General features: G+C 40.3%; 2 protein-coding genes across 4 annotated transcripts in view; one reads left to right on the top strand and one right to left on the bottom strand.

The window, feature by feature from the left end:
• Positions 1-2501, bottom strand: part of LOC120534381 (zinc finger C3H1 domain-containing protein-like) — a 99540-nt gene extending 97039 nt beyond the window's left edge. The window contains exon 1 of the mRNA XM_039761930.1: positions 1849-2501. Coding sequence (XP_039617864.1) covers positions 1849-2359 — 511 coding nt within the window. The 5' untranslated portion in view covers positions 2360-2501. The remainder of the gene's footprint in view (positions 1-1848) is intronic.
• A 30157-nt stretch (positions 2502-32658) lies between these two features.
• On the top strand, positions 32659-71810 carry LOC120534380 (THAP domain-containing protein 2-like). Of its 3 annotated transcripts, none has more exons than XM_039761927.1 (4): positions 32659-32747; positions 35948-36143; positions 49021-49716; positions 70142-71810. In XM_039761927.1, the coding sequence occupies exons 1-3, from the start codon at positions 32674-32676 to the stop codon at positions 49408-49410; spliced, it is 660 nt and encodes a 219-aa protein (XP_039617861.1). In that variant the 5' UTR covers positions 32659-32673; the 3' UTR covers positions 49411-49716; positions 70142-71810. The 3 variants fall into 3 exon arrangements, with proteins under 3 accessions (XP_039617861.1, XP_039617862.1, XP_039617863.1); XM_039761928.1 differs by lacking the exon at positions 32659-32747 and adding an exon at positions 32979-33289; XM_039761929.1 differs by lacking the exon at positions 32659-32747 and adding an exon at positions 33324-33472.
• The last annotated feature ends 279 nt before the right edge of the window (positions 71811-72089 follow it).

The following is a 72089-nucleotide window of genomic DNA, read 5'->3' as shown; positions in this document are numbered from 1 at the left end:
GGTCAATTTGTATGGCTCTGGTAGTGCTCTTCCTTTTCCTCCTTCGCCAAAGGAGCAGATACTGGTCCTGCTGTTGCTAGGTTGATGCCCTTCTATGGCCAACTCCAGCTCTCTTTGTGTTAACAGGCTGTTTCCTGTTAAACTCTCCTCCATGGTCTTGAGACTGTGCTGGAAAACAAAGCAAACCTTCTTTCGTTGGCATGTATGTATGTGCCATCCTGGAGGAGCTGGACTACCTTACCTGTGCAACCTGAATCAACTGCAGGTACTGCCTCATGCTACAAGCACTGACAAGGATACTACCATATTAGATCTACTTAACCATAGCAACGTAGAAGATCAAGACAAAGTACACCTTTGCATAACTTTTTTTTTTTTTAATTTACACAGACCAAATTCAAGTTAGGGGACTTGCTCAAGTCACATGGCGAGGCAGAGGGTGGAATAAACCACTTATTTTGAGGTTTATAGTCCCATTCCTTAGCAACTACTGTACCCCACATTCTCAATGAGTACTGACAATACTACTACCAAAGAACGTAAAAATACAAATGAAGTGACCACAAAAAGTTCTGCTTTACTAAATGAAGTCTTTGTGTGTTGAACGGTTAATGTTCTACTATTTAGAATACAACAGCCCTGTACTAATTTAATTATTAGTTGTCATTTACTATACCTTTGTCAGTTGACCAGAAATGTAAAATGATCTTTTTTCTGAACAGATTATTAAATATAAGCAATGTAAAATGTTACTTAAAGAGAGTCTTGATGTTCATAATTATGTCATTCTTGCAACTAGGGGCCTAAATTTGAACATGAACCATTGGATTCCTTATGACATTGCACCTTCAGATCAAATTATTAGGAAAACAAAAAAGCAAAACACATATATATATAAAAAAGATGAGGTTAATTGAGAAATTATACTTTTTTGAGAGCAGAATGACTACATTCCGGAGGCATGCATGTCAGGTTAATTAAACCGAGTAATTTATTGTGGGTGCGAACACACATGGCTTAGTTAATTAAGATTAATAAGCTGGTATTTTGTCCAGGTTTGGATCCTAACTTAAAAGACTCCACTCCTAAATAATCCTTTCCTAAATTAAGCAGAATTGAGAATGTTTTTCTTACAGCTGAATAGTATGCGTGCTGCACGTACATGTTTAACATAAACCTGAAACAGTTATTAACTTCTTGAGATGCAATAAAACATTAACACTTACATTTGGTATATTAATCCCTCTAACATTTATAACTATGATCAGCACATGATAGCTGCGATCAGATCAGCACACTAGGGATTTCCCAATAAAATGCCTATTCAAGTTATATAGTGCAACCCTCCTTCACGAAATCCAGCATAGTGCTCACTATGAAATGCACTATATAAAATCAAGAACAGTGATGTATGGTTATTGGGAAACATCAGGTCTAGAGTTAAATGGGGCACTATCATAAAGTAACTGCAGCCATTATACTACACACATACAGTATATACAACAAACATGGGGCACAACTAATGTATCAAAATATAGCAGAACAAAGATATTTTTAAAATACCCCACCTCGAAAGATACTTCATTTTTTTGTTTTTGGCAGATCTTTGATAATACGCCTTAAGAATAGGGAAAGCGCTATACAAATAAAATGTATTATTATTTCCTGTATTATTTGACTAGGTACTGAAACATTAAAAAGGACTCACTCTTAAATTCCATTAATAAAACAATGGAGCTAGCAGCAGGGTGCGTTCGCTCACCTGGACGTCGTGTAAGAATATACTGAATCAAAACAAAAACTCCCCAAAAGAAAATGACATATATATAGCTAGTCTTAAAAGGATACGTTTTCTGGAAGGAGATTCCTTTTTGCTGCCACCTCCCTGGAAAGGAGGTCGTCCCAGGGGAGGCTTCCCTAATCCTCGATCTCCCCAGTCATCCCGGCCTCTAATGAAGCGTCCTCGGAAGGGCCTGCCTCGGTGATTGAAACGGCCCAATGCGCTGTGGCTCCTCTCCCAAAAGCTCGAGCGGGGACTGGGCTCGCATGGCGGGCCCGAACTGTGCCTTTCCGGTCCAACAGGCCCACAGTCCGGCCTGTAGCCCCCCTGGGGGTGTGGGAGAGGGAGTAGCGGCTGCCCTCTATTGAAGGGCATTTTCATGCGGTATTCGTGAGGGGGCCAGGATGAAGGTTTAAAGGCCTGGCCGGGGCGACCAGAGCCACTGCCGCTCCGGGCGCCACGGTTAGGCCTCTGGTCCAAAAAAATAGGCGGCTTGTCATCGTTCTCATCATCACTTATCTCGCCGTCTTCCAGCTCTCCCTCTTCCCTCGGCGACCGCCCGCTCGTCTTCGGCTCCATCGCGTTGTTTCAATCTATCTCTCCCACAGGCGAGTGACTCTTACGGCTCAAACAACAAGGGAATTGGGTGTGAAGTCATCTGAATGCGAAACGTAACGCTCTTCCAACTCAGAGCTGAACGCAACCTCAGAGGATCACCCAACTCTCGCTCCTCAACTATCGCGAGAGAGCACCGTCCGGTGACGTGTGTTGCTGGCTGTCATTGGCTTTGTGCACGTATCTTGGAGCGCTTAGGTTAACAAGGTCCGTTTACGCGAACGTAGAAAGGAGACACTGGCGATGTGGTCCTAAGACAATAATGAGAAAAATTTTCAATAGATACATTTAATGTGTTTTATAAAGACACCTCTTAAACTACTGTTATGTGGTAGTGTTCATTATGAAAGACACTATAAAATACAGACTGATAACTCCGCAGTCATCTTACCAGCAAGCTGTGTTCAACTTGAGCTAAACAGAAACATTATTTAATTCCTTTTCATCCTTTAATGACTGCTAAAATCCTGTGTCACATCATTAATACATACTGTTAATTACATAACATTAAACTCAAATGTTTATTTCATCTACAAGCTGTGTTCACCCTTATTGTACTATATTTGATGCACATGATTCGCCTACTTCTGTGAGTTTCTAAATGGCTTCTAAAGTACCCTAAATCACAGTATGTTCTCCATAGAGAAGTAACTGACTGTATATAAAATAAAGTTTGATTCGCTTACAAAATACACTGTCCATCAACTGACATGAACTGGAATGAAAACTTGGCTACGGAGCTTTGTCCAGATTGGCCCACCACAACCAGCCAGATACACCATTCATCCTGGTGTCTGCTCTACTTGTCATTAATTGTCAGTATCATCTATATGTAAAATGCTACTGTCTGTCATGCAAATACTCGTGAAGTAACAGGGCTAGAGCTTTGATCTTGCTCTTAATCGAAAGCTTATGACCTGTGTAAGAGATGGCCGGCAGCTCAACCCAGCCAGGATGCCCCTGAGATGGAAGGATGGGGGAAGGCAGCTTTTCAAGGGCACTGCCTCCCTCAAAACGCTAGATGGCAGCTGCCCTGAACTGCAGCGGTGCCCCAGATTCCCTCAGGGCACTATAGGACATGAAGTTTGACAGCACAGCCCTGCTTGGTACCATGGGTGCTGCCAGGGGATGCTATCGGAAGATGGTGGGAGAATAAATTCTCACCTAGCCCGGATGTACTAATGGATTACGACAACGGAAGCCCAGAAGCCGGAAGTGCTGGCAAATTACGTGGGAGAAAGAACAGAAGCACTTCTGGGTCAAGAACTATATAAAGGACTGCTGAAGACCCAGCAAAGGAGCCAGAGTTGGGTGGAGGTGGACAAAGCTTGGTGGGAGGTGTGGAGGAGAGAATTGTAATTATTATCGAGGATTGTGCTAAATTTTTTGCTTGTGTATTGTGGCTGTAGTGCTTGAAGGGCATTGTTAATGAAGAAAATAATTAAAATATCTGTTTGGTGCTTTAACCTGGCATCCTGTGTGTCTTTCTGTTGGGTTTAAGGGGCAACAGTGACCCCTAACATTCACACCTGATATGTTCTGAAAATGCAAAAAACAATTTAGATAGTCTGGTCTTCTCAAGCCCATCTATAGATAATCCTCCAGAACACAATCCATGTTCAGAATTCATAAACAAGTGTAAGTTAATATGTTTGCAAACAACTGACGGAGAGTTTGCTGTTGTTTAAATATGGCCTTATATAATGGGATTGACCAGGCATAATCGGATATCTACGTGTTTTGCTAGTTTAGATATCAGAATTAAGAGAACAAACCCCACAGAATGTAAATCACACTACTGCATTTTTCTGAATACAAAATAAAAGAAGTATTAAAGGTCAGTTAATTAAATGGAAAGAGAGTGGGTTATTGGTATTATCCCATTATTTCCAATGACCATTCCATCCCTGTCCATCAGTTATATAATTATTAACTACAGAACATAAAAATTGATTCTTGTTTCAGTTTCTTCCATTTGTTAAAAAGTGTAATGCTGTTTGGATAGACTTTGTTTACAATGGAAATCAGCTATGTAAAATAAAGATTTTTGTTTTTCCCAGATTTACTCTGTACTAGGCTTTACAACAAAAAGCACCATCTACCTAGTTTTTTTAACACGCTTAAACACACTGGGTACATTTTGGGGTTTGGGGGAGTGACAAGAAATATAAACACAGTCCCCTCCATTACTATTGGAACGTCAAGTTCAATTCATTTGTTTTTGCTATACACTGAAGATATTTGGATTTGAAATCAAAAGATGAATATGAGATGAGTATTCCAAATTTCAAGTTTTCTTATTTATGTGTTAAACAATCTAGAAGATGGCACCGTTTGTAGCACACCACCCAATCTTTAAGGCAAGCCAAAGTATAGGGACATGTGACCGACAGGTGGGTTTTGTTCCCCAGGTGTGTCCTGTTAGATTGATTGTATTAAACAGTAGATTGCTCAGAATGGGAACTCTTGGTTTTAGCCTTGAGTTTCAACTGTTAAGTCTGCATTAGTTGGTAGCAAGAAAAAGCCAACATGAAGACTAGAGAGCTGTCTGTGGCAGAGAAGCAAACCATTTGGAAGCTGAGAAAAGAGCCTAACTTCTCTAGTAATTCAATAGGCCAAAATAATATTTAGAAATATCTTAAAGTGCATTTTTAGATATCTCAAAATCCATTTTAAGCTGTTAAAATCCATCCATCCATTATCCACTCTTGCTATATCCTAACTATAGGGTCACGGGGGTCGGCTGGAGTCAATCCCAGCCAACACAGGACGCAAGGCAGGAAACAAACCCTGGGTAGGGCACCAGCCCACCGAAGGGCACGCACACACACACACACACAAACACACACACGCACACCAAGCACACACAAGGGACAATTTAGAAACGTAACCTGCATGTCTTTGGACTGTGGGAGGAAACTGGAGCATCCCCACGCAGACACGAGGAGAACATGCAAACTCTATGCAGGGAGGACCCGGAAATCAAACCCAGGTCTCCTAACTGCGAGGCAGCAGCGCTACCCACTGCGCCATCGTGCCGCCCACAGCTGTTAAAATACATTTTAAATAACAATAAATATTTTTTTAGATGTCTCAAACTGACTTCCTGATATTTTAAAATTGGCTTCTGCTCAGTTTCATATGTCTATTTTAAGAATCTGACTTTAATTTCAAGGTATCTTAAATACATTATAAGATACAGTATCTTTAAAACTACAGTAAGTTTTTTAACGATGTTTGAATATCATTTTAAGAAGTATAGTTAAAGATACAGTACTTCCAATGAATTTCCAGATAACTCAAAAGAGCAACTGTTTTGAGACAGCTGAAATGCATTTCATGAAATCTGAAAATAACTTTTTAGGCTGTTTGAGGTATCTAAAATGAATTTTCAATACCTTCAAGTGCATGCAGTCAATCTAAGCTATCTTGAAATGTAGAGGGAGTTACTTTAACATATCTGAAAATATCCTGAAGCAAACTTTTGCTATCTGAAAAGATGAACTGAATTTTAATGCACTTTGAAATATCTTTAAATGTTAATTTGGCTTCCCAACACTAAACATGGTCAGCATCTCCTGAGACGTTTACTATGAATGCTTACTTGTGTTTCAAAAAACAAAATGGATTTTTACAAGAACAAGAAAATATGAACACATAATTCCAGTTCTTAAATCTTTATTCTGGCTCCTAGTTAAGTTTTGGGCAGATTTCAAAAATCCTCCTTTTAACATATAAATCCTTAAATGGCCATGGTCTGGCTTACTTGTCTGAACTTATCATGACTTACAAACCAGAGCGTACATTAAGATCTCAAGATGGCAGTCTGCTTATGACTCCAAGGATTAATAAAATAACAGTGGGAGGTTGAGCTTTTAGTTACAGGGCTTCTAAACTGTGGAATGGTAAGGAAAAGTAATCTCTGATGAAGGATTGGAGGAATCATTGGGTAGAGTGGTCTTTTCATCGGATTGGCTGGCCCAGAGCTAACTCATCTGTGGAATGGCCAATAAGGGGAGGCGGCTTGATGGCCAAGGTCTCCAGGACTCTGAACAAATCCAAATCATATAATGTGATATCATCTACTGTTGAATTCTGCTCTGTACTTGTAATATTTATATTTCACTATTATACTGCATTAGCAAAATACCCGCGCTTCGCAGAGGAGAAGTAGTGTGTTAAAGAAGTAATGACAAAGAAAAGAAAACATTTTGAAAATAACGTAACATGATTGTCAATGTAATTGTTTTGTCACTGTTGTGACTGATGAGTTTTGCTGTCATATATATATATATATACAGTATATACATATATACACACACACATATAAACATATATATATACTGTACATATCCATACATATATACATATACACATATATATATACACACACACACATATATACATACATATATATATATATATATACATATATACACATACATCCACATACATATACACACACACATACACGCATACACACACATATATACACACAAATACATACATATATATATATACAGTGGTGTGAAAAACTATTTGCCCCCTTCCTGATTTCTTATTCTTTTGCATGTTTGTCACACAAAATGTTTCTGATCATCAAACACATTTAACCATTAGTCAAATATAACACCAGTAAACACAAAATGCAGTTTTAAATGATGGTTTTTATTATTTAGGGAGAAAAAATCCAAACCTACATGGCCCTGTGTGAAAAAGTATTTGCCCCCTTGTTAAAAAATTACCTAACTGTGGTTTATCACACCTGAGTTCAATTTCTGTAGCCACCCCCAGGCCTGATTACTGCCACACCTGTTTCAATCAAGAAATCACTTAAAAAGGAGCTTCCTGACACAGAGAAGTAGACCAAAAGCACCTCAAAAGCGAGACATCATGCCAAGATCCAAAGAAATTCAGGAACAAATGAGAACAGAAGTAATTGAGATCTATCAGTTTGGTAAAGGTTATAAAGCCATTTCTAAAGCTTTGGGACTCCAGCAAACCACAGTGAGAGCCATTATCCACAAATGGCAAAAACATGGAACAGTGGTGAACCTTCCCAGGAGTGGCCGGCCGACCAAAATTACCCCAAGAGCGCAGAGACGACTCATCTGAGAGGTCACAAAAGACCCCAGGACAATGTCTAAAGAACTGCAGGCCTCACTTGCCTCAATTAAGGTCAGTGTTCATGACTCCACCATAAGAAAGAGACTGGGCAAAAACGGCCTGCATGGCAGATTTCCAAGACGCAAACCACTGTTAAGCAAAAAGAACATTAGGGCTCGTCTCAATTTTGCTAAGAAACATCTCAATGATTGCCAAGACTTTTGGTAAAATACCTTGTGGACTGATGAGACAAAAGTTGAACTTTTTGGAAGGCAAATGTCCTGTTACATCTGGCGTAAAAGGAACACAGCATTTCAGAAAAAGAACATCATACCAACAGTAAAATATGGTGGTGGTAGTGTGATGGTCTGGGGTTGTTTTGCTGCTTCAGGACCTGGAAGGCTTGCTGTGATAGATGGAACCATGAATTCTACTGTCTACCAAAAATCCTGAAGGAGAATGTCCGCCATCTGTTCGTCAACTCAAGCTGAAGCGATCTTGGGTGCTGCAACAGGACAATGACCCAAAACACACCAGCAAATCCACCTCTGAATGGCTGAAGAAAAACAAAATGAAGACTTTGGAGTGGCCTAGTCAAAGTCCTGACCTGAATCCAATTGAGATGCTATGGCATGACCTTAAAAAGGCGGTTCATGCTAGAAAACCCTCAAATAAAGCTGAATTACAACAATTCTGCAAAGATGAGTGGGCCAAAATTCCTCCAGAGCGCTGTAAAAGACTCATTGCAAGTTATCGCAAATGCTTGATTGCAGTTATTGCTGCTAAGGATGGCCCAACCAGTTATTAGGTTCAGGGGGCAATTACTTTTTCACACAGGGCCATGTAGGTTTGGATTTTTTTTTCTCCCTAAATAATTAAAACCATCATTTAAAAACTGCATTTTGTGTTTACTTGTGTTATATTTGACTAATGGTTAAATGTGTTTGATGATCAGAAACATTTTGTGTGACAAACATGCAAAAGAATAAGAAATCAGGAAGGGGGCAAATAGTTTTTCACACCACTGTATATATATATACATATACACACACACACATATATAAACATATATATACATTGTCAGGGATGCCAGGGGCAACGACCCGGCCGGGACGCCGTGAGGGACCGGAAGAGGGTCAAAGCCCACCCTGGATCACGTGGGGGCCGCCTTCCTGGTTGCTTTGGGGGCCACGCGTACAGGGCATGGAAGCTCCACCCTGTAGGGGCCTGTGGTCACCGCCAGGAGGCGCCCCAATGCCTTGGGGATTTAGGACGGCACCCGGAGAGCTGCCGGGAGGACAGCCGGCACTTCCGCCATGCTGGGGGGTGGCCAAGGGAGGAATTCCGGGAACACCTGGGATTTGTGGCCAGGACTGTGTTTGGGGTGTTTTGTGCACTAGTGAATTGGGTCTGAGTGACGATACTTGTAAATAGTTTTGTAAATAAATGTGTGGTGGTTTGATGAACAACATGTCCGCCTGTCTGTGTCCGGGTTGGCTCCACATCTGGCGTAGTCGGCAGGATGCTCCGCCTGTTACAAGGCGGGGACCTGTAAGTAACAAAATTGTTGTGGACGGCCCGGCGCAGCAGGGGACCCCACCCACGTACAGGGTAAAGGAACCCCACGGACCACCAGGGGTCTGCAGGAAGGCCATATTCCCCTGACGCGGGCGGGCGGCGTGCCTACCAGGAGTGCAGCGGGCTCCGAGGACCGCGCCGTTGCTGGAGGCGCCCGGGACGGCATGGCGTCGAGAAAGGCCACGCCGAGGAGGTGTCCTCGGTTTGACGAGTCCGGGGAGGTGAGTTCCCTGCCTAGTGGCAGCCGGCCCGTGGGGGCCGGGCGTGTTTTCTTTTTTACAGGCAGGGACCTCCCGGATCCACATCAGTGTCGGGTGCATGCCGGTCTGCGGGGCTTCGACAGCACGGCAGCAGCCGCGAGGGCTGCGGAGGAGGAGACGTTGCAGCTCAAGAGGCGCTGGCAACAACACGGCTGCCGGCAAGCACGTCGCCGCCGCAGAAGGGGAGCAAGATGGCTGCGGACCAGAAGTCCCTCCCCCTGATAGGCACGCGATTGAACGGTGTGTCTTGCGTGCCCGCCAATGACCGTAGAGAGGCGGGCCCAAGGAATGTCCATCACGGGCAGGGGGGAGTCCCGATTAGGCCAGAGAAGGAGTCCCACAGGTAGTTGTCGGCGTCGGAGACTGACGAACAGGTAGGCTCCGCGCTGGCTGAATGCCTGTCTTTGCCGGCTGCTCTAACAGAGCTGGAGGCATGCCTTCGGCCCGCAGAGCAGTCTTTATTGCAGATGCTACGTGCCATCCGGGCTGAAGTGCTGGTACTGGAGAGGAAGGCGCTCGCAGCACTAAAAGCGTTTCGATCGACTACGGGACAGCGCAACGCTGGAATCTCCAGCCGGAGGGGTACTGCGGAGACGGTGAGTACAGCCGACTCTGTACAGCATGCAGAAGGGTCTGCTGAACATGACTGTGATGCCAAGGATCAATTTCGAGTAAGCAACCCTCCGACAGGAGGTGCGGCACAACAGGCTGCGCGTGCGGCGTGGGGGGAGTCCATGCTGAGTGCCCTGGGTCTAGCGCCCTCCGCCCCGAGTCGGCTGCGGTCTCGCGCCGCACTGTAGGGACGCAGACGGGAAAGAGGCGCTTTCTTTTTCATAAGGAGTCTCAAACCGTTAGGGCGTCCCAGAGTGAAAGGAGGAATAAGAGGCTGGGTGCCGATTCCTCCGATATGTTGGGACGCGGTGCTGGGTGCACGCATCCGGGTGCTGGCCACCCTCTGCGGGGGCAGAGGGAATCCCTGAGGCTGGCGGAGAGAGCGCAGCTGGTGCCGGCGGTTCCACCATCAAGAGGGACACGGAAGCCGCGGAGAGGTGCCGAACAGGCAAGTGCCGGGGTGCTGAATGGAGGGGGGAACCCTGCCAGTGCGTGGCACAGGAAGGGTGCCTTGGCAGCGGTTCTGCCCCTGTGTTCTTCTCGATTGCAGGGACGCACCCCAGGCGAGCAGTAGGACCTCGTTGGGGACCTGCCCTCAGACGCCGGACCGTCTGCTGAAAGATCTCTCTGCTGGTGTGCGGGTGCCACTACGGCTGGAGGAGGCTGCAAGGGAGCGAGTGACTCCGACCAAAGGGGCGCGGAGGCCTCGGAGGGGGTGCCGAACAAGGGGGCCCCGGGGTGCCAGTAAGAGGGGGGAGCGCAACCTGTGTGAGGTGGTGGTGGTGCTCAGGCCGCGTCTCTGGCCCTATCCCTGCTTGGAGAGCAGGACCGGACCCCGCCTGTCCTGGAGTAGGACCAGCTTCGTGGCTGTGCTGCCCTCGCGGGACGGGTCGCTCTTTCCCCCGAGTGGTCTTCGCTGGCTGTGGGGCACTGTCAGGGATGCCAGGGGCAACGACCCAGCCGGGACGCTGTGAGGGACCGGAAGAGGGTCAAAGCCCACCCTGGATCACGTGGGAGCCGCCTTCCTGGTTGCTTTGGGGGCCACGCGTACAGGGCATGGAAGCTCCACCCTGTAGGGGCCTGTGGTCACCGCCAGGAGGCGCCCCAATGCCTTGGGGATCTGTTACCCCAGCACTTCCGCCACACCAGGAAGTGCTGGGGGGAAGATTTAGGACGGCACCCAGAGAGCTGCCGGGAGGACAGCCGGCACTTCTGCCACACTGGGTCGTGGCCAAGGGAGGAATGACGGGAACACCTAGGGCTCATCCGGGGACTGCATAAAAGGGGCCGTCTCCATTCATTCAGCGCTGGAGTCGGGAGGAGGCAGGACGAAGCACAGAGGAGGTGTGGAGGCGGCCCGAAGAGAGGCATTTGTGGCCAGGACTGTGTTTGGGGTGTTTTGTGCACTAGTGAATTGGGTCTGAGTGACCATACTTGTAAATAGTTTTGTAAATAAACGTGTGGTGGTTTGATGAACAACATGTCCACCTGTCTGTGTCCGGGTTGGCTCCACAACATATACATACATATCTACATACTGTATATACATACACACATATATATATATATATATACTGTATATATATATACTGTATATATATATATATACATACACACACACTCTTTGGGGTGGCAGAATCCATCAAGGAAGAAAAATGAAAAACATTATTTGTACAAAATCTTAATTTATCCATTCCTAAATAATTAAATGGGCAGGCTATTTCGTATCAGTGCAATACGCTGTTTGTTAAAACGGATGACTCCCGCTCTTATGTGCAAGTCTGCATGGATATTATGAACTATCATATCTGTTCAAGTTCTATTTAAATTTTAAATAGAAGGAATTTTTATTTAGTCGACAGAAATATCTTTGGTAGGAATGGAAGTTAAATGTAGGCATCATTGCATAAATTTTTCTTCACCATACAAATGTAAAGAGTAAATTCGCCTTACATTCCAACCAAAGATATTTGTGTCGACTAAATCAGGGTGTCAAACTCAATTGCACAGGGGGCCAAAATCCAAAACACACTTTAGGTCGCAGGCTGAACAGTATAAACATTTATTGAACACACTAAAACTAAACTTTTAAAACTTTAAAACTTTTAAAATTTAACTTTTTTGAACATAAATATGAATAAAAACAGAAAGGAATATTATTCTGGAATAAATCAACTAAAAACCTTAAATAACTTATATTTTGCTCTCCATAAAAATATATCCTGTCAAAATTATACAAATTCAAATATGAACATGGTGCATAACAAAACCTGGAAATATAAATAAAATTAGTTCTTTTCAGCAATAACAAATCAAATCATTCAGTTGTCTTTGCTCATATGTCATTTTATCAGAGCTGGACGCCTGGCATCTTTTTTTGGCCACAGGTTCGTTTCTGTTTGGTGTGAGGTTCTGTGTTGTGGAGATTCTCAGGATGGACTGCAGGTGCTCATCAGTGAGGCGACTCCTGTGTGCTGTTTTGTTAGTCTTCATCACTGAGAAGAGCTTCTCACACAGATATGTGCTACCAAACATGCACAAGGTTCAAGCCGCATGTAGATGGAGCTGGAGCATTTCTGCAAGAATAGAGTGAATAAACTGTGCGGGCCCTGCAGTATCGTACTTTGCCTTCAGTGTGCCATTACACTGCAGCTCAATCACCTCCATGTGAATCTGCACAGGTGCAGTTTCCACATCGACGGCAAATGGGTTGCGAAACAACTCAAAATTCTTTTTTTGTTCTTCAAAGTCACCAAAGCGCCGTGCGAACTAAGTGCGCAGTGCGCTCAGTTTATCAGCAAAGTGTGTATTTGGGAACACCGTAGTGACGACTTGGTTCAACATTACTTGGCAACAGGGAAAGTGGGGTAAGTTACACTGGTGCATTTGTGTCTCCCATAAAAGCAGCTTCACGTCAAAACACCTTGATCATGCAGCTCTTCAGAAATTCTCCCTCAGTAAATGGCCTGGCTGATTTGGCAATCTCCTCTGCCACGATAAAACTTGCTTTCACAGCAGCTTCACTTTGTGATTTTGCACGGGTAAAAACGTCTGCTGAAGTGTCAGATTCTTCTTTAACTCTTCTGCTTTCTGTATCTTGTGCATTGCATTCAGGTCTTTCAGGTTATCTTCATGTTTTGTCTCATAGTGCCGTCTTAGATTAAATTCTGTAATTACAGCCACATTAGCTCCACAAATGAGACACACAGGTTTACCGGCAATGTCAGTAAACATATACTCAGCCTCCCATCGGTTTTTAAAGGCTCTATTTTCAGAATCACCTTTTCTCTTTGGCATCGTGTGGGCTAGCTTCGCAGTAACTTGCAGCATCATAAGCTAGACTTGATTAACGCGGTAAGTGTTCGGCAAGGCAGCTGAAGCGCTGCATTATGGGATCTGTAGTTTATTGTGTTACCAGCGCTTCATATCCCCGGGCCATTAATAACAATAATATATAAAATGATCTCGCAGGCCGGATATAATTACACGCCGGGCCGGATGTGTAATTGAGTTTGACACATATGGACTAAATAGAACTTGAAAAGATATATTTTTTCGAATGTGATCGCGCAATTCAGATCGAGTTGATGCGCACTACATCGAGCCCGCGTGCTATTGTGGTTTTGCCTGCGTGCCTCAATAAGTCACCCTCCCCTCGCTCTTACTTTTTTACCGTTCATCTAATGAATACACTGAGTATGGCTTTACCAAAACAATTACTGATGGCGAATCGATTATTCATAAAGCTTCAATTGGTGATCTGTTTTTCTGTGTTAACCTCATATTTTTTTATACTTCTTCTCAAACCAAGGGGGTGCGAGGGTAAAATGAATCGGGAAGTGCTGATCAATGTAAATGGTGTACCATGAAATCATGCATTGACAGAAGTTCCCCTTTGCTTGTATTGCAAAGTGTGATTAAATGCGTGATGTTTTAACACGTTATGGAGCATATGCATCGAAGCTCCTGAGCTGTGCTTGTGCTAAGAAAAGGAAAGATTTTAAAAATAACGTAACACAATTGTCAATGTAACCTTTTGTAAGTAGTGCCTGGAGGATTCAGTGTGGAGAAACTCTATAGAGACAGCGTGTGTATTAACTTGTGGATTTTTCTGTGAGTATTTGGTGGCTGCGTCACAAAGTCGCTTCTGTAACACTGCGTGAGTTAGCTGCGAAGCTCAGCTCAGAGCGAAATGAGGTTAATGGGGGGGATGATGACGTGACTCCCCACCCGCCTTAACTGTCAATCCCCCACAAACACAGTCTCTCGGAATTTGCATAAGCACAACCCTTCACGTGCAATTTTAACTTAGTTACAAAGTGATCAAAACTCTCGTTTATATCCTGCGTCCTCTCATTAAACTTGTATCCCGCATCACCTGTGGGCATGACAAACGTAGGCGGCAGCCTGTCTATGAACTTAATTTAAACTTTAGGTTTACACCGTGCTTTGTTTCTGAAGTAGCAGCACTCATGAATATGGTTGTATATGTCACTCGCTCGCTTTTTATTGTTTTGCTGCCTTCGCGATTATATAATGCATGTTTTCTTCAGCGGTTTTTGGAGGTCTTCCTGGTTTTCTATGTACTGCGTTGACAGTCAGTTCACGTGATTACGTGGGAGGCGTGATGATGTCACACGAAACTCCGCCCCCACTGCTTTCGAGCTCAACTCCATTACAATAAATGGAGAAAAATAGCTTCCAGTTATGACCATTATGCATAGAATTTCAAAATGAAACCTGCCCAACTTTTGTAAGGAAGCTGTAAGGAATGAGTCTGCCAAATTTCAGCCTTCTTCCTACACGGGAACTTGGAGAATTAGAGATGAGTCAGTCAGTCAGTGAGTCAGTCAGTCAGTCAGTGAGGGCTTTGCCTTTTATTAGTATAGATTGAGGATTACTTGTGTTCTGTTCTGTGTATTTTATTGTATTTACTCCCTTTTTTGATACCCACTGCACACCCAACCAACCTGGAAAGGGGTCTCTCTTTGAACTGCCATTCCCAAGGTTTCTTCCATTTTTTCCCTACAAGGGTCTTTTTGGGAGTTTTAACTTGTCTTCTTAGAGAGTCAAGGCTGTGGGGCTGTCAAAAGGCAGGACCTGTTAAAGCCCATTGCGGCACTTCTTGTGTGATTTTGGCATATACAAAAATAAATTATATTGTATTGTATAAGATTACATTTTTTATAAATGAAATGTCATAAATGTTTTGTAAAATTTTGCTTAAAATATTTTATAAATATATGTTGCATTAACACCCTTATACAATCACTCAAACTTTGGCATTCTAAACATCAGTTCTAATAATGCATCCAATCTGATGGTCAATTTATTTCTAATAAAGAAGCACGGCCTCAGTCTATTAGTTTGATGACAATTCTGCATGTTATCTGTCACACTTATTAAATTATGTACAGTAAGGAGGCTTGCTGTTTTACATTTACAGCGGCAAATATTATTGATGTTTAGCTGAGTATCCTTACCCATGATGATTTAAGGTAGTGATCTCCAGCTCCAGTCCTGGAGGGCCTTAGTAGCTGCAGGTTTTCATTCTAACCCTTTTCTTTATCGGTGACCAATTTTTGCTGCTAATTAACTCCTTTACCTTTCATTTTAATTGACCTGTTTTATTAAGATTTGTTCAACTGAATTTCTTCATCGTTCAGCTAAATTGCTTCATTTCTTTCCTTAAATGGCACCCAAACTGAAATGAAATGTGAAGTGAGCGAGCCAACAGAAGACCAACTAAGTCAGGGCCTCAAACTCCAACCAATTTCACTCCAACCAGTTGCTTAATCAAGTTCTGATTCTTGTCATTAATTAAACCCGTTCTTTAATTCCATGGCTACTTTCATTTTGCAGTAGCATACATTTTTGAAATTGCTAATTTCCTCTTTTCTAAGAACACTGTTAAAATGTTTTGAGGATCTGAGCAGATCAACATTCCTGAGACCTTCACCTTTCTTTAATTTCAGATATTGCATTATGGACACAGTTTGCTGGTCAAGTTTTGGCTTATTTTGTAACTCATTATTGTTTGGCTGCTAATTAAGGAAAAAGAACAAATATGTCAATTAAAATTAATTCAAAAGGAGTTAATTAGTAGCAAAGCAGGTCACTGATTAAGAAAAGGGTTAGAATGAAATCCTGCAGCAACTGCATCCTCCCATGTCTGGAGTTGTCCACCGCTGATTTAAGGGATCTTTTTCATTGTACAGATAACTTTGTTAGGAGAGAAACTGTCTGGCAAGCAATACATCCTGAAATTAGTTATCATTAGTAGGCATAGTTATAGAACCATAGTGTGTGGATTTATACTTGAATGTTTTTCATGCCATGTATAGGTTACTGCATAGTGTATAAAGTTGGTACATTAAATTAAACTGAACAAATGTGTGGTGGTATTTTTCTACCTTCTATAATCATACAGCATGATCAGCATCCTGAGGATGACTAAAGATAAAGAACCTGAGATATACTCATCAAAAACTAAGAAAATTGTAGGTTGTCATTAACTGAAGAAAAGAAAAATGTAAAATATTTGCAAGAATATAAGCTTTAATCATTACATTTAATTGCTTGCTATATATTTGAATATTAGGTATTCTTTAGATTTTCAATAAACTTGATCACATGTCAGACAAGGATAATAAGCAGCATATTGAAGAAATATAGAAAATATGGGTGAAGTTTTATCAAAAGGTTCAGTTTTATGCGGTGTGGAAGAAACTGCTGAAATCACTCACTGGCAATAAATAAAGGTAAGCTATGGCCTTTTGTTGCTTATATTTTAATTATTTTGTCTTCAACATTTACACAGGCTATTGCATTATTGAAGGTGCTGCCATTGCTGTTTCTTTCCTCAGCTACCCCTCCAAAGAAACTTGAACAGGGGAGTGAGGCTTTGACTCGTGTTCTTGAGGTGAGATATGTTAAGAAGTTTATCCTCTTGAAAAAAGGCTGGAAACTAAAACGTCAGCTGTTGTCTGTTGTTGTTCATTTGTTATTGATTATTTTTCTTTTGTGCAACAGAAGATCCTAACATCTACCTTCAGAAATTTCTTCTTTCCAACCAAGTGTTGCTTTCAAGTTATTTAAACTACCCACTGCCTATTTGGGATACACCAGTAATAATGTTCTCAAATTGGCTCCTTATACCTGGTGGCATATTATTATGCAATCCTTGTCACATACCCAAATCGTGTGGCTACACTACTGTCAGTGATTCAAGCAGAAGTATTCCTCAATGTTATTTATTACCCTTTAAAATTCCTAAAAAAATCCATCCATCCATCCATTTTCCAACCCGCTGAATCCGAACACAGGGTCACGGGGGTCTGCTGGAGCCAATCCCAGCCAACACAAGGCACAAGGCAGGAACCAATCCCAGGCAGGGTGCCAACCCACCGCAGGACCCTAAAAAAATCATTCTCTGGAAATTGTTTATTGGACACTAACCTCAATGGGCAAGATTTTTGACGGATGTGTCCTTAATAATAATACAGTAATTCTTTACTTTTATATAGCACTTTACTCACTATTTAAAGTGTTCTTGGCAAATGGCTATTGGTTAACCTAAAAAAGTGCTGGTGTACAGAAAGTTTTAATTGGCGAGAATGCCATTTATTCTGTTTTCTGTTGTTTTGTTTATTATTATTTTAATTTTTTAAATTGTTTTTGGTGTGAAATAATTTTGGTTTTTGATCATCAAAATGCTAGAATTAAAGTCCAAGTTCAAGAGGCAAATTATGTACAAAATTCTTTTCCTCAAGAGCAAAAATGGAATGGAACATTCCACATGTTTTAATTATGGCTTTCAACTGAAACAATACAGTAAAATAGTACACTGCTTATTGACCAAAGAGCCTCTGTGTCCAGTCATGTTCAGGGAGTAAACATAAAGGTGGTCCACTCCTACAGGTACTTGGGGGTCCACATTACTGACAGGTCGGACTGGTTTCACAACACAGAGGAACTATTTGAGAATGAGCAGAGCAGGCACTTTTTTCTTAGGAGACTGCGTTCTTTTAATATAAGTAGTGATACCATTCACATCTTCTCCAGCTTTGTGTAATTTTGTATGATGTGCTGTGCTGGGCTGGTAACATCACTTCAAGAGAGGCCCACCGAGTCAAAATGCTAATAAAAGGACAGAATCAGTTATAGGACACACTGTGGACACTCTGGAGGACGTAACAAAACTGAGTGCAAATATGAACAATGCTGCACATTCTCTCTCTGACACACTCATACTGAGGACTTTCAGAAAACACATGATTCAGCAGTGTGCCAAGAAACACTATGGGGGCTCCTTTATATCAACAGAAGTACACCTGCATAATGATCACCTCACTGGGATTTTTCCTTCTTTTTAATTTTCTTGCTTTATAGTCATTCTTATTCTTCTTTTATTTTTTCTCCAGCCATCTGGAGTTTTTTTTTTTCTGTCCCCCCTGGCCATTGAACCTTACTCTTATTCGATTTTAATTAATGTTGATTTATTTTGTTTTCTTATTGTGTCTTTTATTTTTCTATTCTTTATTATGTAAAGCACTTTGAGCTACTGTTTGTATGAAAATGTGCTATATAAATAAATGTTGTTGTTGTTGTTATTCTGGTATCTGTTCAGACCAAAATGTGTGTCTTTCTTTCTTTCTTTCTTTCTTTCTTTCTTTCTTTCTTTCTTTCTTTCCCTAATTATTTATTGAGCTTCTTTATTATATAGTGCATGTCTCATCTATCTATCTATCTATCTATCTATCTATCTATCTATCTATCTATCTATCTATCTATCTGAAATGAATTTACCATTTGTCTTATCTTTGTACCAACAATGGATTTTTAATTAAAAAAAAAGTTTTATTGAGATGTGTGACTTGTGTTTTTCTCTTTTAGCCTTATTTCAAGCAAACTTTGCTAATTTTAATTTCCATTGGCCATGTCTTCTGAATAAAAAATATTTTTTTTACACTGCAAAAATGCTTTAAGCAAAACAAAAATCTGTAAATGGGGTAAGCAAAATTTACTTGACACGATTAGTAAGCTAAAAAGCCCACATTGCACATTTTTTGATGAGTCAATAATTTTTACAATAAGGAAAATAAGATTTAATGTCATGATAAAAATACTTTTCACTTGCTTAGATTTCATTTTTTGCAGTGTAAATAAGCCTTGTGTATCATTCAAAAAGCATACAATTGAACTTAAGTTTGTGTCACTGAATCTTGAAACAAGTTTTTGTTTAGTGAAAGAGAATGGTACAGATTGGTGCCATGTCTAAAGTAAGTTGTTTTACCAGTAAATTACTCAGTTTTAAACTTTCTTGAATAAATAAGGCATAAAAGACATATTCATGATCTATTTAAGAATATGCCATGAATTCAAAGATAGAAACTAGTAAATACTTTTTAAAATAAGATCATTGATCTCATATTTCTAGATTTAAGATTTTAAATCTCTGCAAGCACAGAACAATTTTCATTGTTATCAGAGCTTTCTTATTTCTAGACTAAATCAACTTAATTTATGATTTATTTTCATGTAAAATTATCTTGCAGCAAAGACAGATTTCACTAGTATTAAGTAATTGTCTCCTCAAATCCCAGGTCTATTTCTTATATTTTAGCTGTACTTTTTTGCAGTGTATTTTATGGTGGTCCCAGAGGGCAGACAACAGAAAATAAGTGCTGCACACAAAATAATATGGGACGTGCACAGTCACAAATGGTACCTTATAGTGAAGCAATAATATCATGAACTATATGTACAGTTAGTGTAGGCATTAGCATTTTTGGTACCCTAGGCAAAGGTGCAAATGGGAGTTTTGATAGTGAAGTTCCATGCATGCAAGACCTGGGGTGCGGTGGGGGTCCACATGCGCAGTTTAGAGTATAGTAAGACAAAGGGGTGGAACTGAGTCTCCCTTGGTGTTACATGCACGTATAGGACTCACCTATGTTGCCTGATGGTTTGACCAGCACTATGTGCAGTGTCCATCTTCTCTCTCTTCTGAGCTGCACTTGCACCATTGGTTGCAGCTTATTGTCTTGGGAGTGAGGAATCCAACTCCTCCTTTATTTCTCTCTTTCTCCTTCCCTGGCAGGCGGATTCAAGGTGTGTAGCACATCTCAAGTGTGTAACCATATCTTACTTCAGCTTAGGTGAACCTTCCTTCTTCCACTTCAGAGCTCACGTCACATTTCTGTCTGTCTCTTTTCTCTTATCACAACACCTCCGCTTATTCACTCATCCATTCGTTTTATTTTTGTGGTTGTGGAAGCCATACTTGTCTGCATCGAGCAGAAAAAAGACAGGGTGCCCTGAAACAGCCCACTACCTACAGTATTATTATTGACACATACTTATGAATAAAAAAACACGGGTCTGCTAATGTTCATTTTTATATAACATAACTAAATTTCAGTCAAATAGGTTAAAGTGTTTTTGAGATTTTGGGATACTTAGTTCTCTGTTGTAGGCTTTTTTCCCCTAAATATTTATTATATATATATATATATTTTAATTTGTCATTCCTTAGTAGATACCTACTGCTCTAGATGTACCATCCTGCCAAATTTCAGCTATTTAACTAAACAGGAAATAGTGTTTTTGTAAATGAATGAGAGACTGAATGAGTCAATCAACTTTGCATTATTTACTCCAGTCGGCCACAACATTAAAACTACTGATAGGTGAAGTGACTAACACTGATTACCTCATTTTAATGGCACCTGCCAAGGTGTGGAATATATTAGGTAGCAAGTGAACAGTTAATTCTTGAAGGTGATATGTTGGAAGGTGATATGTTGGAAAATGGCCAAGCTTAAGCATCTAATCAACTTTGACATGAGTCAAATTGTGCTGGCTAGACAACTAGGACAGAGCATCTCCAACAAAGCAAGTCTTATGTGGTGTTTCTGGTTTGCAATGGTTAGTACTTACGAAAAGTGTTCCAAGGAAGGACAACCAGTGAACCAGCAGCAGGGTCATCAGCACCCAGGGCTCACTGATGCATATGGGGAATGAAGGCTAGCCCGTCTGGTCCAATCCCATAGAAAAGCTACTGCAGCACAAATTGCTGAAACCCTGGCCAATAGATCAAAAGTGATCCCTATCCACCATCCAAAGCACCAACAATGGAGAAATCAGCCTGGTCTGATGAACCATCTTTTATGGATGTGTGTGAATCATTTACCTGGAGAAGAGATGGCAGTAGAATGCATAATAGGAAACAGGCATACCAGTGGAGGCAGTGCGATGCTCTGGGCACTGTTCTGCTGGGAAACCTTGGGTCCTGATATTAATGTGGATGACACGTACCACCTACCTTAAGATTGTTGCAGACTATGTACACCCCTTTCAGGCAATGGTATTCCCTGATAGAAGAGGTCTTTTTCAGCAGATAATACACCCTGCCAACTGCAAAAAATTGTTCAGGAATGGATTTAGGAGCATGACAAAGAGCTCAAGGTGTTGACTTGACTTCCGAATTACCCAGATCTCAGTCTAATCAAGTATCTGTGGGATGTACTAGAAAAATAAGACAAATTAATGGAGGCCCCAATTCGCAATTTAAAGGACTTAAAGGACCTGCTGCTAACATCTTGGTGCAAGATACCACAGAACACCTTCAGAGGCCTTATGGAGTCCATGCCTTGACAGGTTAGAGGTGCTTTGGTGGCATGAGGGGGTCCTACACAAGGTGGTTTTAATGTTGGGGTTGATTGGTGTTTGTTCTCACACACATGCACATGGAAAGCAGCTAAAGGGCTCAAAAGAAGGTACTTCCATTTCAGACTAGGGGTGGCAAAGTGCACTGATCCTTTTGTCTTTTGATCCTACAAACCAACCATGGGAAATTCCGCCTGGGCTTGATGATGCTACTTCTGGTTCCTGCCTAGATAATTTAGTTTCTCCTGTCTGGCTTTAAAAATGCCATATTCCTTCTGTTACCTCAGTTCTGTTTTGTAATCTTATATGTAAAGACTGATTGCTCACTTTTTACCTTTAAATATTTGGGATGGCTGCCCCAAACCTTTTTGTGGTATCAAGGCATTTTATTCAATTTTTTTTTTTAATTCAATGAGATTCTCACTTGCACAAATGCTAATCAACATGCAACACATCACCACTCTCCAGCACCATGATTAGCGATTGTAACAACTTTACCTCGAAACTTCGGTCTGGTAATAAAATTGAATACAATGCAAAATTTTCAAATCCAGATCATCTAACTGAGGATTATGTGTTGCTGGAGTCTATCAGGCAGCATCAGGTACAGGGAGGTCCTGCACAGTACACCAGTGGGTTTCAGAGACATTCACAAATGCACCCACTCAGAGCCTGCTTAAAATCATCAATTAGCCTAACACAAAGTTCCTTCAGATATAGGAGGAAAACCCATTCAGATGAGGGGAAGATGTGTATGGCTGTGTTTAATCTTCAGTTTAATAATGAAAGTCACTATACTGAATACTGATTGGTGCTCTGCTGACTTCCTATAGTGAGTGTACTAAAAGTGTATGAGTCATTTCAAATTGCAGCATCCTAAAATGGATACTAAAGCCCTGTGAACTTTTTGCTATAAAAACCTCTATGTAAAATAAGTATTTATTGATTGATTATCACCAAGGGCAAGATGTTGTATTATACGTTCACTTTAATATATTTGCTTTTGTCTAGTTTGGAGTATTTGTTGTATATGATGTTATCATCCCATTATATAAAAAGGGTGACAGGGCAGATCCAAGCAACTATTGGCCAGTAAGCTTAACAAGCATCACAGGAAAATTAATGGAAGGAATTATTAAGGATAAGATTGAGCAACACATGACAAGGACAGGAGTTATTCTGAACAGTCAGCATGGGTTCAGAAGGGGGAGGTCGTGTTTTACTAACATGTTGGAATTCTATGAGGAGGCAACAAAAGGATACGATCAAAGTGGAGCTTATGATATTATTTATCTGGACTTTCAGAAAGCATTTGATAAGGTGCCACATGAGAGGTTGGGCATCAAGTTAAAAGAAGTGGGAATTCAGGGTGATGTTTTTAGATGGGTGCAGAATTGGCTCAGACACAGGAAGCAGAGGGTGATGGTGCGAGGAACCTCATCAGAACTGGCTGATGTTAAGAGTGGTGTTCCACAGGGGTCAGTGCTAGGGCCGCTGCTATTTTTAATATATATAAATGATTTAGATAGGAATATAAGTAACAAGCTGGTTAAGTTTGCAGATGATACCAAGATAGGTGGATTAGCAGATAATTTGGAATCCGTTATATCATTACAGAAGGACTTGGATAGCATACAGGCTTGGGCAGATTTGTGGCAGATGAAATTTAATGTCAGTAAATGTAAAGTATTACACATAGGAAGTAAAAATATTAGGTTTGAATACACAATGGGCGGTCGAAAAATCGAGAGTACACCTTATGAGAAGGATTTAGGAGTCATAGTGGACTCCAAGCTATCAACTTCCAAACAGTGTTCAGAAGCCATTAAGAAGGCTAACAGAATGTTAGGTTATATAGCACGATCTGTGGAGTACAAGTCCAAGGAGGTTATGCTCAACCTTTATAATGCACTGGTGAGGCCTCATCTTGAGTACTGTGTGCAGTTTTGGTCTCCAGGCTACAAAAAGGACATAGCAGCACTAGAAAGGTCCAGAGAAGAGCGACTAGGCTGATTCCAGGTCTACAGGGGTTGAATTATGAGGAAAGATTAAAAGAGCTGGGCCTTTACAGTTTAAGCAAAAGAAGATTAAGAGGTGACATGATTGAAGTGTTTAAAATTATGAAGGGAATTAGTCCAGTGGATCGAGACTTGTATTTTAAAATGAGCTCATCAAGAACACGGGGACACAGTTGGAAACTTGTTAAGGGTAAATTTCGCACAAACATTAGGAAGTTTTTCTTTACACAAAGAACGATAGACACTTGGAATAAGTTACCAAGTAGTGTGGTAGACAGTAAGATGTTAGGGACTTTCAAACTCGACTTGATGTGGGATATTCATTTCTGATCATGATTTTTTTTTTTTACTTTTTGTTTTTTTTCTTGAGTTTTGTTTTTCTTTATCACTGTCATTTTTTTAAATCACCTTGATGCAATGTTGTTCATTCTTCCCCATTCATGATATCAGAAAAATTAGTTTTTCCAGCATAAATACGGTAGCGGACAGCAGCTTCAGTGTCCATTAGTAGTTATTGATGACCACAAAATTATTACAGTTAATTACCTTATTTTCTAAGTAGGCTCCACCATTCTATGACTTCAGACTTTGGTTCTGTTTCTTGATTCTGGCCTTGTCCTTGCTCTATGGCTTTGTTTGTTTTGACTTTTTGTGCTCCTGGTTTTGACCTCTGGCCTTTCTCGGACTTAATATTTTGTCTTATAGATCGTCTCCTGGTTAAATCTTTCTTTGTAATAATATTTAGTGTAATGGGAGACAAAAATGTAAGTTTTTTTTAAAATGAGTGAATAAGCTATGTGACTAAGACCGTTACTAGGCTATAAATCTTATAAAGGAATAACTGCAATTGCTTCTGACTGTGTGTATTTAAACAGGAGTATAGCAATAGGACCTGTCAGGCAGGCAATAACATCATGGTGGCAGCATGGGCCCTCACCCCCAGGCCGCCAGGATGAGCTCTCCCGACAACAGGATCGTGCCCCAAGTTCCAGTAGGGCCTTATTGACTATGTAGTGTTTATACACAGCCCTGCTGGATACCTTGGGGGCCACCGGGAGTCGCTGTAGGGGGGCTTGTGGGCTCTTATGTGCCCTATAACCAGGGATTACGTCACGGTCACGTGACAGGAAGCAACGATGTGCTCCCGGGTTGAAGAAAAGGACTGTTTACCCTGACCCGGAAGGAATAAGGAACTGTGTACTGATTGGGCAAGAACACCTCTGGATCAGGGTGTATAAAAGGATTGAGGGGAAGCCCTGAGACTGAACTGAGCTGGGAGGTAGAGGGGTGAAGTGTCTGGGCGAGGAGGAGAGAATATTATTGTAGTGTTGTTTAATTTATGAGTAGTGTGGAGGGTGCTTTGTGCACATTATTGTTAATTAATAAAAAGTCTTGGACTTTTATCCAGTGTCTGGAGTCATACCTGAGGGTTGGAGAGGTGGAGAAGAGCCTCACTGTCACAACATCTATTGGTGTGATGATAGACTTTTAATATGAAGATGCACCATTTAAATGACAGACTGAGGGTGTAGGCAGTTCTGAAGCCATTATCAAAACACCTTGCTGTCCAAGGAAGAAATTACAAAGCCACCTACAAATTCCCACCAAGGGAGAGAAAGGCTACTCCATGGTGTTGCAAACTAATAAAGAATGTCTCAGTTGAATTAAGAGGAATGGACTCTTTAAATTACACTGACATATCTCTTTATTCCTGTTATACTGAATCAAACCTTGTTTATATGAACATTGACTTGAATCATTTAGGTTGTATGATTTTTTCTACTCTTGATTTCTAGTATTTGATGTGTGATTTCTCTGCAAATAAGTATAAGTAGTGATTACACTAATACTTAAATATTATCTCACTTGGTTGTAATCTACCAATGAATGTGATTCATTATTGTTTAACCGTTTCATGACATAAGCAGTGGCTGAAGGATATAGGCCCCTGCTAAGGTACTGAAACTGAGATTGCTGATCTCAGTCATATTGCTAATATGCTCATGCTGTTTGATTTTTGCAGCCCTTTCAAAACTAATGAACTGGCAAATCTCACCAGGGATGTATCTTGAAGGAGCTCTTGGCCTTTCTTAAGGTAGTTTTAAAATGTAATCCTTTCACGGGTATTGATTCAGGCATGCCGACAGGAGTGTGGCTCATGAGTGAAGTGATTTGTGGCCCTTGCTAAGGTATTGTCGCTGGCCTTGTCTGTATTGCTGGCCTTGACCATTGAGATGTTGAAGATGAGGTAGCCAGCCTTGGCTCTGTAATGAGAATGACTAGTCAAAGAGATAAGAATGTCATGGTGTACATGTACATTGGGTCCAATAATTTAGGCATTCTCAGTATTATCTACCAATGTATATACATATATAAAATAAAATGCTTAGAGGTTAAAGTACCTTTCATTAACATTTCTACATGATAAAACACTCTGGCACCTGTATAGAGTCCTTAACACATTGTGCTGCTGCCTCACAGCTCCAGATGACTGGATCCACTTCCAACATATAAAACCTCCATCTTGACAGATCAGTTCAGTTCATTTTGGGAACTCAACCAGAGAACATCCTTGTGTTTTCCATAAACCTTTTGCAGCCAGGGATAATATACAGGTGGCTGCCCCAAACCTTTCCAGTGTGTTGAGACTCATTATTTTACAGCTGCTTTAACTAATGGAACCCCCATGAGCTGAGCAGGTGGGCCTGTGACTTCTGCACTGCATCTGGGAGTGTTACATATTACACAAGATCAGGTTTATGCTGTCAGCCATGCGCTGCTCTCCCATACCATCACACATGGCTACTGTCTATTTTGGTTCCAGCGTGTTGGATTCATCTAATTTTTGGGTTGTGTTGCATGTGTTATGGCATACACTGTTGAGTCAGAGCAAGTTCAAGCTTTAAAGGCCAGAGGAGCACACATTTTTTGCGTGACAAAATTCCTTTTTTCCTTCATCAAGCAACACTCAATATCCCAGAATGACAAAGCAAATACAGGATATAAGTTATTTTTGATAATTTATTAAAAATAAGAAAATGAAGTATCACATTTACACAAGTATTTAGACCCTTTGCTTTGACAAATGAAATTTGGTTCAGCTGCATCAGATGTTCTATTGATCATCATTAAGATATTTCTACACCTTGTTTGGAGTACACATGTGCTGAATTTAATTGATTGGTCATGGTTAGGGAAAACACACATCCATCTATAGAAGGTCCCACAATTGAGCAAAAACCAAGCCACGAGGTCAAAGGAATTTCTGGCTGAGCTTAGAGACAGGATTGTGTTGAGGCATAGATTTGAGAAAGGCTATAACAATTTTCTGCAGCATTGAAGGTTCCCAAGAACACAGTGCCCACCATAAATCTTAAACAGAGGATGTTCGGGACAACCGCTACTCTTTTGAGAGTTGGGTACCCAGCCAAACTGAACAAACAGTAGGAGAGGTGATCAAGAACCTAATGGTCACTCTAACTAAAATCCAGAGAACCCGTGGGAATATGGGAGAAACTCCCAAAAGGCCAAAAAATCACTGTAACAGTTGACCAATCTGGGTTTAATGACAAGAGTGCCCAGATGGAAACCTCTCCTTGATAAAAGAGATATAGAAATCCACTTGAAGTTTGCAAAAATGCACCTGAAGGATTCTCATACTTTGAAAAACATGATTCTCTTGTTTGATGAAACCAAGAATACTGTAGTGTCATGTCTTGAAGAAAGCAGGCTCTGCTCATCACCTGTGCACCATTTACCATTCCAATACCATACCATTCAGGCTGTGCCGTTATTTTCTAGCAGCAGCAACTGTGAGATTAGACAGGGTGGAGGGAAAGTTGAACAAATCAAATTACAGTAATATCATGAATAAAAACCTGCTGCACAATATTCAACTTCTAATAGGGCAATGAAGCTAAGCAAAAGGCAAAGAAAACACAGGATTGACTTAGGGACAACACTGGGAATGTCCTTGAGTGGCCCAGCCAGAGCCCAGAATTGAATCCCATCAAACATCTCTTGGGGGAGACCTGAAAACAGCTGTCCACTGATGGTCCCTGTCAAATCTGACAGAGCTTGTGAGGATCTGCAGGGAGGAATGGCAGAAAATCATAAAATCTGTGTGTGTGAAGCTTGTCACATAATTCCCAAGAAGACTCCAGGCTGAAGTCGCTGTTAAAAGGGGCATCAACTTAGTGCTGAGTAAAGGGTCTGGAAACTTGTGTCAATGTGACATTTCAATTCTTTATTTGTAAAACAGTTTCTTAAATTCTGTTTTGTCATTCTGGGATATTAAGTGCTGCATAATTAAGGAAAAAAATATTTTAAATAGTTTTAGTAGAAGGCTGAGACATAACAAAATGTGAAAAAGTAAATATTCTAAATACTTTCCGAATCCACTGTATCTGCTGTGACAGCTGGACATGGCTATTACCCGGCCAGGACACCAGCTGGATGAAAGGACGGTGGGATAGGGCATCTGCAAGGCACTACCTTCCCTGGACGTTAGAGAGCAGCCCTCCTGGGCAGCTGTGGCACCATGGATTCCTGCAGGGCATATTGGGAGTCAGAGTTTGACACAGCCTTGTTGGGTTTCTGTTTGGACCACCAGGGGGAGTTGCAGAGTTCTACTTTGAGCTTTCATCACACCTAGAAGTAATTCCAGGTCTGATTAATGAACTAGCTGGAACACTCCCAGGGCCTGCTTAAAAGAAGTTACCTCACTCCATTCAGGTAGCCAGAGTCAGGTGAAGAGGACGAAGCTTGCTGGAGGAGGAGTGGAGACGAGAGAAAGGAAGAGAAAGAGAAGAAGAGTGTGTTTTGTGTTTGGTGCTTTGGACTGTGTTGTTGTGCAGGGCGAGAGAAAAGAGTTTCCCCATGGAAGTAAAAACATGTGCTGTGCAACACTTGAGTCTCTGCCTGTCTGTGTCGGGTTAGGGCAGCTGTATGTGTATCTATCTACTGTGGATAAAACAGGACAAGTATTGGGGTCCTCCCCCTTGAGAACTCCACTTCAAAATGTTATCAACATTCAAAAATAGAAACAAAAGGGCAGAACCAGGGCATTATTCCAATATCTTCTACAGCAGTGTTTCCTAAACTCAGTCCTGGGGACCCTCTGTGGCCGCACATTTTTGTTCCAACCATATTCACAATCAGTGATAATAATTGGTTTCCTTTAATTAGATGGTCTTTTTCATTTTATATTCAGAAAAACACAGCAGTGTCATTTTTACATTTATAAGACATTTAGAAATATTTCCATTGTTGCTGTAGCTTTAAATGCATAATTTTCTACTGCTGTTTCCTATTATTGTGCCCTTTCCATGTGTAGGTTGCTCCCTTCACTGTACCTTAATAATGAATATTAAAAATAAGCTGAGCAGTAACCCAGAGTGGCGACATTGAATGATGAATGAAAGGTGCAAATGTTTGTGTGTGTGTGTATATATATATATATATATATATAGCAGGATTATCTGCCATCCCAGCCAAGAGCAATGGGGGAAGCTCCTAAATTTGTATATTTTCGTCCCCCATCTGCTAAGCATCCCTGGACCGTGGTATGGAACAATGGGAGTTGCAGTGCCAAGAGTCAGCCCTGCTGCCAGTGGGTGCTGCAGGGATTCATGATCCCTAATTTTTGGGACGTTTGCCTGACCCAAAAGTGCTTCCTTCAGGCTATGCCCTGGCACCAGAAATACTCCCAGGTTCGACATAAAGAAGAGATCCAGCCTATTCCGGCTCCTCAGAGCTGGGAGGAAGGAAGGCAACAGTAGCTGGAATGAGGTGGACAGAGATAGAGAGAAGAGACAGATGGAGGATAGGAAGAAGACTATTGTGTATATTTGTGATTTTGTGACCTGGAAGAAACCTGTTGTGAGGCATCTTTTAATAAACACTTCTGTTCTGGACCATAACTGTGTGTGTGTCAGTTGTTTCCTGGGTTTGGGGCTCAGTGGCACCCCCAATCTGTCACAATGTATATACAGTTCCCTCCATAAATATATGCACACATACATCTGAGAATATTTATTTTAAATATATATGTCTTCTAGGCCTGCTATATCCTGAGCATTGTGAATCCACTTAACCAGCAGGTCTTTGGACTGTGGGAGGAAACTGGAGCACCTGATCAAAGCCCACATGGAGAATGTACAACCCCATGCATGGCGGACAAAGGACGTAAACATCAGAATCCTTGTTACATATGTTTTACATATATTGTATATATGCATAGAAAAACAAAGGGTTACAGGTTATTTCCACACAGAAAAGGAAAGAAGGCAAATGACAGAACATCACAACAGTTCAGCTAAATTGCCTTCATCAGGTGTGCAACTGAAAAGAAAGAACAGGTAAGATATATAGGAGAGGAAGAACAGAACAAAATCAGTGCAGATGAAAGGAGAAAATGTGAAAGTAGGTGATCAAAAATGCAAGACATGATAAAGGGAGAAATTAAAAAGTGAGTCAATAAGAACTGGAGAAGATCCCAAGCTGAGAATGAGCTTATCTTTTTCTGTTTTACCTTGAAAAATGTGTTTGAAGCCCCGTGAAAGAACACAAACCAAGAGATCAATGTGGGTATAATCAAGGGATGTGAAGTGATCTACAATATGCTTTGTAAGGTTTTTAATTTTAACAGCTTGAGCGTAAAACCTGAAACAGCCTGCTAGCCATCTCCATTTCACTTAGTAGATAGCGAGACACTTCCCACAAGCAAATAAGTAAATTATATTTTTAGACTGGCAAGAAGCTGGTTGTTTAATATTGAATTTACCAGAGGGACCAGATACAAGTGCATTGTTGGTGACATATTTGCAAGTGACACAGTGGCTCCTGTTACACCTCAAAGTGTCAGGTGTAGAATATGTCTCTACTCTGCGAATTGGGGAACAGAGGAAATGTTTGCATAGGTTAGGTGGTCGACTGGAGGACATGAAAGGAAGATTAGGAAAAAAAGCTTCTGTGGAAGGATCAGTCTGTAAAATGGGGACATTTTGCTTAATACACTGTGGGAAAGATAGAGAGTGAGTGAAAAGATAGAGAATGGGAGAACTATTAGAATTCAGGTTTCTTTCTTGGGGTCCACATTATGAGAATGGTATCCACTATCAATGATAAAACTCTTCATCCTAATGTCCTCATTACAGACGTCACATGCTTCACTTCAGAGGTGGCAGAGTCTAAGGAACTGTGAAATATGCAGGGGATGGAAGGAGCTGCAGAGAATTCAACTGTGTAAATCAGTTGGCTTCTTATAAACAGAAGATTTAAATCCTGGAAAGCTAACAGAAAGACTGATATCTACATATGGTAGAGCTATGGTAGAAACACTGACTGTAAACCTGAGATATGAATGGAAACTGCTTAAGTCTTTAATGAATTTCTGTAGCTGGTTTCTAGAACAACAGGCAGCACCAAAAAAGTTTGACATACTACATCTTCTGTACAGGTCTGGTATAATGCCATAGTAGGCAGAAAAGAAACAATCTTCTACCAAGCCAACACAGATGTTGGCATAGCTAGGTCCCATTCCAATACCCATTGCAATGCCACTGACCTGGTGAAAAATGTTGTTATCAAAAGAGAAGGCATCAAGGATAAGAACTTGCAAATATGAGCTGTGAAACTTGAGAGCACAAAGTCCAAAGAGGGAGAAACGATCAAAACTCGGCTAGCAAGAGGTCAAACACAGGATCTTTACAAAATAAAAGATCTACTGTATTATTTAGAAACCTATCCTGTAATAACATGAAGCTCCACTGAGCACAATAAGGCAAAATGGAATTGCTAACAAAGGCAATCTAAGGTGAACAAAGTCCCAGTATGAAATCCAAAGAGGGGCCAACAATGGAGAAAAATAAAATCAAAAATCCATTAAATCAAAGAAGCACAAAGCACAGAATTAATCACAACACACAACAACTCCTGAGCACATTTAAATGAACTGCAAGGAACTGTGGGATTACCTCAGCCTTTACAGGGTTGAGTGCAGTGATGAGCAGATGGCTCCGCCTCTTTAGGAACCACCTGCAAAACACAAAGTACACAACAAAGGCATGAATATGGATACAATAAAAGCAAAGAACAATGAAAATCATAAACAAAAGCAAAATTAACATAAATAAATCACAAGTTAAAAACAATGATATAAATAACAGAATGCAAACCCTAGCCAGGAGGCAAAACCGTATGTCACCAACAATACCATTGTATCTAGTTCTACTGGTAAAATAAATATTAAACATTGGGCCTCTGGCCATTCTACTGTAATAAGCATCCAGCTATCTACAGTACATAGGTGAAACAGGGAAACAGCTAGCGGACAGGTTCAGGGCATATGTCTGAGCCATTAAAATTAAAGACCTCACAAAGCCTATTCAAGAACACTTCACATTCCTTTGTTTTCCTTTACAGATGCACACTGACACAGCCCTACACTAATATACACTATATATATTTGTAGAGGGAGATACAACAATGTGAAAGGGTTGGGGCACCTGGTGACCCTGTATAATTGAAGGTTTTGCAAGAAAAGAAAAGAAAAGCACACAGTTAGTTGTGGAAATATTTATCCAGACAGGGCACACTACATGAAGTGTTTTCCTCTAAAAACCCAAAGACATTAAGTATGTCCTTATAATTGACTGGTGACTCCATACCAGGCTAGTCCCTGCTTTGCATCCAGCTCTGTGAGGGTAGGTAACGACTGACTGTGGCTTGAGATAAAGGGATTTGAAAATGGATGGACCCTTGCGGTTAAAAAAGATTGTAATTTACAAAACTGCTGATAGAATACACAAATGGACAACCCAATTTAAAACTGAGATAGCTCTTTTTTAGATATTATCGTTCAAGTATGAAGCTCTTATATAATTTATCTAGGGCCGTTAAAATTAATAGTACTTTTACCGCGTACACGAAGAATATTGCGGCTCAATGGCTAGCGGCTCCAGGCTAATCTGCCAATATTGGCCATCTGTAGTGGACACAATATGCCGAGAGGATCCTCGCTAAGAGTTTGCGGATGGAAGCAGAACAAAGTTGGATGGATGCCCAACAGTTAGCATATAACGGGACCTACCCCTGCATTCTGGTACGGTAAGGACATTTTAGCTTTATGGTAATGAATAAACAAACAATTGCTAATTGCACATTTAACTAATAAATGGACTAACAATAAACTTTTTGTATGGTACCACACTCGGTCATCCAACCCTGCTCCATAGCCTATCCCGCAGCAAAGGGTACTTGCTTAGTTTAGCCCCTATAGTCCGTGTGTGCTTTGCGATGGACAGGCGTCCCAATCCGGGATGTTTCCTACCATTTGGCTTCCAATGTTGAATTACGAAACTTAATGGATAATGTCATTCTCGACAGATTTTGGCTGTATTCTTTTAAACTGTGTATTTGAAAACGGTCGGACGGCAAGGCTACGTTTCCGTACTTTTCTTCAAGAATCGCCGCTGTTGCGACACAGGATTAGAAAAGCGAACTACGCAATCGCCGCCATGTTAGTAAAGGAAAGTGAAGCCATAGTACGCGCGAGTTTTACAGCAATCGATCCCAAAAATGCCAACAAGTTGCTCGGCAATGGGTTGCAGCTCCGTTTACAGTAAGAACGGAAGTATCAGCTTTCACAGGTAAACATACCGCAGATTTGAATGTACCGCTGAGTTTAAAGTGACAAAAGAACTTGTAACAAAGCAGAGTTTTGTATTTCTGGCTATATTTATTTATGCTGCTCCGTCTGTGTGTGCGCGTGTTATGCGATCGCCGACCTCGAAGTTTCCTCAAGGAGCACCGATAACTGGACGCGAAAAAAGGTGAGCTGCTGACAGGACCTGCGCTAGCAGTCCACTCAAGCGTATACTAAAACTCGTAAATAATATGTCAGGTGTTCCTCGAGGTTAACAAGTGCATCTGTTCCCAAATAACTCAAAGCCGCTACACGAAGAAAAAAAATCCCATTACTGTCTTTAATAGCTTCTCAAGTTCAATTGATAAGAAAGAAGCTTTATAATGATGGAAAGGGGGCGTTGCTGTCCTCACAAACAGTGTGACTTTATGTCAGTCAACGTTTAAAATAAAAGCGGCATCCTATTTTGCATTTTTTTATTCTCCTATTTAAAGTCCGCCAAGTCGTAGGAGTATAAACATTCGCCCAACCACCTCACTTTCACTCGCTACAGATGGAAGGAGGCGTGCCCCCAACTGCGGCTGATCCCTATACTGCCGACCCGATTGGTGGGTCATGTTGTCTTTAGTATTAAAGTTCCAGCTGATTGGATGAAATCAAAGCCGCTTTGATTGTTGTCTGTGCTTCTGCGCGAGTCAATTGTTTTTTAAAAGTTAGTTACTTTTCCCAGTTTTTGAGTAAGAGGCCGCTGGATTTTATTACGGGCAGGATTCCAAGTTCGATTATCATTACTGTCTCACTCTATGGCATGGAGGTGGTCAGTTCACATGGAAGTGCAAAAACTGACGAGATGTGGAAATGGTTATGTGAAAGATCGTAAAGTTTCTAGTGCGTTTTCATTCGGGGCTGAGGTGCATCTAGCAGGTACTTAAATCAAGTGAACTAAATGAAATTTCCAATTGCCGGACTGGCTGCTGATGCTTCACATATTCTCACAGGGGAGAGCGTACCCTTAAAATCATAGCAACATAATTCTCTAATTCGTTATTTGGACATGTAACCATTTATTGTAATGTTGCAATGGTGGAAATGGGAACATATAATGTTAACTGTGGAGAGGATTAATAAGTTATCACAGCCTTTCCCAAAATTGATTTTAAAACTTTTAAGTAAAAGTTATGGCTACTGTGAGTCTTTGGTGTCAACTGAATCGGCAACCTTCAGCTGTAGTGTTTCGACTCCTTTGTCACGAGGTGGCGCAATCGGTCTGTAATGGTATTATTTATTCAGGCATATGCATTAGTCCGCCCCTTTCAGACCTGCATCACTTTAATTTTATCTGGGTGTAGATAATGAGATGAAATCTGCTTTCTCTGTAAGATAGATTGTACTAAAAGCGTATACAGTATGTGAATAGATGGAACTATTCTATATTGTTGAACATTTTTTAAAAAAATATTTATCAATGTCATCAGTTAAACATTTGGAATCATCGCTAACTTTTGAATATTTTCATGTGCCCGAGTGTTTATTTCATAATCAATAGACGGGTATTTACTATGGCTATTTATGTATAAGTGAATATTGTGTTTCAGATGAATCTCTATAGAGGTAGGAAAGAGAATCACATTTAGCTAAGTTATATTATACCATGTCTTATTAATAATATGTTGTGTGTGTATTGTAAAGAAATCAATAAAATGGTTAGAAAAATAAAGGTTTAACTGCATGGTTTTGTTCTTATACATAAATACAATACATCTACAATTTGTCATAGCAAAACTTTTTTTTAATAAATTGTAGCACCTTACATTTTTAAATTAAGCTCTCAAGGAGCTGAGTCTGTTTCAGAAGAATGTATAACAAAGAATGACAAACCCTGGATGGAGTATCAGTCCATCACAAAGAAAACTTCCATGCACACCCACACCCACTCATGCAGGGCCAATCAACTGAACAGATTTTGTGAGATTTGGGAGTAAACTGGAGCACCCTGTAAAAACCAACTTGAACATATGGAGAACATTTAAAATCCACAGAGATCTATGCAGGGGCTTGAACTCTAAAACTTTAAGATGGTAGTGCCACAGTTCCACATTAGACAAGCAATCCAGTGTCTAATTAATTTGGACTTTCTTCATGCAACGTGAAAACTGTTGGTCTGTTTAGGGAAAGTAATACAATTTCAGGCTCACAGGGTTGTGTAGCCTATTCTGACATAAGTTTAGACTTGCTAAGGTACCAGCACTTTACAACACACTAACATGTACACCCCCTGCACACTCTCATGCACAGAGTCAATTTTGATACGCTCTTCACCCTAAGAGCAGTATTTGGTTAGTTGGGGTGGGATGTTATACAAGCACAGATGCATGCAAGTCCCATTTTATGGGAAATTGACCCATATTCTTTATTCTGTGAATCTTAGATCCTTAATAAATCATATATAATTCAATTTATTCTTGTTAAACACACTCTCATTTATGACCCCAGTACTCTATATTATAAATACAAAATTAAACATAAAATGCTTGTAATATATATAAAGAATACACAAATATACGTATAGTATAGCTAAACTTTCTGCATTGTTAATTCTTATTTTAAATGCTTTGCACAAGAATACTGAAGTTATTTATTTATCTTATTTGTACGATTTCAGGTTTCCAGTAGATCCTAAGCGCAAGGAAATCTGGATCCAGAATGTCCGACGAGAGAACTTCATCCCTGGTCGATATCATTTTTTATGCTCTAAGCATTTTAAACCTGCCTGCTTTGACCTGACTGGCCAAACAAAGAGACTAAGAGGTGATGCTGTCCCCACAATATTTATTAATGATTCAGGGAGCAAGTGTAAGGTAAGTTCGACCATTCATTGTCATTGTCTGGCATTTAGAGTTAGTAGCCATTTTACACATTGAATTGTTTATTTCAGATGGATGGATAGATAGAGAGAGAGAGAGAGATAGAAGATAATTTTTTACATTTATATAGTCCTGTTCAGGCGGCACGGTGGCAGAGTGGGTAGTGCTGCTGCCTCGCAGTTAGGAGACCCGGGTTCGCTTCCCGGGTCTTCCCTGTGTGGAGTTTGCATGTTCTCCTTGGGTTTCCTCCGGGTACTCTGGTTTCCTCCCACAGTCCAAACACATGCAGGTTAGGTGCATTGGTGATCCCAAATTGTCACTAGTGTGTGCTTGGTGTGTGTGGTGTGCACCCTGCGGTGGGCTGGCACCCCACCCGGGATTTGTTTTCTGCCTTGCGCCCTGTGTTGGCTGGGATTTGCTCCAGCAGACCCCTGTGACCCTTTAGTTAGGATATAGCAAGTTGGAAAATGGATGGATGGATATCGCTTTTCTAACTAATGAAAGCACTTTGCATAGTGAGTAGGGATCCACTTCAACCATCACAAATGTGTAGCATCCACCTGTATGATGCAATGGCATCCATTTTTGCACCATTACATTCGCCACACATGAACTCTTAGGTGGCGAAGTGGTGAGAGAGAGCTAGCCAATTAGAGACATGGAACGATTAGGTGGCCAGAATGACTAGGCCATAAATGGCAATTTAGCCAGGACAGTGAAGGGTTAAAAATCCAAATAAATAAAAAGGGCTTAAAATTGTTAAGGCAGACAACTGTCCCTTTAAATATGTCTGAACTCTGGTGAAACTCTTCTACCTTGGCATCTCCTTCCCTTATCCTGACTGGATCTTGCAGGAAGAGAAGACGCCAAACCAACAGACACAGACAATCTTCTTAAATGAGCCTGTGTCCCTGCTGTTCCATGGCTCACAGTAAGGCTCCCAATCTGAGGCTCGTGGACTCCCACTGCCTTCCCAGACTTGTGCGGAGAGTTGCTGGCACTTCAGCTCCCTGAGACATTCAGCCTTCAGCAGCCCTGAGCATTGACCGCACGCTCTCCTCAAGGGGCTGTCTTTCCCAGCTGTCTGCCTTCTCTCTTGCTTGCTTGCCTGCCCTGCACTGGGTCTCTCTTTCGTCATCCTGCCTGCTCCTCTTCTGTCTTCTGACCTCCATTTCCTTTTGTTTACTTTCTGTTCTCTTTCATCCATTTTCTTTGTGCTTTATCCAGCTTAAATGCCTCCATGGGCACAGCACCTCATTCGTGAGCTGCAGAAAGCCAATGAAGCATTTAAGACAGAATACACCCTCACTGCAAGTATGCTCCGTCTCAATTACTACACCAACCTCCTGCAGCCGTGCGAGCATGCACACCAATGCATTTAAAAGCAGACGAGCTGTTTTGCCATGTACCCACTATACCACAGATATACCCTGCTCTTTACGAAGGATGCCCAGTGATCTTTAATGACCACAGAGAGTCAGGACCTTGGTTTTATATCTCATCTGAAGGATGGTGCCATTTTTACAGCACAGTGATCCGATCACTAAACTGGGTCATTGAGATCCACACGCGTAGACGACATGGGAAGCACCTCCTACTGGCCTCACCAACACCTCTACCAGCAGCAACCCAAGCTTTTGTTAGATGGTCTGCCATCCAGGCACTGGCTGGGCCCTAACAGGCCTTGCTTCAGGTGGATGACCTCTTCTGAAGTGCACGTGGTAAGTTTTTATGGTAGACAGAAAGAATTTTATTAGCAGACATTGGAAGATTTGTAGTGCTACAACTATCATTTTTCCCTTTATTTATCCAATCCATTGTTCAACTGTCTTGTACGGCAGAAATAAATAAGATTCATATAGATATAATCTGTTAATCAGAGTGAGTGAAACATCACCAAATTCATAACAATACATTTTCATCTATTTATTTAGTTGACATTTATAAATTGTATTGATAGTAAAAGCAGAAGAACACAATTGTTTCCATGTTTTGAACACAGGTAGGCTGAGTGAATGACATTCTCACAATCACACTGGAAGTCAGTGGTAGGGTGCTTTACAGTCCAACACCTTAGCCCAGGGGTCTGCAACTCCAGTCCTGGGGCCTCAAGTATAACGCCGTGCGTAGAACTCGCACTATAACATGGCGTAAGCACAAAAGCCAAAATGTGCTTACGCACAGAAAAATCCAGATGCAGGAGTCTGTGCGCACTCCAACTTCCACATTCTTCCGCTACATAAATTCCGATCAGCGTGAAAAGTAACACTCGTGCACGCGCTTTATGTAACGCCCCAATTCCTCCCAGAATTACTCCTCTTTGAATATGCAAATGAATATAAATCGCCCTTAAGGTCAGCCTTCTGTGAAAAGACAATGGGAAAAGCACGGGGGAAAATATAAGAATTTCAGCGAATACCAAGTGGAGGCAAAGGAAAAACATACTATTTGTTCAAATAAACCGTGGTATAATCAACAAAAGGAAGTTGATCGAGTGACATAGCGTCTTGGAGAAACTTGAAAGCTCACGTTCACAAAATCGCACAGTGCCGGTGTTCTGACGATTTGTCGTACTTTGTCGAAGTATCCTACTATAGTTTATTTAAATGGCAGATACGGTATATACACCTTATATGTTACACCCATCCATTTATTGTAAGTCGTAACATTAAACTTATAACGTTATACCATATCATCATTTAACATGTTGTATTTAGAAATCGTCTATCAAATTTATGGAAATGCTAACATTTCTCAATTTATGGTATATGCATCATTTAATGCCCGAAAGAGACACAGCTGTGCATGGATACAATGGCCTGTACAAGATTAAAAGTCACACATGCAAAATATACAACTTATAAAATGTTGACAGTAAATACCTATGCAGAAAACTGTAAAAATTTTGGTCTGCGCATGCGTAGTATCAGTGAATAGATCATTTCGATGGGTAGGATGTTTCGTCAGAACACCGGAAATAAAAAAAGAAATCACATATCAAAGTCACCGTGAAAAGGCAAGTTGTAGCCCACTGTCTGAGTGTCATATGAAAGCTTATTAGGGTACAGAGAAATAAAAGGCACACAGTGGGGAAAAAGCACAAAATGTCAACTTCAATCTCGATATTTCCACTTTAATCACGTAGTTTATTTTGTCATTAAAGTAGAACATCATAAACTTCATCTTAAAATCGTTTAATTAACCAGTTTCTCAAATCACATCGTAAATAAAGTAGCACGTTAAATGCTTTGTTTTGTATTTGATCTTCTATGTGTGTGAATTACTACTTGCTTCTTAAACCGGCTCTCTTCCTCCAAATGGACACAGAATCCATTACATTCGTGATATTACAGCTCTCTGAATAACTAAAATACTGAGATGTATACGTGATATCATTTTTATGATGATAGGAGTTAAAGCACGTTATTAAACATGAGTTTCACCGCGCAGTGATTGTGTGCGACCTTCGATGAAATAATTTATTGCAGCAGTACTCAGGGGCGGCTCTAGGCTTGTGGTGGCACTGGGCAGAGGAAGAATCAGTTGCTCCTTCACCTGCCAATGTCAGTAAGGTAGCTTATGCACGGTGGATGGCCACGTCCGTTGCAGACACTGCATAGCCGCCTCGTGCTCATTACACAAGTATTTAACTTTTGACGAAATTTGTCGCTACGTTTTTAGCTGTGTTGTTATTTTCTCTTTCTGTTTTGTATTCAATATATATTGGCGTAGCCGCCACTGCAGTCCTTGCTTTTCTTTCCCCAAATACCCAATCACCACACAATCAGCTCTGTAATAGAAGTTAAACCATCTGTAAGCTTGGAGCGCCGAATTCTTCAAAATGTTAAAGGAACATTGAAATATCTTCGTAGTACATGTTTAATTATACTATCCTTCATGACAGTTCCAGTGAAGAAATATAGATTATTTAAATGAAGTTAAAGTTTTATCTGTATAATATAATAAACATATTTTGCTGCATCTCACCTTAAAAATGATATCGTCATCATGTGTAAATACGTGCTTTATAAAGTGGCTCAGGTTGTGCGATATTATAACTGTAGTGCAAGTTTACAGTGGGGTGATTGTACTTATAAGTACAAACAGTTCTACAAGGAGCAATTGATTAAGTGCATTTAAAGTTCTTGGGATGAAACTGTTTCTGAACTGCGAGGTCCGTACAGGAAAGGCTTTGAAACGTTTTGCCGTGGCTGAGACCGCCTGTACTTGATGCTGTAATACTGATAATTCTCTTTCCGATCAGCTGCTGCTGTGATTCACACTTAGATACAGTGATATAAATACTCTGAGTGGTGCAGTGAGAGTAATATGGAAAAAGATGATCTGCTGTGGCAACTCCTAACGGGAGGAGCTGAAAGAAGAAGAAGGTGCAGTGAGAGTAACAACACTAAAGCAGTTATGGTATTTGGAATACTATGGCTGTTCCCTGGACCATTATATTGTTACAAGTTAATTACAATCAGATGCGTTACACTAATAAACAATATGCGGTTAGTTTCAGTGTATTTATAAAGCCACGTCAGGAAAATAAGGTGTAACCACACAGGAACAGTAGCATTGCTTTGACGCTGGGTGCCGCCAGTCTGCAAAACCGAGCGGAGAACTTGCGTACGACAAGGTATGAGGTACTGTGGAAAAGTGCGTGGCTTTACACCAAGTGTAGGTTTTATACATCGCGATTTGAATGTGGAAAAGTTCTTACGCAACATTTCTGTGCGTACGCACCGTTTATACATGAGGCCCCTGGAGAGCTACTGTGGCTGCAAGTTTTCATTCAAACTCTTTTTTAATTAGTGGCCAGTTTTTGCTGCTAAATAACTATTACCTTTTAATTGACTTTACTTGAGACTCTGACCTTAAACGGCACTTAAAAATTTAATGTGAAGTGAGCCAACAGATGACCAATAAAGTTGGGGCCTCAAACACAAACCAACTTCACTTCATTCAGTTTCTTAATTTGAAGTCCATTCTCGATGCTAATTAATCCCGTTATTTAGTTCCATGGCGCTCATTCTGCCATGGCCATTTCCAAAACTGTTGATTTTCTTTTTTACGAGCGCTGTCAAAATGATTTGTGGACCTGAGCAGATCAACATTACTGAGGCCTTCACCTTTCTTTATTTTCAGTTATTGTGTGATGGACGCAGGTTGTTGTTTATGTGTTGGTTCATTTTGTGTCTTAATATTGCTTAGTTGCTAATTAAGGAAAAAAGAAATAATTAAGGGGCCTGTGTCTTAAGTTGTGGGTCAATTAAAATTAAGGCAAAGAGTTAATTAGCACAAAAACTGGTCACTAATTAAGAAAAGGGTTCGAATGAAAGCCTGCAGCCACAGTAGCTCTCCAGGACTGGAGTTGGAGACCCTTTCCTTAGCCATAGAGATCTACACTGTACCGTGTATTGTAGTGACATCAGTAAATCTGATTACACCTTGCAGAATTAACTTGAAAAAAAAACACACAAACAAGAAGGAAGGAAAGACTTTATATAAAAGGCATCTAATCCTTTTGTCAGCTCTTGAGGGGTGACCGTGCTACTTTCCATGTAGCTTCATAACTTTGGTGAATCAAGTGTCTGTTAACATGTATATACTATGCACCAAAAATCTAGGAGTAAGTAAAAGATTTATGATTCTTTCTAACTAGAGCAACTAATTAGATGTAATCTCCTGTTGCTAATTGAGATTACAGTGGTTCAGGTATTTTGTGAATCTCTCTCTCCTTCTTTCAGCTGCTCCCGTTAGGGGTTGCCACAATGGATCAACTTCTTACATATCTTTCTGTCTTCTCCATCTTGTTCTGTTACACCCATCACCTGCATGTCCCCTCTCACCACATCCATAAACCTTCTCTTAGGCCTTCCTGTTTTCCTCTTCCCTGGCAGTTCTATCTTTAACGTCCGTCTCCTAATACACTTAGCATCTCTCCTCTGCACATGTCCAAACCAATGCAATCTCGCCTCTCTGACATTGTCTCCCAACCATCCAAATTGAGCTGACCCTCTAATGTACTCATTTCTAATCCTGTCCACACCCAATGCAAATATTAGCATCTTTAACTCTGCTACCTCCTGCTTTCTGGTCAGTGCCACCGTCTCCAACCCATATAACATAGCTGGTCTCACTACCGTCTTGTAGACCTAAAGGGATATTTAATTTGTTTATTTATTATAAAAAAAAATGCATCACTCTCCTTTTATATCATCCCTCCCTGTAATTCTTAATAGGATATCAGTCAGGCTTCTACTTACCAATCTATTGCTCAAGATGGGTTGCTTAATCAGTGTGAAGTTTGTAGACTCTCAGTGGTGAGGAAACGGAAGAAAAACATGGGAATGAGGTGCCAGGACAGCCATGTGAGAAGACCAGAAATTGAAAAGGCTTAGAGCAAAGGTTAAAAGGAATTAAAGTTCCCTACAGAACCGGTCATAATCTGCCCAGTTCACAGACAACCAACCAACTGACAATCAACTCTTGAAACTGGAACTGGATGACCTGCTAATCCACCGTTCAAGGAGTGGCTGTAGAATAGAGACTTACAAAATTTAGAAGACACTGACTCTGAGGATTGGCAGGAAGAGGGCAGTGCTAAGACTGAACACCAAACTGAGATAGCACTGAGCATAGTGAAGACTGAACTGGGTAGTTATAGTGAAGCAGATGTTAAGCATTGCATTTACTGTTAAGTTTAGATCCTGATGTTCTACTGTTGTCGTAAGCTCAGGCGATTGACTGGATTGAAGACATTTGTGAATGCAAGCAGCTAGCTTATTCTTAATCACAGAGTGATAAGCAGTTCCTCAGAGGAGAGTAAACTCCTGAACAACTAGTAAGGATTGGCCATGGAACGTGTACCCAGAGTCAATAAACTATGTAAGCATTTGTTTCATACCTTGGGATGGTACCATAGACTTGAGCTGACATCCTTCACAGTCAGAGCCATCTTTACTATATTTACAAAGCCATACAAGTAGTATGGAAACAGCAGTAAGAAGAGGGTGATGTGTTGCATGTTGATTGAGTGTATAAGTAAGAATTGCACTGCACTCGGTACAAACGGCAATACTGCAAGGACTATTCTTACGTTACCAGGCTGAAGTGACTCAAATCCAGATTTTTTGCCTTAATGTGATACAAATGTGATATTTTCAGAGCTGTGAGAACACACAGGAATCCAATCTTTTCCAACCAGATTTGAGTCACTTTCATATGTGGTTCAGATACATATCTGATTGATGGCCATTTAACATGAGAATGGTCAGATTGTAGTTCATGTGGGTTTTTTGCCTATACATATGGGATGTGTGTTACCATCCTTTCCCACAATTGCTGGCTCATTTCTCATATTCACACATATCTTTGGTGCAGCAGTGCCAGCAATACCTGCAAAAACATCTAAAGCTATCCATCTGTGTTTTTTCTCCATTTCGACCTAATCACGTACAACTGATGAACTGTTTGCCATCCTCCAGAGGAAAATGTGATGCACGCACTAGCGACTTGCATTTTGTCAGTTTATATGCCATGAATCGTCTCTGAAATATGACGGGTTTTGCTTTTGGTGACACAGATGATTCGTGCACAAACATATCAGTATGCACATGCGTGCTATTTCAGAGGATAGATTAGTTTACATTACATTTAGGTGCTGGTCATTTGTACTTATGAATGCGAGCCGCCAAGATAGGCAAGTCAGGTCTGAGGTAAAAATCAGAATTAAGCAAGGAGGCTTTTAATGTGAATGTAACCTAGGACTGCTAGAACTACTACAAAGGCAGACCAAAGATATGGTGGAAATGTTCTCTCTCCTTTCTGTCTCTCTTGTATGGTTTCAAGAAAAATCTGGAGACAGTTGCCAGGGACTTCTGAACCCTAGTCTTCTCTGGTTAATGTCATGATTTGCTATCATTGGGTCCTCAAAGGTTAACAGTGTTTTCACCATTGTTAGGTCTGCTTCCATGAGGTCAGAACTCATGTATAATCCATGTGACGGGATAAAAGGATGTCTATTAGTGCAAATCCTTATCCAATCTGCAGACCAAATCTGTGAAATATTCACATGTGAAAGTTTATCTTTATACTATTTTATTGCATGTAATTTTGGTTTTGGCTCTCTAATTCTCTCGACCATGATTATTGTCTCCCATATTGGGCTTCAGTTTTGTTTCGCTTTAATTTTTTTGTTTTATTGTGTGTTTTATGCACCTCTCTCATTTTTTGCTCAAAAGTTTATCTGCGAGTTTGCTGACAGGACAGTTAGCCAGTTCACACCACAACCCTCACTTCACAAATACAGTATAAAAATGAAACACGAGGTGAAGTGACATAAAAACAAGACGATCTCGATGGTATGCAACTGATGTGGTGCAAAGAATTGTGAAAATGAGTATTCAGCATTAATCAAAAATATCTCACATTGAGAGGTAAAATCAAAAAAGCAAAGAAATTTCTGAAACCAACAAGACAGAAAACCTATAAATGGCATTGGATATCTGCAAGTGCCCCTCACATAATGGATGTATATTCAGTGATTATGGCAGCAAAACAAAAAAGTAAAATATATCCTGGAAGGATCTTGAAGTACAATGGAATATTACCAAGTAAACAGTAACAAACATCCAATGCAATGGTGTGTTCCCATCAATCAAATGGCTTTTAATGAGAATCTAGTTGGTTTAAAACCTATAAGTCACTGTGGTCTTCGAGGACCAGAACTGCTGTCCACTTATTTACAGAGAGAGAGAGTCATGCTGTATATCACAGTGGTGCTAAATGGCATTGTGGAAGATAAAAATGTAAAAAATTGATGCTGCAGGCAAATCAAAGACATAAGGCACCTTGTAATGAATTTCTGTGAAAGCCTTGGTATATAACAACAACAACAACATTTATTTATATAGCACATTTTCATACAAAAAATGTAGCTCAAAGTGCTAGAATAGAAGAAGAATAGAAAAATAGAAGACACAATCAAAAATAAACATAAGTCAACATTAATTAACATAGAATAAGTAAGGTCCGATGGCCAGGGTGGACAGAAAAAAAAAAACTCCAAAGGCTGGAGAAAAAATATAATCTGTAGGGGTTCCAGACCAAGAGACCGCCCAGTCCCTTCTGGGCAATCTACCTAACATAAATCAAACAGTCCTCTTTGTATTTAGGGTTTTCATGGAAGGACTTGATGATGATGGTCACGTAGACTTCTGGCTTTCAGTCCATCAATGTTGGTGCATCATGATGCTTTGAGTAGGTGGTGGTGGCAGGCCACCACAAAGAAACCGGAAAAAGAAACAGAAGAGAGAGTAGGGGTCAGTACGGATTTTAGAGCCACCATGAATAGTTATTATGATGAATTGAACATACAGAGTATCAGGATTAAGTTAAAGTGAAGTTATAAAAGGCCATGTTAAAGTAATGTGTTTTCAGCAGTGTTTTAAAGTGCTCTACTGTATTTGCCTGGCGAATTCCTATTGGCAGGCTATTCCAGATTTTAGGTGCATAACAGCAGAAGGCCGCCTCACCACTTCTTTTAAGTTTAGCTTTTGGAATTCTAAGGAGACACTCATTTGAAGATCTAAGGTTACGATTTGGAATATAACGTGTCAGGCATTCCGATATATAAGATGGAGCGAGATTATTTAAGGCTTTATAAACCATAAGCAGTATTTTAAAGTCAATCCTGAATGACACAGGCAACCAGTGTAGTGACATCAAAACTGGAGAAATGTGTTGGATTTTCTTTTCCTAGTTAGGATTCTAGCAGCTGCATTCTGCACTCGTTGCAAATGATTTATGTCTTTTTGGGTAGTCCTGAGAGGAGTGCGTTACAGTAATCTAGTCTACTGAAAACAAAAGCGTGAATTAATTTCTCAGCATCTTTCAATGATATAAGAGGTCTAACTTTTGCTATGTTTCTTAAGTGAAAAAATGCTGTCCTAGTGGTCTGATGAATATGTGATTTAAAATTCAGATTACAGTCAACAGTTACCCCTAAATTTTTTACTTCCGTCTTAACTTTTAATCCTAATGCATCAAGTTTATTTCTGATAACCTCATTGAATCCATTATTGCCAATTACTAAAATTTCAGTTTTCTCTTTATTTAGTTTGAGAAAATTACTATTCATCCATTCAGAAATACCAGTAAGACATTGTGTTAGTGTATCGAAAGAGTCGGAGTCATCAGGTGCTATTGATAAGTACAGCTGTGTGTCATCAGCATAGCTGTGGTAGCTCACGTTGTAACCTGAGATAATCTGACCTAACGGAAGCATATAGATTGAGAAAAGCAGCGGACCCAGGATAGAGCCTTGTGGAACACCATATCGGATATCATGTGTCTTTGAGATTTGATTACCACAACTCACAAAGAATTTTCTCCTGCCAGGTAGGATTCAAACCAATTTAAGACACTGCCAGAGAGGCCCACCCATTGACTAAGGCGATTTCTAAGAATATTGTGATCAATGGTGTCAAATGCAGCACTCAGATCTAAGAGGATGAGAACAGATAAATGGCCTCTGTCTGCATTTACCCAAGTCATTTACTACTTTAACGAGTGCAGTTTCTGTGCTGTGATTTGTTCTGAAGCCTGACTGAAATTTATCAAGAATAGCATGTTTATTTAGGTGGTCATTTAACTGCATAATGACTGCCTTCTCTAGAATTTTACTTAAGAAGGGCAGGTTAGAGATGGGTCTAAAATTTTCAAAGGCAGAGGGTCAAGATTATTTTTCTTGAGCAGGGGTTTAACTACAGCAGTCTTAAGACAGTCTGGAAAGACCCCTATCTAATGACAATTTACTATGTCCAGAATATTGTCAATTAGCAGCCTGATATTTCTTTGAAAAACCTTGTTGGTATTGGGTCAAGGACGCAGGTGAAAGGTTTCAGTTGAGAGATTATACTATGTAATTCAGGTAAATCTATCCTGGTGAAAGCATTTAATTTGTTTATAATGGAGTACCGGGGCTTTGGAGGTTCTGCAGTGTTGGGGAGATATACTATGTTATCTCTAATATCATTAATTTTTTGATTGAAAAATACAGCAATGTTCTCACAGGTTTCACTGGAAGTATTCTGGGGGCATTCCTTTGTGTTACCTGGGTTTAACAGATGATCAATTGTAGAAAATAAGACTCTGGGATTACTAGCATTGTTATTTATAATATTAGAGAAATAGCGCCTCTCAAGGCGGACTGTGTTATTGTATTCTGTTATTTTAACCTTCAATATCTCATAATGGATAGTTAGTTTAGTTATCCTCCATTTAATTAATGTTCTTTTTAAATCAGACACTCTTTGGGTCTTCCATGGAATAACAATACTAGAAGATTTTTAACTGTCTTTTCAGGTGCAACTATGTCAACAGCAGTTCTTACTTTAGAATTAAAGTTTTCCACTTTACTATTTACATTATCCTCGCTATTATAGTTGGCACTATAAACGGACTGATTGCTTAGAATGTTTGTAAGTTTTAAAGCTGCTGATGAGTCAAAGAAGCGTTTTTTTAACAATATGCTTCTCATGAGTGTTTTCTATCTTTATTTCTATATTAAATAGTAGAAGGAAATGGTCTGATAGACCAATATCAATGACCTGCTTTATATCAACTTTAAGTCCTTTAGTAATCACTAAGTCTAACGTATGACCTGCTTTATGTGTAGGCTGATTAACGAGCTGTCTCAAATCAAAAGAGTCCAGGAGGTTCATGAATTCCTTTACTTTTGGTCACACTGATTGTCGATATGAAAGTTAAAGTCGACTATTAAGAGTGTGTCATAGTTTGTAATTAAAATTGACATTAAGTCAGAGAATTCCTCAAGAAAGACGCGTTATATTTAGGAGGTCTATACACGGATAATACTAGAACGTGAGAATCTCCATGAATAACAACGGCGAGATACTCAAAGGACTTAAATTTACCAAAACTAACATCTTTACATTTTAATGGCTCGAGTAAATGTTTGCCAATCCGCCCCTTTTTCCCTGGCGGTCTGCACGAGTAAAACTGTAATCCGGAGGGCAGATTCGATTAAAACAGCCGCCCTTGAGTTAAGCCATGTTTCATTTAGTGCAATAAAATCAATGTTTCTATCACTAATAAGATCGTTCATAAAAAATGTCTTGTTAGTTAAAGCTCTAACATTTAATAGTGCCATATTTAATGTTTTGGAGGGGCAGAGCTGAATTTTATGTGTGTTATTGGTATTCGGAACAAAAATTAAGTTATTTTTGTTAACGCTCTGTGTGTATTTTTTATGTAATCTACAATCCGTTTTTATAGTCTTAATGAGTGTTGATCTGAAGTAGTAATTTCAATTAAATTATTGGTGTTTATGCCGCACTGCCTAGATTTTTTACGTGCATTAAGATTTGTTATTAGATTATTAATGTTGCGCTCTTTAACGGAAGACTGTATTAAGCCATTATGTCCTATCAAAGCAGTAGCATTACGGAAGGGGTTAAAAGTAGAAGTAGACAGTCAAGATAGAAGAATTACCTTAGAGATGTTTTCAGAGAGGACCCGGGCGCCAAATCTATTCGGATGCAGTCCATCCCGCTTGAAGAAGCGGCCTTTCCCAAAAAAGATCCCAGTTGTCAATAAACCCGATGTCTTGAGTCTCGCAGAAGCCTCTCAGCCAGTTGTTTAAACCCAGCAGAAGACTGTAGTATTCATTCGATCGTCTGACGAGAGGTAGTGGACCCGAGATGAAGATTTTTGCGGATGGGGTCCTCTCCTTCGTGTCTTTAACTAGTGCTGCGAAGTCAGCCTTGAGAACCTCCGACTCTCGGTGCCATAAAGATGTTTAACTGAATTAATTTATAATTCTCATTTCTTTTCTCTTTTTAAGGAACAGCTGGATCGTGGACCCACTTCTGGACAAGTGAATGCAGATGACACAATTAACCCAACTGGCAGCAACTGGCTTGTGCATTTAGATCATAACTACAATTTCAGAGATCCCCAGCAAGCTAAGCAAAGAGTGGTCATTTTGGAAAGAAAGCTGTCACTGCTGCGGAAAAAACTCAAGACCTTCAAACAGAAAGAACGCAGGGCTAAGAGGAGACAGATGAGGAAGGCTGGTGCAGTACTGAAACCTGGACTGCTACCTGCTACCAGTAATGAGACTCCAGCACCAGTACCCCTGCTGTCACCTTCTCTGCCACCACCACCACCCCCTCTTTTTGTTTTTTTGCCTTTGAACACTTCAGACCGAGTCCCTCGGGAGCAGCTGCCTTGAAAGTTTGTAACCTGAAAACAATACTTTTTGATAGGCTTGAACAACATGCACAATGTCAACCAAGGTTAGGAGAATTATGTTTGCCACTCTTGCGTTTCATTTTTTTTTTATCTTTGATGACAGCTCTCAGATGAGTTTAACATTGGGAACAGCACTTGTGTGGATTTGGACGTCGCAGTGTTGGAGACCTTTGGTGTAAATTTAATATTCGTTCATGCTGTGTTAGTAGCTCTTCGGCTTTGGATTTCAATGCCCTTTGCTATTCCCAGCTCAGAGTGATAGGGGAAATCACTAACACAACTGCAGGTAAGAAGCTAAATTTATTAATATTACAGCCTATATAGTTTACTTAGTAATTTCTTGGATGTGATTACAGGCGTTTCAAAGTGAAGTATGCCATGGCTGCGTCAATAAAGGCATAGTGTCAGTTATACAGATATAAAAATAAGTTAGTTAAATCCTCCAGCAGGGCAGACAAAGCTAATCTGCTAACCTCTGGACCAGCTTATTTAGATGTTCCTCAGCTGACTTCTGCTAATCACTAGGCACCTTGTGCTTATCTTTACAAGCTGCAATGTCTACAAGTGGTGATCAAAAGCAGTGCCTTGCATAATGTTTGGAACATAACACATGTTCCCCTCTGCTCCACAATTTAGAATTACATATCAAACAATTCAGACGTGATTAAAGTGCACATTGCAGACTTTCATTTAAGGGGATTTGCATACATTTCAGTCACATCATGTAGAAATGACACTTTTTTACTTTCTCGTATACGTTTCATAGGGAATGTATCATAATCGTCCAAAAATTCTACCTTGAGATTTTGATTAATCTCGACATTTTAGACGTCCCTGAGTTCGACTTACTGTCTTGTAAGGAAAGTATTGTTATAATCCAAAAATTAGATCTCGAGATTTTGATGAATCGCGACGTTTTAGACGTCCCTGAGTCTGAAAATACCATTTTTGGAATTATGTCTATCTCTGTGTGTGTGTGTAAACACGATAACTTGAATACACTGTCACTTAGGTCAATAATTTTGCATGCAAGTGTTAGGTACATAACATAGATTTCTATCAACTTTTGAGTTATTTCTACAAACAGGAAGTGGTACTTTTTTATTCATGTAGCTGCAGAGTCCGATTTAGTGAAGTTTACTTTTATAATAATTTTTCAATATATTATTAATTTATTTGATTTGTTGTTGATGGTTCTATAATGTACATAATAGAAAAATATAATCATTATTTTGCGGTTTACTCCTCAAATATCCATCCCCATATCAGAGTATTTGAGAAAATCTAGTGGAGACCACTCCCAATTTTTTACATGGTCCTCCCATTTCAAGGCACCATAATGTTTTAGACAGGCAATGGCAGGTCTATTAAAGCAGTCATGTTTAGTATTTTGTTGCATATCCCTTGTAGGCAGTGACTGCTTGAAGTCTGTGATTCATAGGCATTACCGGGTGCTCAATAATCACGCCTGAATTTTTTAATTTGCAATTTTAAACTGTGGAGCAGTGGGGTAAGTCAAGTTAAAATGTGTTTTTGTCAAAAACATGATGGAGGATACTGTAGTTCTGAACATGACCTAATGAAATGCTAGTAAGCCAACTGTTTTATTTTTTACAACAAAATCCCTGTGGACACTAATCCACTTGTTACAATGCTCACAGACTTTTCTGTGCCATTCAAGTAAAATGTTTGTCTGTTGTAATTACTCTTGTGTGGCTGATGTCATGTCTTCAGCATTGATATATCAATGTTCACGGAGGTAGCCCTTCAGGTTGCGTAACATGGATCTAGGAATGGAGAAAAGGGTGAGTGTGTCATTTGTTCAATCTGTAATTTCACTTTTGCATTCCATGCAGTGTGAGAGGGGACATGGTTATGAAGCAGAAATGGGATGGTCTACAGCTTTCCTTGCCGCTTTAACTGGCTGACTGCCGTAAATGCCAAGGAAAATTAGCATAATATTGAGTGATTATGTGGGCCTTTTAAACCATGTAATCAATGTAGACCATACCCTCAACATCCTAAAAAATGTGCACATGATCTTCCCAGCACTCCATTAGACTTTGAATTTCATTGGTATAGGGGAATTCATCACCCTACCATTGTTTCCATTTTTGTTTGGATTTGAGTTCATAGTAATTTATCCGTGTTTTACCTCTAGTTATGAAATGTTTATTAAATATCTCTCGGTTTTAATCCATTAGTTTGAAATTCTAGTTGGAACATTGGAAATGGTGAGGGTTCATTTTAGAAGACAATACTAATTACAAATCTTGTTCATTTTTAATTGTTCATGAAGAATAAATTCTTGTGTCCTACAATTAATTTCTTCAGTGTCTCATGCACAGACACTCTTCAACTATCTATTATAATTTGCTCCATAGTGGCAACACATTCTTCTGTTATTGTTACCAGAGGATGGCCAGACCTTGGGTCATCTTCGAGTGATGTTTGCTTTGATAGATTTCTGCACTGCAACTCTTGATTTTGGTATATGAAGACGACTGGTTCTGGTATGCGCTGAGTTGAGGAGATTGAATCTCTGAAGTCATATTATTCTCTTGTTTTAGAAGTTTAATAATAGCACAGTACTTGACTTTGCAATTTTAGGCATCCATGTTAATTTGGTTGGAAAACAAGAAACATCTACTATATAATAAAACACTTAGGTCTGTGTGTCCGGTTCCTTGGAGCAATCTGATTAGTCAATTTTGCTTTGGTGATGTGATGAAAGAGGAAGAGCGAGTGTGAGACTCATGGGGAGGAGTAAAGTTGCATGAGGTACACTGAGAGAGTCACCTTCAAAGGTGGCAAGTGCAAAATCAGACAGGAGTTGCGAAAGGAGCCTCAAAAATAATGACAGAGTCTGAGAAGCAGGCTTTAAGAGAACACACTTGAGAGATAGAGCACCGGAGAAGAAACGTTCTCACACATCTAAATACAGAGGAATGGAGCTGAAGGTACATCTAGGGCAAAGAATAGCAAATATTTTTTAAATTATTCTATTACCTGTCTGCAACAGGTGCCATGTATAGCACATTATAAACCACAAAGGAAGTAAATTTTTAATTCATATACTGTAGTACGCAGGAACTCATATTTGTCAGCACCAAAAAATCCACATTTAAGTGCAGATTCAAAATTTCTGATACATTCTCCTGCCTGAGTTCCTTAAATATTTTTTAGAAGTGGTAATTTATAGTAACATTATATTATGTGCACTGCAGATTGCTAATGCTTTACATATCTTAGTTATCCCATGTTAAACATATACTGTACATTCTGAAACTGAAACATCTAAATAGACTGCACACAAACCCATTGTTGGCCTGTAGTTCTATATTAACAAAAGTTCAGCTTCTTTATATTTTGTAACCCAGATCCATAGTTAGGTGTGTTCATATAAAATGTGAATTCCTTTTTGTTGTCATATCTTCCTGCTTGTCTGTCTGTCAGTCAGTGTGAAGCAACTCAGCTTACAATGAACTGATTTTGTTGAAATTTTTTACTCTTGAAAGGTAATTTGTCTGGAAAATTCCATTTTCATAGAGGTATCCCAACATCAAATCTTTGAATTTGTTCACATTTTTGAAATTCTAAAGCCCCCATTTCAAAAATTATGGTGATTTTCAAAATGATGTCTTAAAACAGAGAAACAGTTACTGACCTATTTAACCTTTCAAATTTGGGGACATTTTACATTTTCCTATCTTATATGTCCAACAGACGCTTCTGACAGTGGAACAAATCCTTGGTACAAGTTATTGAAACACTAGAAGGGTCCTATGAAAGGTCCTCAGCATAGGTTTTAATTCTCCATTGGTGGCACTTTTACAGTTTTTCTCGGTTGTTTTGGGCAAATCCTCAAATGAAAGTGGTACTTCTCATAATCACATATGTAAACCTGCACACCCTTAAGTCAGTTTCTCACAATAGTATGTCATTTCTCATTTTTTGTGGTCTTTTACAAATGATTTAGTTTTAGTTTATATAGGCTTAGGTATATTCACTCTGAATTAGCCCATATATTAATTGTATTAGTCATGTTGCCCAAATGAATTATACACTTTTCGTCTGTTTAGTTCTGCTCTGCAAATTATTTCTAAATGTGTGCATTATTGTCACATGCAATAATGTTAATTTAGTTGGTAGAAAAGTTCCTTCAACGGTGAATTATGTAGAAAATAGTTTCAAAATAGATGCTTAAGCGGATGGTAAAACCTGTCCAAATGTAGGAGGCATGATTCGAATATAACAGGACAGAGAGCTACCGTGGATGTCCCTGGGCAGCATCGGTGGCATATAACTATGTGTGCCACAATATCTGAGAATGGTGTGAGTACACTCATTCCTCTAATTGGGCCCTACAGCACCCAGCATCTACTGGCCTTCTTGGACACTTTGTTCAGGCATCTCAGTAATGGATGCTGCCGACATTATATATATATTTTACAGTGGGATGCAAAAGTTTGGGCAACCTTGTTAATAGTCATTATTTTCCTGTATAAATCGTTGGTTGTTATGATAAAAAATGTCAGTTAAATATATCATATAGGAGACACACACAGTGATATTTGAGAAGTGAAATGAAGTTTATTGGATTTACAGAAAGTGTGCAATAATTTTTCAAATAAATTCAGGCAGGTGTATAAATTTGGGCACCACAAAAAAGAAATGAAATCAATATTTAGTAGATACGCCTTTTGTAGAAATTACAGCCTCTAAACGCTTCCTGTAAGTTCCAATGAGAGTCTGGATTGTGGTTGAAGGTATTTTGGACCATTCCTCTTTACAAAACATCTCTAGTTCATTCAGGTTTGATGGCTTCCGAGCATGGACAGCTCTCTTTAACTCACACCACAGATTTTTAATTATATTCAGATCTGGGGACTGAGGTGGCCATTCCAGAACGTTGTACTTGTTCCTCTGCATGAATGCCTTAGTGGATTTTGAGCAGTGTTTCGGGTCGTTGTCTTGTTGAAAGATCCAGCCCTGGTGCAGCTTCAGCTTTGTCACTGATTCCTGGACATTGGTCTCCAGAATCTGCTGATACTGAGTGGAATCCATGCGTCCCTCAACTTTGACAAGATTCCCAGTCCCTGCACTGGCCACACAGCCCCACAGCATGATGGAACCACCACCATATTTTACTGTAGGTAGCAGGTGTTTTTCTTGGAATGCTGTGTTCTTTTTCCTCCATGCATAACGCCCCTTGTTATGCCCAAATAACTCAATTTTAGTTTCATCAGCACACAGCACCTTATTCCAAAATGAAGCTGGCTTGTCCAAATGTGCTTGAGCATACCTCAAGCGGCTCTGTTTGTGCTGTGGGCGGAGAAAAGGCTTCCTCTGCATCACTCTCGCATACAGCATCTCCTTGTGTAAAGTCGAATGGTTGAGCGATGCACAGTGACTCCATCTGCTGCAAGATGATGTTGTAGGTCTTTGGTGCTGGTCTGTGGGTTGACTCTGACTGTTCTCACCATTCGTAAGCTTCTGTCTATCCGAAATCTTTCTTGGTCTGCCACTTCGAGCCTTAACTTGAACTGAGCCTGTGGTCTTCCATTTCCTCAATATGTTCCTAACTGTGGAAACAGATGCCTTAAATCTCTGGGACAGCTTTCTGTATCCTTCCCCTAAACCATGATGGTGAACAATCTTTGTCTTCAGGTCATTTGAGAGTTGTTTTGTGACCCCAATGTTGCTACTCTTCAGAGAAAATTAAAGGAGGAGGGAAACTTACAATTGACCCCCTTAAATACTCTTTCCCATTATAGGATTCACCTGTGTATGTAGGTCAGGGGTCACTGAGCTTACCAAGCCAATTTGAGTTCCGATAATTAGTCCTAAAAGTTTTGGAATCAATAAAATGACAACGGTGCCCAAATTTATGCACCTGCCTGATTTTGTTTGAACAGTTATTGCACACTTTCTGTAAATCCAATAAACTTCATTTCACTTCTCAAATATCACTGTGTGTGTCTCCTATATGATATATTCAACTGACATTTTTTATCGAAACAACCAACGATTTATACAGGAAAATAATGACTATTAACAAGGTTGCCCAAACTTTTGCATCCCACTGTGTATATGTGTGTGTATGTATATATATATATATATATATATATATATATATATATATATATATATATATATATATATATATATATATAGTACAGGCCAAACGTTTGGACAAACCTCCTCATTCAATGTGTTTTCTTTATTTTCATGGCCATTTACATTGGTAGATTTTCACTGAAGGCATCAAAACTATGAATGAACACATGTGGACTTATGTACTTAACAAAAAAAGGTGAAATAACTGAAAACATGTTTTATATTCTAGTTTCTTCAAAATAGCCACCCTTTGCTCTGATTACTGCTTTGCACACTCTTGGCATTCTCTCGATGAGCTTCAACTGGTAGTCACCTGAAATGGTTTTCACTTCACAGGTGTGCCTTATCAGGGTTATTTAGTGGAATTTCTTGCTTTATCAATGGGGTTGGGACCAGCAGTTGTGTAGTGCAGAAGTCAGGTTAATTGGACGATCATTTATTTTTCAACAGGACAATGACCCCAAACACACCTCCAGGCTGTGTAAGGGCTATTTGACCAAGAAGGAGAGTGATGTAGTGTTGTAAATGATCATGAAAATAAAGAAAATGCATTGAATGAGGAGGTGTGTCCAAACTTTTGGCCTGTACTGTGTGTATGTATATATATATATATATATATATATATATATATATATATATATATATATATATATATTGTCACCTGCGGTGGGTTGGCACCCTGCCCAGGATTGGTTCCTGCCTTGTGCCCTGTGTTGGCTGAGATTGGCTCCAGCAGACCCCCGTGACCCTGTGTTCAGATTCAGCGGGTTAGAAGATGGATGGATGGATGGATATTGTCACACATGTGTGATTAAGGCGCAGCCGAAGGGCCCGACAGAGCGAGAAAACACACCAAAGCGGGGTTTAAGGCAGTGTATTAATGCTTTACTCTTTTCGTCACTAGAAAAAAGGAAGAAAAATCTCCCGCACCTTAAATTCCATTGCAGAAAACATTGCTCTGTCTCATGAAGAAACTTCCGTGTTTTCACCCGTCCAGCTCTGATGACATTACTTCCTGTCGCCCTCCGATGACAAAACTATCCTTTACCTTAACACTGTGTCAACTCCTCCTTTTGCCTACTTCCAGTTTAAATCATATAAATTCCTCTGCTTGTACGGACTCATTGGTCAATTGTTTCATTCATGAACCTTATGCTTATTTCAGTGCATACTGAATTATTTTTGGTACAACAGTACACGGGGACGGTTACCCAACCCTTAATGTGTTTGCTTCTCGCATTTATTTCTTAACAACATATATAATTGAAAACGTCTGTCTGTCTGTCTGTCTGCCTGCTTGTCATGAGAGAACTACTTAACGGATTTAGATTGGATTTTTTTCTATAATTTGTTTGAACATTCTGGTTGATTTTGCAACTTCTCTCATCGTGCTAAGAAAAATTGTTTGCTTGCGGTTGTATGTTACTATATGCACAAATAATACAGTAATATCTAAGATGCTTTGTACTTTGGTCACCCTGTTGTATCTGTTTTACAGGTTTACAGGCAGTGGCAATTTAATTAGCATTTAATAAACTAAATATAATGTGTAGTACTGCTACCCCTGTTTGTAGGCTGAGCATTTTATTGGCATATCAGGCATTGCGTTCAAATTATGCAATAGTGTGGGTATTGCAATCCAAAGACCAGAAAAAGCTGGGAAGAAAGACAAAACATGACTGTTGCTTTGAGGGATATCACGCAGTTTATCTATCTATCTATCTATCTATCTATCTATCTATCTATCTATCTATCTATCTATCTATCTATCTATCTATCTATCTATCTATCTATCTATCTATCTATCTATCTATCTATCTATCTATCTATCTATCTTTGTTGTCAGTCCAACCATAATTGACAGTTTTTCTTCTAGTTGAGGGTTGTTGGGGCACAAGCATATTTTTTGAGCACTGAATGCTAACCCTGTAAATGACATATTTAGGTAAGCACACATACTCAACAGGCCAGTTTACAGCTGACACATAAACTCATCTGCATATGTTTAGGATGTGGAAGGACATCCAGAGTAGCTGGACAAAAACCCAAACAGACATGGACAGAGCATGCACACTTTACACACAAAAAATGCCTGTTCTAGAATTCAACTTCATGACTATCATCAATATATTTAATGATACATAACCTGGCTGAAGTTCCCTGAGCATGCCTCAGTCACCCACCTCTATATATACAGTATATATATAAAATCCAGCGTCTGTCTGTCTATATGTTTGTCTGTTTTTCACAAGAGAACTACTTAACAGATTTAGATTGTGTTTTATTTCTATAATTTGCTTGAACATTCCAGTTGATTTTGCAACTTCTCTCATCGCACTAAGAATCAGGTCGCTTGCAGGAGCGATTTATTTGCGCTAATCTGAAACAGAGGCTACGGGCTGAGGGGAAGGGAAGCGTAACGTCAGGAGTGGAGAGCCTCCTCACTCATGCGCCAGCCTCCGTTTGAATCGCTCTACCTCTGGCCACATTTTGGAGAGTACTTTGCCTCTGTTTAACTAGTGATACGTATTTGTTTATTGATATTTAAAGTTTGTCTTGTTTTGCTACTACTTGGGTGGAGCCATGGAGGACAGCTAGTATTAGATATTGAAGAAAATATGTGGCCAGACCAGCAGGAGCGACAACACTACTCGTGATGTAGAACTGGCCTTGTTCTTTCTAACATAACTATCTAAAATACTGTGTACATTTTTGCTATAAAATATAACTTCATTTTTTTTTTTTAAGGCTTCCAGAGATTTGTTTTGTTCCATGTGTAGCATTTTAATTTCGGTTGTCCTAAATAAAAAAAACTGTAACCTTACTAAAGTTACAGTTTTTCAGTCTTTCAGAAAGTAGAACCTTTCAATTGCTTCTAGAACATAAATGCATGTGGATTGGTACACAAACAAATTCAACTGGTTATAGAGACATGATAATAAAGTAAATTGAGCAACAGTGGATCAATTTTAAATCTTAAAAAGTTTCCATAGTATATTTTCATGTACACAACATGACTGAATATTTTGACTTGTATGTCACTAGCCAATGGATCAGAGATTTCACATTTTGGTGGCAATGATTAAATGGCTGACAAGAGAAATTGCATGTTGAAACAGGAATGAAAGGTTTTGAATGAATTGAATCATTTTCTTGGTTATCCAAATTATTGTGTTTCAGTATACAGAATGCTTTGAGAAATGCACAAGTAGTTAAGAGAACCTTGGGACTGCTTAGAGAAATTGTCCAAAGCAACCGAGAAAAACTGTAAAGATGTGATTTTTAAGGATTATGATCTACAATAAGTCAATAGACCCTCCATAACCCACAGCCCAAAAAGAGTACATTAGTCATTGCAATTTTAACAATAGCCGAGTTGGAGTCTGGTGCATGTGAAAGCCATTTCAGCCTAACCCTATTCCAGCTCAATTTTTAATTGTGTGATATTATGTTATTGAAATTCAGTTATTTTACATACTCTACTACATTGTAGTGGTGCAAAGGATGAAGCAGGGCAAAAGCCCAAATGCATTGGGTGCCAACCTTACAAAACCCTGTTTAATTCCAACAAAAATAACAAAGTTCACAAAAAAATCTGCACTAGCAGGTACTCTTTGTTTAGGACAATTCCCTTCAGTCAGTGTTGTCTCCTGGTCGCACTTTCTCTGCCTTTCCTTTATCTCGAGTATTCGCTATCATGGTCAGGTCTGAAATAAGACGCCACCTATACTGGGTGGACCGGAAGGGGTGGGGCTTCCGTGGCTTTGTTGCCCTCAGGGGGCGGTTTCTCGAGGCACCATGGGGGGAAAAAGGAGACAAGACTATTGGCAATAGCGCCCCCTTTCATCCCGGGGTGGTACCATATACCTTAGGCAACCCACTGGTGTGCATGCGTAACAACATGTAATTATATTATTGCTGTTTTCTGAACGTGACTCATTGCTGCAAAACTATTAAAAATGCAAAAAATGTGATATCTGTCTTTGAAGTAAATAAAATTTAAAAATGTTCCAACTTTCAAAACAGTTAACCATGCCCTCATGCATCCCTCAATCTATATGCCATGCATACATTTCTAGCTTCTTGTAAAACAATCACACTAATTTTATAATACTTGGTCTAGCCCCCCTTTTTTATTAGAAGTGAGTGTGCCGTTTGAAAAAAGTTAATTTTAGAATGGTGACTTTGCTACGGTTTTTTAGGTTTGGAACTGGCTTTTGTCAGATGTTTCTACTGAAGTATACTTACAAGAATTTCACAAGTTTCAAAGGCCTTTATTGGCATTCACATTAAGTTTATGTGCAGAGTTAATATTTGCAGTGTTGGCCTTTCTTTCTTTTTCAAGACCTCTGTAATTCACCCTGGCATGCTGTCAATCAACTTCTGGGCCAAATCCTGACTGATGACAGCGACCCATTCTTGCATAATCAATACTTGAAGTTTGTCAGAATTTTTGGTTTTTTGTTTATCCACCCGCCTCTTGAGTATTGACCACAAGTTCTCAATGGAATTAAGGTCTGGGGAGTTTCCTGGCCATGGACCCAAAATTTTGATGTTTTGTTCCCCGAGCCACTTAGTTACCACTTTTGCCTTATGGCCTGGTGCTCCATCATGCTGGAAAAGGCTTTGTGTGTGTCACCGAACTGTTCTTGGATGGTAGGGAGAAGTTGCTCTCTGAGGATGTTTTGGTCCGATTCTTTATTCATGGCTGTGTTCTTAGGCAAAATTGTGAGTGAGCCCACTGCCTTGACTGAGAAGCAAGCCCACACGATTGGTCTCAAGATGCTTTACTGTTGGCAAATTGCAGAGATCTTGAAAAATAAAGAAGGGCCAACACTTCAAATATTGGCTCTGCATGAACGTAATGTAATTGTCAATAAATGCCTTTGAAACTTATAAAATGCTTGTAATTATACTTCAGTATACCATAGAAACATTCCTCAAGCAGCAGAATTTGTGAAAACCAATACTTGTGTCATTCTCTTAACTTTTGGCCATAACTGTAGCGTGGCTGATGGATTCATGTGATTGGTATGCTGCCTGCATAAAACTGAAGTCCCTTTTAGCTGCTGGAGATGCTTGACCTGCTCTTTCTCACTGCTTAACACTATCTGTGTTATAAGAGCTGCATTGTCCATAAATTATCAGGGCCTATAACTAAATGGGACCAGTAGCTAAAGGTACGCTTCATTAGTGAGTGACGCACGGCTAACTCTTGACTAGTTTTGAGGTTTCTCACATTAATAAATGACTGGACCTGCAGTACTTACTGGGGTCGTGCTTCTTTGTTGGGATGAGTTCAGCTAGTAATAGGGTAGTCCGCTTGGTCAATCAAAGGTTTTAATAAAGGAAGAGACAGAGAGACCCTGAACAGCTACATTTCAGCTTAATCATCCCAGACTGGCCATTGAGAGACTCGAGAATAATCTTGATGGCCTGGCCTAGCCTGTCTTTTAACTGATTTAGCCTGTACTGCAATGGTTTTTTTTTCTATTCAACCTGAACACAACACAAATCATTACTGGACATGGGAGGAGAGTGGGGTCATAAATGGAAAGGGTAGGTGATGGAGAGGAAATGGCCAAGAGGAGCTGTAAGACAGAAAAAATCAGGAAAGTCCTGCACTGACTTGAAACTTCTTCATGGATAATTCTTTCACTGCACGCACACCATGCATTCAGGACTTTACTTTTTCAATGTTTGTGTAAATGCCATGACTAAATAGAGGGGCACACTAAAAAGAAAAAATACAAAATTATTTTTTTTTTGTCAGAGTACAAAATGTTTTGCCCTTATATCTGTTAAAAACAGGAGAGCCCTGCATTGAACTTGAAATTCTTTCGCTGCACGCACATCATGCATTCCGAATTGTGTCACTTTACCTTTTCAATATTTGTGTAAATGCCCTAACTAAATAGAGGAGGACCCTAAAAAGAAAAAATACAAAGTGAATTTTTGTCAGAGTACACAGTACACAGCTACTTTGAGCAGCTGTTAAAGCTCGTAGTCTACAGTTCCTGAGACCGATCCTCCAATTAGCTCTGGACCATCCAAACTAAATGAGATTGTACAGTTGGGAACCAGCTGAAGGTAGGGAAAGCTGCAGGGATCTGTGGTATCTAGGGTGAACCTCTCCAGGCTGTCCTCCTGGCATTGCAATCAATCTTTGCTTCCATTTGGGAGACTGGCGTCATCCCAACTGACTGGAAAATGGGACTGCCTGTCCCTATCTGCAAAGGGAAGGGTGATCACCTGGGGCCTCATGTATAACGCCGTGCGTAGAACTCGCACTATAACATGGCGTAAGCACAAAAGCCAAAATGTGCTTACGCACAGAAAAATCCAGATGCAGGAATCTGTGCGTACTCCAACTTCCACGTTCTTCCGCTACATTAATCCCGATCAGCAAGAAAAGTAACGCTCGTGCACGCGCTTTATGTAATGCCCCAATTCCTCCCAGAATTACGCCTCTTTGAATATGCAAATCAATATAAATCGCCCTTAAGCTCAGCCTTCTGTGAAAAGACAATGGGGAAAGCACGGGGGGGAATATAAGAATTTCAGCGAATACCAAGTCGAGGCAAAGGAAAAACACTATTTGTTCAAATAAACCGTGGTATAATCAACAAAAGGAAGTTGATTGAGTGACATAGCGTCTTCGAGAAACTTGAAAGCTTACGTTCACAAAATCGCACAGTGCCGGAAATAAAAAGAAGTCACATATCAAAGTCGCTGTGAAAAGCCGAGTTGTAGCCCACTGTCTGAGTGTCATATGAAAGCTTATTAGGGTACAGAGAAAAAAAGGCACACAGTGGGGAAAAAGCACGAAATGTCAACTTCAATCTCGACATTTCTACTTTAATCACGTAGTTTATTTTGTCATTAAAGTAAAACATCATAAACTTCATCTTAAAATCGTTTAATTAACCAGTTTCTAAAATCACATCGTAATTAAAGTAGCACGTTAAATGCTTTGTTTTGTATTTGATCTTCTATGTGCTCTGTGTGTGTGAATCACTACTTACTTCTTAAACCGGCTTTCTTCCTCCTACTTGACACAGAATCAATTACATTCGTGATATTACAGCTCTCTGAATAACTAAAAGACTGAGATGATAGGAGTTAAAGCACGTTATTAAACATGTGTTTCACTTAGATGAAATAATTTATTGCAGCAGTACTCAGGGGCGGCTCTAGGCTTGTGGTGGCACTGGGCAGAGGAAGAATTGGTGGCTCCTTCGCGCACCAATGTCAGTAAGGTAGCTTATGCACGGTGGATGGCCACATCCGTTGCAGACACTGCATAGACGCCTCGTGCTCATGACACAAGCATTTAACTTTTGCCGAAATTTGTCGCTACGTTTTTAGCTGTGTTGTTATTTTCTCTTTCTGTTTTATATTCAATATATATTGGCGTGGCCGCCCCAAGAGTCCTTGCTTTTCTTTCCCCAAGTAACCGATCGCAACACAATCAGCTCTGTAATAGAAGTTAAGCCATCTGTAAGCTTAGCGCCGATTCTTCAAAACGTTTAAGGAACAGTGAAATATCTTCGTAGTACATGTTTAATTATTCTATCCTTAACGACACTCCCAGTGAAGAATATAGATTATTTAAATGAAGTTAAAGTTTTATCTGTATAATTTAATAAACATATTTTGCTGCATTTTACCTTAAAAATGATATCGTCATCATATGTAAATACGCGCTTTATAAAGTGGCTCAGGTTGTGCGACATTATAACTATAGTGCAAGTTTACAGTGGGGTGATTGTACTTATAAGTACAAACAGTTCTACAAGGTGCTATTGATTGAGTGCATTTAAAGTTCTTGGGATTAAACTGTTTCTGAACCGCGAGGTCTGTACAGGAAAGGCTTTAAAACGTTTTGCAGTGGCTGAGACAGCGTGTCCATGAAACTGTATATCAATAATTCCCTTTCCGATCAGCTGCTGCTGTGATTCACACTCAGATACAGTGATATAAATACTCCGAGTCGTGCAGTGAGAGTAATATGGAAAAAGATGATCCGCTGTGGCAACTCCTAACGGGAGGAGCTGAAAGAAGAAGAAGAAGAAGAAGAAGAAGGTGCAGTGAGAGTAACAACGCTAAAGCAGTTATGGTATTTGGAATACTATGGCTATTCCCTGGACCATTATATTGTTACAAGTTAATTACAATCAGATGCATTACACTAATAAGCAATATGCGGTTAGTTTCAGTGTATTTATAAAGCCGCGTCAGGAAAATAAGGAGTAACCACACAGGAACAGTAGCATTGCTTTGACGCTGGGTGCCGCCAGTCTGCAAAACCGAGTTGAGAACTTGCGTACGACAAGGTATGAGGTACCGTGGAAAAGTGCGTGGCTTTACGCCAAGTGTAGGTTTTATACATCGTGATTTGAACGTGGAAAAGTTCTTACGCAACATTTCTGTGCGTACGCACCGTTTATACATGAGGCCCCTGGATTGTGGCAACTACGGGGGGATAGCACTGCTGTCGGTGCAGGGTAAGGTCCTCGCTAGGTTCATCCGTGATCACTTGCTCACCTACTAGTGACTGTTGCAGCCTGGTTTTACACCTAAGAATTCTACCATCTACCACATCCTAGCACTGCGGGTTCTCATTGAGCACAAATGTGAATCTCAGCAGAGATTTTTTGCAGCCTTTTGTCGATATTCATAAAACATTCGACTCAGTGGATTGAGCTGCCCTGTGGAACATCCTGAGACTTCACAGGATCCCCATGTTGTTGCTGGATATCATGGATTGCCTGTACACTGGTATAGTGGAGGCAAAACCTCTGCGTTTCTCCCAGTTTATTCTGGGGTTCATCAGGGGTGTGTTCTGCTCCTACTCTGTTCAATGTTTGTATGGACGGGGTGGTGGGCAGGGTCGTGGGGTCCATCAGCTGTATGGCATCTGTTGGTGAAGAAAGATTCACTGATCTTGACTTTGCTGACGATGCTGTGATCTTAGCAGAGTCAATGAAGGCTCTGATCGGTGCTCTTGAGAGACTGAGCGAGGAGTCTGAATGTTTGGGCTTATGAATGTCCTGATAAAAATTAAGATCCTCTTTAATGACCTCTTAGACACAGCCATCAGCAGTGCGTCGATCTGTGGAGTGAGTGTTGACCTTGTTGAGAGGTTTACTTAACTTGGCACTGACATTCATGTGTCTGGTGATTCATAGGAAGAAGTTAGTAGAAAACTTGGGGAGAGTATGCCAGTTCACGAGGAAAGGGATGTGTGGCGCTCCCGATATCTTTGCAAAAGGCCGAAGGTCCAAGTCTTTAGAGTCCTGGTGCTTCCTATCTTGGGTACCGTTGGTTTGACTTTGTGTTGAATGAGCAATTGCTCATGGAGTTCCGAATGAGGCACATTACCTGGATTGTGAGGGAGCATCAGTTACGGCACTACGGCCATGTGGCACGTGGGTGACCCAGCTCGCAGTATCCTCTTTGTTGAGGACCCAAATGGCTGGATAAGGCCAAGGGGATGCCCACGTAACACCTGTCAGTCAGATAGATGGTCTTTTCTTGGACGAGGACTGGACAGCATGTCTGCTTGGGGGGATTGCCTTCCAGAATCCGAAGCTGTTTCATCATGTGATGAGTGTGGCAATGTGCTATGCCAGTGCATGCTTCCCAATCTCACCTGACCTGACAGTTTTACTTTTGACTTATATTAAAATAAATGTTACATTAACAAGTTGCACTAATTGTAACAGCGCATTTTCCATTGCTTACAGTGGCTTAAAAGATTGTAAAAGACATGTTCCGGAGAGTTGTCCCTTATATATTTGATTTATTATTAAAAGCAGCTAGATCATTAGAAAAATATAATTTTTGTGAATTGGAAAATTGTAGGTTGTAGGTGCCATGGAGGAAGGACAGGCATGCTAGCCAGGTTGGAGAGTGAATTTGTGGCCGGTCGGTAAGCCATAATGGATGGACTGGGCAAACTTGCATGCCAGGGGCAGTTCATTCCCCCACATGATAGGTGGCAGTGTTCCTCAGGGCTGAAACCAATTAAGACACCCACAGGCTGGCATGGGAATTGGAGTCCAGAAACACAGCCCTGTCGGGGTGTTTGGGCACCACCAGAGGGCACAAAATTATTAAACAAATGAACACTGCTGTACAAAGTTTGAGGTCAAATATCCAAGGTCTCACATTTGAACAGGGTAAGTTGCCATTCAAAGAGTGGGTACTGTGAGTCTTCTGTTGTGGAATTGAACAGAACAGTAATTAACCTTTGCTTTAATTTTGTCACAAAATTACCAGACAATGCAGAGTTCACTGCAGTCACAATAATGTTCAACATCTCTCACAGTAACAAGAACAACTATGTATACCTGTATGCTGAACACTTAAATGGCATGGGTGTGTCTTATACTTTTTTGATGATATTAAATATATAAAAATGGAATACTTGAGGGCATTTAACATTTGAAGTAAATTTATATCACCGGGGATGCATTTTACATGCTGTAACAAATTACCACACAAAAATTACACAGATTTTATTTTTTCAGTGATATTCCTTCATACTGCCTCCCTTTTCTTGGAAGCTGCTGCTGCTGTGTTGCTCCTGTTTTGTCAAATGATAATCTTCACACACTGCCACCAGCACCTATTGCTCATCTTTTTCTCAGACTTGTAGTCTGTGGTTGATCGCCCGTTCAGTGCTTGACTCATAAGGGCTTCTAAATTTTGCTGTGAACGTGCGCTAATCCGGATCAACCTAACCAGGATTGTGTTAGCCAACTGAAATCTAGCATTCTGGAATTGGTAAATCCCCTGGTGTGAAATCAGGCTAAAGTAAGTTGAACTTACTTTATCTAATTGTGCTTTCTGGAACAGACCCCTGTCTTGCTACAACATGTTGATTGATGCCTACTGTTTCATTGGGTTTGTCTACAAGTTCCTGCTGACTTTGTCTGTGACACAAATGGCTTGTGAGTGGCACTTCCTCCCACGGAAGCTTGTGAAGAACTGGCCGAGGACCTCTGTTACACAGCAGTACATTCGTAAAAATAAAGGTACCACGGGAGTTCCAGAAAAAGATTTTATTTATTTGGAAGTGTAATAGGTCTATGCAGTAAATAATCAATAGATGGTAGCAGATTTGCAAAATACCAGTTTCTATATATATAAAATCCAACGTCTATCTGTCTGTCTGTCCACTTTTCACACGAGACCTACTTAACAGATTTAGATCGGGTTTTTTTCTATAATTTGCTTAAATATTCCGGTTGATCGCGCTAAGAATCATAGTTCGCTTGTAGGAGCGATATATTCACGCTAATCTGAGACAGAGGCTGTTGGCCGAGGGGAGGGCTTGGTGTGACGTCAGGAGTGGGGGGCCGGAAAGGGATCTCCTCACTATCCTTTTTCACTAATATGCGGGCGATTCCGCGGGGCACGGTTAGTAAGTCATAATTTGAAAAGGACTCTTGCTTAAAATAACACAGGCTAAGTCCAGGTTTTCTTAATCTGTTAGTGTCCTGCTAGGTAGCCTACCATACATGAAAGATTTAACCTTTTTCCACATATTAGGAAGTTTTTCAAGGAACAAAGAACCAACTTCATATGCAAAGAACTCTACCCAGAATGAAATGGTGTTTGACCAAGTGATAGTTCAACAAGGAACCAACCACACAACTCGGTAAAGAACCATAAAATGCCTCCTGTCAGAGTAGAGAGGAAGATTCTTGTTGGACTCTCCATGGATAGTAAAATCGACAAGGTTAAAGAGAGTAGTGGACTCTCTGCCATATGCTGATTTTCCAGGCGAGGTTAAAACTGTCTTTTATATGGAATAGGTTTTTGTTTTTTTGTAAATGTGTGGTGTGGCCTGGGTGAATGTGAGATTGCTGGCCTGAATTTTAATCTCAGTCTCGCTTGTTGCTGTGGCCCCATATGGAAAGCCAATAAGAGAAATAATGCAACATTCATTAGATACCACACCATAAACTAGATTAGATTAATAAAAGGACTTTCACAATGTCAAAAAATATCACACAAGTCAGGGCTGGCTTTTATTTTAGAGAAGATTTACGCAGGAATCGGCCAGACATTATTCATGTGTAGCCTTAAATAGCACGTGTGGCATTTTCTTAGGAGTAAATGTAATTTTGGATATGGTAGTCATTTTTTTTTTACTTTAAATACTTGGGATCAACAGTATAGGGTAATGGGGATTGTGGAAGAGAGGTGAAAAAGAAATTGCAGGCAGGGTGGAATGGGTGGAGAAGAGTGTCAGGAGTGATGCGTGACAGATGGGTATCAGTAAGAGTGAAAGGGAAGGTCTACAGGACGGTAGTGATACCTGCTATGTTATATGGATTAGAGACAGTGGCACTCACCAGAAAGCAGGAGACAGAGCTGGAGGTCGCAGAATTAAAGATGCTAAGATTTGCATTGGGTGTGACAAGGATGGATAGGATTAGAAATGAGTACATTAGAAGGTCAGCTCAAGTTGGACGATTGGGAGACAAAGTCAGAGAGGTGAGATTGCGTTGGTTTGGACATGTGCAGAGGAGAGATGCTGTTTATATTGGGAGAAGGATGTTAAGGATGGAGCAGCAAGGCAAGAGGAAAAGAGGAAGGCCTAAGAGAAGGTTTATGGTGAGAGAGGACATGCAGGTGATGGGTGTGACAGAACAAGATGATCCCCTGTGGTGACCCCTAATGGGAGCAGCTGAAAGAAGAAGAAGAAATTGTACATTGATTATGGCAAGGGAGTTTTCAGATATCTGAGGTATTATAAGCTGCTTTTTTTAGGAGAAAATCTCAGTTTGCTTTTTTAGGATTTAAGGATTGCATCCTTCCACAAATGGAACTTAATAGCGTATTAAAGTTGTGGTGGTGTGAGCAGTGGAAATGAAGCAGGATCAGGCTGTAGATGGAGCACAGTAGGAGGTTACAAAGCAAAATAAGTAAAAGACCATTATACATGCACACATGTAGGTAGAAGGAGTGCTTGAAAATATCAGTCAGTTAAAAAGAATCAGCCATATTAAGTAGCAATGTCACTTTTTAGAGTGTGATGGAGAGAAGGTGGGTCTTTAACCATTAGTAGCCCATTGGACTCCTAGGACAGTAAATGCATATGATTATGTGGGTCGGTTCTACACTACCGGGTCCTTCTGGGGAGCCTCTTGAACCCACTACCACCGATATCGTACTCGAGGGATGAGCCAGCGGTTGAGAACACTCACACAAAGCAAAGGGTAGGTGCAATAAAGTGCACAAGTTCTTTTATTAGAACAGTTCAAAATCAAACCATGTCCCAAAGTGTAGGGATCTCTTCCCTAAATAAATAATCCATAAAAACAGTGAACATCTGTGTGATTAAAATCCAGAACTTAAAACAACAATAAAACCATCACAGTCATTGGGTCCTTGTTTTATCTGCCGAACCCAACGCAATGCCCACTTCGTCTCCCCAGTTCACCCATTGCTTACTCAGTTGGCAGAGACACAGCAGCTGCAGTCCTCTCCACCTGACCCCATCTTGGCTTCCTCGAGAGGCGTCGGCCAGACTACTTGGGGTCGGTTGTACTCATGTCTTCCTTCTCACACACCTTGTGTACCTCAGATCCCTAAAGAGGACTGCACTATGATCGCACCCACTTCAAAATGTTAAATCACTGGGGACAATCTGCCCCTAGAGCACCAATCCTTTGAGTCATTATGGGGACATCCACCGTGCTGCCTTTCACACACCCTAGCTGGCTCGTCTTGCCACTCCTAGCGATGCTGTTCTCACAGCTTTTGCCTTTCTTCTGTTCTCCCTTCTGTCCCGTGCACGCAACTCTTATATTAGCGCCCCTCACGGGGCACAGGTGTGAACGCACTGCACCCTCCGAGGTATTAATGAAGGCACCCGCCTGACACGCTCACTCCCACGTGTCTTCACAATCAGACAGGCAACCCCAGTCGTCCTCTGAGCGAAGTGCGCTCACACCCAATTAGAGCCTGCTCTTTGGTGGGCCGCGACTATTTATTTAAAATCAGCAAAGCACCATGGACCATATATCACAATGCATTGGATATTTCCAAACAAAAGGACACTCTTTTTCTTTTGTTTAGTTAGCAGTTGGCTGCATCAGCATGGGTAAGTGTGGGTACTGAGATGGACTGGCACTCTGTCCAAAGCTATTTTCCAGCCCTGTACCATGAGCTTCCAGAATTGGCTTTAGCCCCCTGTGACCGTGAATTTGTTTAAGCAGGTTTGGCATAACTCCTTGCTCAAAGACGATAATACTATAACTAAATTAACATACCATTCTCAACCCCACTTAATCCAGTTCAGGGAGCTGGAGCCTATTCATGCGACACTGGGGGCTCCTCAGTAACAAGCCAATGAACGGTGAACTGATCCATCGCATATAATTACAATGAACAAAAAAAGGAAGTACAGGAATCAGATATTTCAAATTTTCTGAAATTTAACTTGCACAAGTTTCAGTTTTACAAATTCAAAGTACAATTGTTAATTTTTAGCACAGACAGAGTAACGAACTGTAGTCTTCCTGATTCAATCCTCCATTCTAAAATATCTTACAACTTCTCTTTTTCCACAGTTGCTCAAGCTTTGTATCCTGGGAAAATGAATGTGTCTCCTGCAATGAAGCCCATGGAATTTGAAGCTTGGTCTTGAGTGGACATCTACTGTATAGATGCTGCTGATGAGCCATTCTGTAATGGAATAAATCTAGTAGCTCAACTCTGGTTCTTCTAACTACATGGAGGCCAAGCTGTACAATTTTAGAAATGGGTTGGTGAAATGATATTAGGAACACCTTTCTAGTAATCAGTATTTATACATTAGGACAGAACACCCTGTATCCTTATGAGCCTTTTTGATATTTTCTGTACATTGTCCATTTGTTAACAACTATTAATCCACCAGTACTTGCATGTTTCTTGTACAGTATTATTTCTGCTTCCAAACCATTCATTAAAGCGTAAAGTGCAAGGCTGCCAATTCAGCTTTCATCCTCACTGATTTGCACAGTCACCCTGTGCAAGTCATGTTCACTCCCCAGTGCTCAGATTGTAGGAAAAGGAAACAACCACATGCTGTCATCTTTGCTTTCTGTATAAATTCACACCCCACCAATTACTCATGGTGTAACCCAAGTAGGCCATTTACCATACAAGTGGTTTTATACTTTAAAAGTTAAGGATAGAGTTGAAAGTTGCTTGGGAGAAAAGCATTGGCTATATTATAAATATTTTGGATTTTACATGTAGAAAATTTTTTTTTATCATATTCTGTGCCAATAAAAATGATATACAGCATTGTAAAACAAACATTAATTTTATTTGAAATGTATAATTATTTTTCATATTTTATGTTGTGCTTTACCACCAACCTGAATGCATTTTGTTACGTGTTTGTCATTTCCCTGTTCTTGCAGTGCCCTCCATGATATCTGGGACAAAGACACATTTTTCCTTAATTTTTCCCCTCTGTTCCACAGTTTAAAATTATAAATCAAACAATTCAGGCGTGATTAAAGTGCACGTTACAGGCTTTCATTCAAGGCGATTTGCACACATTCCAGTCACACCATGTAGAAATGACAACACTTTTCCCACATCATCCCACGCATTTTCAGTGGCACCATAATGCTAGGACACAGCAATGGCAGCTCTAATGAAGCAGTCATATTTAGGACTTTGTCACATGTTCCCTTGCATGCAATGACTACACAAAGTCAGGAGATTCATCAACATTACCAGGTGCTGAGGATCGTCTCTGGCAATGCTTTGCCAAGCTTCTAATCCAGCCATCTTCAGCTCCTGCTTGTTTCAATAGCTTGTAACCTTAAATTTCTCTTCACCATCTGTAAGACCTGCTAAATTGGATTTAAATCAGGTGACTGGCTTGGCCATATAAGAATCTTACATTTTTTAGCTTTGAAAAACTCCTGTGTTGCCTTAACAGTATTATTATTGTCTCGTCTTAGGATGAAGAGCCATCCAGTGTGTTTGGTGACATTTACTGAACCTTGAGCAGATCAGTTGTTTGTATACATCTCAGAATTCACTCTGTGACTGCCATCAGCGGTTGGATCATCAATGAAGATAAGTGTGCCAGGACCTGTGGCAGCCATACATGCCCAAGCTATAATACCCCTATACAACATCTGTAACAGATGAGATGGTCTGCTTTGGACCATGGGCAGTTCTTTTTTGTCCCCACACTTTGCTCTTGCCATCAGTCTCCAGTCCACAAGACCTTTTTCCAGAGTTGTGAAGGCTCTTTTAAATACTTTTTTTTTTTTTTGGCAAACTGTAATCTGGCCATCCTGTTTTTGTGGCTAACTACTGTTTTGCATCTTGCAGTGTGGCCTCTGTGGATAGTAATCTCCGACACATCCACATCTGCCTCCTAAAGACTGTTTCTGATCTGTCAGACAGGCTTTAAGGCTTTTTCATTACCATAGAGAGGCCTCGTCTGTCATCAGCAGTGGAGGTCTCTCTTGGCCTAACCGGTCCCTTTGGGATTATTGAGCTCATCAG

The sequence above is a fragment of the Polypterus senegalus genome, chromosome 8 (assembly GCF_016835505.1).
Source record: "Polypterus senegalus isolate Bchr_013 chromosome 8, ASM1683550v1, whole genome shotgun sequence".
NCBI lineage: Eukaryota > Metazoa > Chordata > Cladistia > Polypteriformes > Polypteridae > Polypterus > Polypterus senegalus.
Note: the sequence above shows the minus strand (reverse complement) of the source record. Positions and strands in the feature narration are given on the sequence as shown.

Coding starts and splice junctions, on each gene's coding strand:
- LOC120534380 (XM_039761927.1), top strand. CDS start 32,674: ATGGAAGCAGAACAAAGTTGGATGGATGCCCAACAGTTAGCATATAAC. Junction 32,748..35,947: donor TACCCCTGCATTCTGGTACG/GTAAGGACATTT, acceptor GTACGATTTCAG/GTTTCCAGTAGATCCTAAGC. Junction 36,144..49,020: donor ATTCAGGGAGCAAGTGTAAG/GTAAGTTCGACC, acceptor TCTCTTTTTAAG/GAACAGCTGGATCGTGGACC.